Source organism: Camellia sinensis, chromosome 14 (genome assembly GCF_055761805.1).
Source record: "Camellia sinensis isolate YWXY chromosome 14, ASM5576180v1, whole genome shotgun sequence".
NCBI classification, from domain to species: Eukaryota; Viridiplantae; Streptophyta; class Magnoliopsida; order Ericales; family Theaceae; genus Camellia; species Camellia sinensis.
Genome location: NC_138974.1, coordinates 73,761,837 through 73,833,925, shown reverse-complemented (window position 1 = coordinate 73,833,925; position 72,089 = coordinate 73,761,837). Strand labels below are relative to the sequence as shown.

The 72,089-nt window shown below is 38.3% G+C and overlaps 3 protein-coding genes across 43 annotated transcripts; 2 read left to right on the top strand and 1 right to left on the bottom strand.

Annotated features, from left to right (window-relative positions):
* The first annotated feature begins 13,890 nt into the window (after window positions 1–13,890).
* Window positions 13,891–32,032, top strand: LOC145807386 (homeobox-DDT domain protein RLT1-like). 24 transcript variants are annotated; one of them, XM_082905437.1, is made up of 9 exons: window positions 13,891–14,126; window positions 14,245–14,282; window positions 15,631–15,739; window positions 17,070–17,120; window positions 17,267–17,347; window positions 17,636–17,878; window positions 31,440–31,526; window positions 31,625–31,780; window positions 31,896–32,032. In XM_082905437.1, exons 4-9 carry the CDS (start codon window positions 17,115–17,117, stop codon window positions 32,004–32,006), a joined length of 684 nt encoding a protein of 227 aa, XP_082761563.1. In that variant the 5' UTR covers window positions 13,891–14,126; window positions 14,245–14,282; window positions 15,631–15,739; window positions 17,070–17,114; the 3' UTR covers window positions 32,007–32,032. The 24 variants fall into 24 exon arrangements, with proteins under 24 accessions (XP_082761563.1, XP_082761557.1, XP_082761565.1 ...); XM_082905431.1 differs by having other exon boundaries at window positions 14,236–14,282; XM_082905439.1 differs by having other exon boundaries at window positions 14,218–14,282.
* A 52-nt stretch (window positions 32,033–32,084) lies between these two features.
* On the top strand, window positions 32,085–62,569 carry LOC114304881 (homeobox-DDT domain protein RLT2). 11 transcript variants are annotated; one of them, XM_082905420.1, is made up of 9 exons: window positions 32,085–32,219; window positions 32,314–32,723; window positions 32,813–32,873; window positions 33,233–33,325; window positions 33,776–34,079; window positions 34,211–34,313; window positions 61,101–61,167; window positions 61,290–61,371; window positions 62,219–62,569. In XM_082905420.1, exons 1-5 carry the CDS (start codon window positions 32,115–32,117, stop codon window positions 33,914–33,916), a joined length of 810 nt encoding a protein of 269 aa, XP_082761546.1. In that variant the 5' UTR covers window positions 32,085–32,114; the 3' UTR covers window positions 33,917–34,079; window positions 34,211–34,313; window positions 61,101–61,167; window positions 61,290–61,371; window positions 62,219–62,569. The 11 variants fall into 11 exon arrangements, with proteins under 11 accessions (XP_082761546.1, XP_082761547.1, XP_082761545.1 ...); XM_082905421.1 differs by having other exon boundaries at window positions 62,202–62,569; XM_082905419.1 differs by lacking the exon at window positions 61,290–61,371.
* A 698-nt stretch (window positions 62,570–63,267) lies between these two features.
* LOC114304880 (NEDD8-specific protease 1) lies at window positions 63,268–68,561 on the bottom strand. Of its 8 annotated transcripts, none has more exons than XM_082905426.1 (3): window positions 66,265–68,561; window positions 64,391–65,291; window positions 63,268–64,165 (listed from the first exon to the last, which is right to left on the bottom strand). In XM_082905426.1, exons 2-3 carry the CDS (start codon window positions 64,404–64,406, stop codon window positions 63,453–63,455), a joined length of 729 nt encoding a protein of 242 aa, XP_082761552.1. In that variant the 5' UTR covers window positions 64,407–65,291; window positions 66,265–68,561; the 3' UTR covers window positions 63,268–63,452. The 8 variants fall into 8 exon arrangements, with proteins under 8 accessions (XP_082761552.1, XP_082761553.1, XP_082761554.1 ...); XM_082905427.1 differs by having other exon boundaries at window positions 64,391–65,024; window positions 68,301–68,516; XM_082905428.1 differs by having other exon boundaries at window positions 64,391–65,024; window positions 68,370–68,515.
* Window positions 68,562–72,089: the final 3,528 nt, after the last annotated feature.

Genomic DNA, 72,089 nt, shown 5'->3' with positions numbered 1-72,089 from the left:
GCAAAAAAGTATAGACCACGTCACTTACTTTGGAATGCTTTGATTTCATGTTTTTTTGAAAAAAGTTTTGAATATGTTCAACTCAAAGGAAAAATGAGCTCATATGTACAATAGTCAAAGTCATTCCAATCTAAGCGAAATAGCCTCCATCCACAGGCATTTCAAGTAAGCAAGTAGCCTCATGGTAATATGTTCAACATGGCAACACAAACACACATGTAATATGCTAAAACAAAAATGCTTACCTAAGCCAAGAAAAAGAAGATAGTTAGGAAGATGTATGATCCTAATATGCAAAATGGCTAATGCAACAAATAGACATATGCAACTACTTGATTCGGCTATGAACATGTCATGTGAATCCACTCAAAGCATAGGACAACACACGTATTCAAGTAAGAAATAATCAATGATATCAAGTATGATGAGAACCCTAATGCATGCAAAAATGAATACAAATCATGGTAATGATAAAAGAAAATATGATGCTATACAATTACGGTAAGCATGTAAATAAAAGGGAGAAAGAAATGGAGGTTGGACGACATACATCACATGTTACAAATTTGCCCTCTTATGAAAGGGTTCGAATGTCCTAATTTACTAATTATTACATGAATTAACTAATTAACTAATTATTACAAAACACAAATTTCAAGGCGATTAATTTAAGGAATTGAATGAGAGGTGGTGGATCGCGTGCACACAAGTAAGAACATTCTTCGAAAACCTCCTCTGCTTACTGCCAGAAACTGCCCTGTTCACAGTTAGAAAATAGTTTTGTTTTGGACCTCAGGATCTGCTCTATTATGTTGTAAAACCACCATAGTTGTACAAACGAAGTGGTCGGCCGGCCTTATGAGATGGTCAGCCATACAAGATGGTGGCCAGCCAACCACTATTTCTAGAGGAAAACCTGTTGCAATAGAACTAGGATAGAGCAAGATAGAGGATTTCCAAAGGATGTTTATCCTTTCTCCATTTCCCTATCATGAAGATATTCGAGGGAGGGGTAGATTTGTTTCTCAAATCATTAACTATTGCAAAGTTGTTGCATGATGATCTTAGAAGCAATAGGAAAAGGATTTACTAAACACGAAAACAAGACTATTCTGTCTACCTCTTTCCTATCATGAAGTTACTTCAAGGAAGAGACGGACATACTTCAAGGTGTACAACAATAGCATGAAAGCAAGAGGTTTATAGCTAGTTAAGCAAACTTGTGGCGGGGTGGCTAAGCCTAAGATACATAGGGAAAGCTATAACAAAGTAAAATGATCAACTCAAATGGATTGGCCGCTATATCCTAAACACGCCAAATCCGTGAGGACTTACAACAATACAACTATAGTATTCAAAGCATAAATTAGCACATTAAACAGCCCACAAACAACACAAAACAGTGTTAAAAATCAGTTTTAGGAGGTGGAAAGAGTGAACAAAAATGGAATAAAGCCAAGAGGTTTCATCTAGCAAACAACCCTACAGAAGGGTGGCTCTCCACTTTTGATAACTCTAAATCACATATTTTAGCCCCAAAATACTCTAAAAATAGTATGTAAAGACAAGAAAAAGAGAGAGAAAAGATGATGAAAAAGGTTCAAAGTTCAACCTCTTGAAAAGAGGAAGAGCTTAACTTCAATCTAAACACTCTCAAGTATCTGGAATTATGTTAAAAACTTCAGCAAAAAGCTTCAAGTTTAAGCTTCAATTGTGTATTTATATTCAAGAGCGTGGAGGAAAGCTTTGGGCAATTGTCTAAGCCTTTGGAAAATTGTTCTAATCCTAAACTTTGAAAGGAGGTGCTGTATTTATAGATTTTCCACCGTCTTCCAATGGAAATATTTTCAAAACGGAGCAGCTGGCCAAATCTCGTGTGTGGGAACAGTCTGCTACTGCAAAATATCTGCTTCGCTGAAGATGACCGGTCGGCCAATCAATTGTACGGCCGGCCCAAAAAATGGTCTGCTGGCTCAGTTTTGGTCTTGTTGCTACTGAGAGCCAGCTGGACACAAATACCCACAGCCGGATCCTAAATTTTGAAAAGAGGATTTTTAAGGGTCTAAAACGTTTTAGTCAAAATAAGGTGTAAGGTTGGGATTAGAGCTCGAATTTGAATTCCTTTGTTAAAGATTCGAAAGATTGCACAGTATAACATTTCATCACCGAGTGTTCGGAATGAAGTGCCCAAGTCTTACGGGCGGTCAAAAATGAGGTGTCTACATGGGTAACACGACACAATTGCGCAGAACTATCAGAACAGAGCTCACTATGTTAAAAACCACCAATTATCTCCAAAACAGATCACAAGAACATATCACATGAACAGGAACACAAAACACGAAAACCCAACCACCCAGTTAGTCCAGATTTCATCTTCAAAATTATTCATATCAATGCATCATGTGAACAATATTATCTCTAAATTTAAACCACATAAAACGTATCCATAATAAACAATATACCAAATAATGAACAAAATAGAGATGCACAAAATAACACATTATTGCTAATCTTCCAAATTATTTTCAGCAAATTTCAGTACAGATGATCCAGGTTATTAAAATCAAAAGAAATACCAAACGGTATCAAAAACAGTTGATTCTGGATTCTAAATTTAGATAAACGGGTTAGGATGATTTTACTAAAGGGATTGAAGTCTAAAAATCAGTTTAAGCTAGAGAATTTATTTTTGAAAGAAAACTGGTATTTTCAAACAGGGGATTTCAGCAACTTCAAAACAGGGAGTTCAAGTTTGAAAAATGAAAAAAGGCTTCAAATGATATCAAACAGAAGTGAGATCCAAACGTTTTGCTACATGCTCAAGTTAGAAATACTTTTCCAGAAGAACTTGAAGGCTGAAAACCTTTTTAACATGGAGAAAACATTTTTCTAAGGAAATTGGACAGAATCTGTCACACTTTGGCAAAACTGAAATTACTCTTTTGTCACTGATCGGTTTTCAGTGAAATCAGTGGCAAATAAAAGATAACTGAAAAGCCTAACTTTCCCAACTGGTCTTTAATGAAAATAAATTTTGTAGAGAAAATGACATTCATTTGAAATAGCTGTCTCTGCAGGATTGTTTGCAGTAGTTTAGAAAAATAATTGTTTCAGTTGTAAAATACTCTCCGATGGTTTTATAAAAATTTAGAGAAGTAAAAGATATGCTAAATAAGCTCTTGTATTTTCAGATTTTACACAGAAAATTTCTAAAATTTATTAGAGTCTTTGCAAATGGATCAAAGATCACAACCATGCTAAAAATCACCATTTAGTTCCATCTTCTTTTCTTAACTTGAAATACAATAACAGATGATAAGACTTAATTTCACATGTAGCATACATATCATAAACAAAATTAACATATATCTAAGGAGGGTGATAGTTGTAGATCCTACCGAAATCTCACGTCAATTGGACACGATCTCACCACTGAACTCCCGTTTGATTCTTCCAAGCTTGTTGGTTGTGGATCTCTAGCATGGACTTGGAATTTATAGAATCTGACTTCGAAAATGGATTGTACGTGTCGAGAAACCTTAGGATAGTCATTCTCGAAAAACATCGGACCATCCGACTAACTCGGATGCATCTTAACACCATAAACCGACAAGCACTGGATAAAACCCAGCTTCATCTTCTCCCAACAGCGACAGCATGCACGATAGAAAGACTCAGAAATTCAGTTTCAAACCCTCTACTTCAAGTCCTTATATCTCCTACATCGCAACTCCGTTTTGCCTCATTTTTGCGTTGTTCGATTCTCCTCACAGCCTAGTTTCTGTTCCACTCCTCACATGCCTCGTCCCGCTCCTTCTCGCATGCTGTCGAAGCTCTAAAATTTAACCAAAACTAAGACCTTTCCGTTTCCAACATTTCTTCAGCCCATCGTCCAGACTCCATAACTTCCTTGACTCTTAACGGTTTAACTCCGTTCTTTCACCAATCTCTTCACCTTACTTCATCCTTCATCCTATGTCACCACATTTCCTCACTTCTTCTTGGAATGGTTGGCTTCGGCATGCCGAAAATAAACTTAAACTCAACTTCAAAAATTCTAAACAAATTGGAAATACTAGTGAACTAGTGTCTCATCAGACAAAAGAGCGATGCCAATAAGTTAGTCGAGCTCAACTTAAATAGGCCTGGGAGTGGTCCTTGATCGCGGGCGCAGTTATGGTGGTCGCGGGCGCGATATGTCATGTAGCAGCTTTTTTGGACTCCTCTTCTTCCCTCACGCTTTCCACCGAAATGTTTGCCCACGCCTCTGACAAACAACTTCCAAATTGGCTGAAATTTCTTCACCTATCTCATGCCTACACCATGCTTTGATTTTGTCAAGATTTACCAAGATTTTTCTCAAATCTTTCCACCGAATTTGATAACCAAAAACAATACCATTTTCCATGAATTTACTAATTTTTCTTCTTCAAAATACATTGAAATAAATTTCTCCAAATACAACAAAATTTAGGATCTTAACATATTTGATTCCCAATTTAATATTCTAACAAAATACCAAAATATGATAATTTACTACCTTGAAAGACGGGGTTTTACAATGATTGATGAAAATTTTTATTATAGTGTGTGCGCTTTTATGTAAAAATCTTATAAAAATAATTTTTTTTAAAGTTTATATAAAAAAAAAAAAGAGGCATATTCTCAACATGAAATCAAACCGTCATTTGTGTTAATCAAATCTACCAAAAATCATAAATTCCATTTGTATCAAAATATTTTTTTCTAAGAAAAAAAATAAAAACAACGAAAAATTTTATAATCTACAAAGTATGACTTAGTTATAACTCATGGTGTATTATTTTGGTTATTAATCGAAAATGTCTTTACTAATTTCTTTGGTTATGTCTAAAGTGGTGCATCGGGTTTTTAAATATACTTCAAGTGAAGTTTGATTATAATCTATTATAATACTTTTATATGACAATATTTTACACCAAAAAATGCTTAAAGTATGTTGACTCAAAGGTAGAATTTATACTTATCAGTAAGATCGTAATAGTTATTCATATTGATTCATAAAAAATTACAAATTCAAATAATAAAAGTGTCCTCGAAGGCAATTAGGCACAAAATCTCTATAACGTTAATAATTTCAGTTCTTAAATAGGTTTTGATTAATTATGTGACACACCATAATAACTACAAATTTTTAATTCTAGCCAAATTATTTTTACATATCTTTTATAGCAGAGCTGATGAAGGTGCATTATCAGTAATATTATAAATTCAAAATTTTTATTCAAAAATTATTCAAGAAACGTTAATAGGTGCCTTAAATATACACAATCATTTTTGATAAATCATTATTCTTTAAAACAATACTCCACACTATTTATCATTTGACATTTGTCAATTTATCTTCTCAAAGCTTAACAAAAAAAATCATGGAGTTGCATTATTTTAATCGATCAATATCAAATTGGTTGTTACACATGTATGTAAATCACTTATAGAAATATGATGTCTGACATAAAATTACAATGGAGTTAACTTTAATTAATATAATGATATTTTATATTATGACATGTGTTGCAAAAGAATAATATTAATTTTAATTTAAAATAAAATTTTAATTTTAATTATTTATTTTAATAATCTTAACCTTATCGTTCTATAAAAGTATTACTTGAATACTTATTGTGGGGACATATTTTTTGGGTAGTCCACGTGGCCGAGGTTGTTAACTGAGGTGCTACGTGGGCAGATCATGTTTGCCGAGATATTTGGGGCACTGCCGAGGTATTCTGCGGCAATACCAGAATCCAAGATAAGCGGATAAGGGACAAGAGTCCTAGAATAGGAGAAGACTTCAGTTTGGGTAAAGATAAGATTCTTAGAGAGTTTATCCTAATCCTACTGGAAGTCTAAAATTAGCAGTAATTCTAAGTCCATTAGAGCTAGGCTTCTATTGGGACTATGATTGTGTTGGCTATAAAAAGGAGGCACACCCATGGGTCTAAGGTATGCAATTTGTATTCTGAATAGTGAGTTGAGCACTTCTGATATCTTTGAGAGATAATTGACTTGATCGTCGGAGTGCCCCCGGGTGGATAAGCCACTGCCGGGATCTCTTATTTCTGTTGCAGGTCAGTCAGGTGTCATCTATTCTGCCAGTGCTCTCCAGGTGAATACTGAGTTTGGCAGTGTGGTCAGAAAATCACTCACACAATTTGGCGCTGTCTGTGGGAAAGAAAGGAGAATAGACGGCCAACAATGGACAGAAAGAGAAGGTTGGGAATGACACCCCTACTAAGAATGGGAAACATATTGACTCTGACATCGAACAAGTCAACTGCAATGAAGAGACTCGTGATAAGAATCACGAAGGAAAGGACGTCGGCCAGGAGAGCGATGAACCAAAGAAGGCGGACCGGAGCGGGTATTACAACGAGGACGACCTCCAGGTATGGAAGGATAGATGCCTGCGGAGGGACGACGAGATAAAGGGAATGGCGGACAAATTGGCGGACCTGCAAACGGTTGCCAATTTCCTGATGCAGAACAATGTCATGCAGCCATTGTTTGCGCTGCAAGACACGCCGATTCCAGCGGCCAATGCCCAAAAAGGAGGGCAGAAAATAGTCCCTGCAGTCTCCCAACACACCAGGAGCGAAGAACACTCTCACCGACCTTCAAGGGAGGTCGGACGATGAGGGTCGAGAAGGGAAGAATCTCGAAGGACACACCGCACCAAGAAAGAAGACCCCAAAGAACATCGGCATGTTCAAAGGCAGGAGTTGTGTTTCAACACAACTAATAGAGAAAGGTCAAAAAGGGCTCACAACGAATCTGAGAACAGTGCACCGAAAAGATTAAAGTCAGGAGATAGCCGAGCTCCTGGGCGGACCAAGGAGGACTTGAGAGATCACCTACAGAAGAAGCAACAAGATGCCGAGGTAATCTCCCCGGTCAAGCCGAGAACGCGGTTCTCGGTAGAATTGGACAAATTCGAAGCCCCGAAGAGGTTTAGCATGCCGAGATTCTAGATCTACGACGGTAAGTCGAACCCCAACTTTCATGTTGGCTTGTACCTGAACTCGATGGTATTGTACACCGGGAACGAGCCGTTGCTCTGCGAGGTGTTCCCCTTATCCTTCAGAGAAATTGTATCGGACTGGTTTCATAAGCTGCCGAAAGGAATTGTGAAACCTGGGAAAGCCTGGCTAAGATGTTTGTGGCCAGGTTCGTGACAAATAAACTACAGCCATTGAGGGTAGACGCCCTAATGGCCCTGAAGATCGGTGAGGATGAAAGCCGTAGGGCCTATGCCAAAAGGTATTATGAGGTATTCAACTGAATACCAAGATACAACCAAGAGGTGGCGGTCATGTCGTTTAAAAACGGCTTGAAGGATGACTGCCTGCTTCGAAAATCACTGGTAAAGACATTGCCGAAAAGCATGGAGGAGCTGATGGCCAGAATAGAAAAGTATGCCAGAGCCGAGGAAGACACGTCGGGGACAAAGGCGTCCAAACAAGAGAAGAGAAATGGTTCGCCGAAGCAAAGCCGAGATAATACTGGACACGAGAAGACAAGAGCCTAGCCCAAGTAAGCAAATCCCAGATTCCAGATCTGGAATCCCAGATCCCAGAAGACAAGATCTCGGCTTAGATGATTAAGTCCGAGAAGAGAAGAGCTTGGCCTAAGTTAAAGAATTTTTTTTCCACAAAGGAATATGTGGAAGCCATGCAGGGGGCAGATCCCCTGCCCATAGAGCAATATCAAGGTCAAAGCCACGTGCCTAATGAGAACCCAAGTGGAACTTAAGTTCACATTAGGGGGCAAAGGACTAAAGAATGATGCTTGGGAGTTTAAATTTCACAAAGCCGAGATTATGTTTAACACTTGTTGAAATTCTGAGAGAATTTACAAGTTGAAGTTAAACCGAGATTATGTTTAACACTTGTTGAAACTTGAGAAAAGTTTACAAGTTGAAGTTAAATCGAGATGATGTTTAACACTTGTTGAAATTCTGAGAGAATTTACAAGTTGAAGTTAAACCGAGATTATGTTTAACACTTGTTGAAACTTGAGAAAAATTTACAAGTTGAAGTTAAACCGAGATTATGTTTAACACTTGTTGAAATTCTGAGAGAATTTATAAGTTGAAGTTAAACCGAGATTATGTTTAACACTTGTTGAAACTTGAGAAAAGTTTACAAGTTGAAGTTAAACCGAGATGATGTTTAACACTTGTTGAAATTTTGAGAGAATTTACAAGTTGAAGTTAAACCGAAATTATGTTTAACACTTGTTGAAATTCTGAGAGAATTTACAAGTTGAAGTTAAACCGAGAAAGAAGATTGATTTAACACTGGTTGAAATTTTGAGAAAATTTACAAGGTGAAATTAAATCCAAGGTTATTGAAGTATCTATACATGTGCCGAGGTGACTATGTTACCAAGACTTGGAAGATAATGGAAGACATAAGTCTTAAGAAGTAAAAGCAACACTTGTGAAAATATTTGTTACAATGTTTTCAAGTGTTAAACCGAGACCAAGATAAACAAGGTTGGAAGTTTTGTCCGAGGTATGTTAACCTGGGGAGATTGCACAGTTAAGGTGTATGTTGAAGACATGCAAAATTGTATTCTAAGTATGGAATCATACAAGGTGTTAAGAAGAGGGCAAACATTCAAAACACTTGAAAAAAGAAGTTAAAAAATGCATTTAGATAAGGAAAGAAGGCACTTCGGCCTGACATTGAAGAATAAATTGTTTGAGTAACATAAAAGTACAAGGTGCAAAGACAGTACATGTTCAGTACACGGTGAAATTCAAGATACAAGTTAAATGATCAAAAGACATGAACGAGTAAAGCAATGAAGCCGAAGTAAAGTTCGCCGGGATCAGACGGTGGCCGTAAGCAAGAAAGTGCAGCAGAAGCCTCGCCAGATGGGAGAGTGAAACTGGTTGCAGAAAGCTTCGCAAAAGCAGCAATAGAGGATTTGAAAGAGAAAGTTTAAACAAAAACGAAGATGCAGAAGTGAAAAGACGGAGAGAGTGAAAAGATTTTGATCAAATACGCAGATGCAAGGCGACTTAATGATGCGTATCAGACACGGCTCAATAGAGGAAAGATGCGTAGCAAAAATGGTTGAAAATTTGTACGTGCCAGCTCATACGCATGAAGAAGACTCTTGAAGTTCTTGATTCAATGAAACAAATACCTCGGCTAGAATGACAGTTTCGGTTGAGAAACTTGAACGAATTTGGTTGTTAAGCCTTGATGAAAGCAGACTATAGGTCTGGGTCATATTGAGCCGACGAGTTCTGACTTCGGCAATAAATGATAGAGCAAGCTTAGCCGACGTGCTAGATGAAAGAGATAATATAGGTTCCATCACCTCAGTTTGCCGAGATAATAGAACCTATGGGGCAGTTGTGGGGACATATTTTTTGGGTAGTCCACGTGGCCGAGGTTGTTAGCCGAGGTGTTATGTGGACATATCATGTTTGCCGAGATATTTGGGGCACTGCCGAGGTATTCTGCGGCAATACCGGAATCCGAGATAAGCGGATAAGGGACAAAAGTCCTAGAATGGGAGAAGATTTCAGTTTGGGTAAAGATAAGATTCGTAGAGAGTTTATCCTAATCCTACTGGGAGTCCAAGATTAGCAGTAATTCCAAGTCCATTAGAGCTAGGCTTCTATTGGGACTATGATTGTGTTGGCTATAAAAGGGAGGCACCCTCATGGGTTTAAGGTATGCAATTTGTATTCTAAATAGTGAGTTGAGCACTTCTGATATCTTTGAGAGATAATTGACTTGATCGTCGGAGTGCCCCCGGGTGGATGAACCACCGCCGGGATCTCTTCTTTCTGTTGCAGGTCAGTTAGGTGCCATCTATTCTGCCAGTGCTCTCCAACTGAATACTGAGTTTGGCAGTGTGATCGAAAAATCACTCACACACTTATATATAATAAATTTAGTTAAATTATTTTTTTAATTTAATAATTTTAGTTATTGTCATGACCCGAACCTGCCCCCGTGGGTTAAGGACATAACCGGCCAGTGATCATAAGATTACCTACGGCCTCAAACCAAAACAAATGTATTTTAACTGAGTTAATGGGGGCCAAACGGAAGCAGTTCAAAACTTTATCCATAGAGCTGTGCTTACATAGCACATCCAAACAACCAAACATATATATATTAATAACTCACAACAGAAATACAGTAGCATAAGTTCTGTACAAACAGGATCATCCAAAAACTAAGTCAACCCATGAAAACTAAATACAGACATATGCAAAGTCCTCGCCAACATGACAAAAATAACATAGCATAGTAGAAAGGCGAAGACGAGTCTCGTGCGTGAGACACTAGGGCTGACTCTCCAAAACTCGGTTGTTCTACACAGACTTCACCGGGGCTAGGTCTGGACCTCTCTTGGCTCACCTACAAACACATGAATGAGCGTGAGCGATAGCCTAGTGAATAATATCAAATAAGAAGATACAAACGATATGTAGAACAACATACTCCAAACGCCCTTGGGCACAATTCACACTTTTATTTAACATTTATATACACAATTTAAGTCAAGTGACTGTGGTTTCAAACATACTGGCCTTTGGCCCATTTATCTTTCATTCCTGTCAAAACGGCCTCTGGCCCATCCGTTCATGTCAAAACAGCCTTTGGCCCATCCATTCATGTCAAAACGGCCTTTGGCCCATCCATTCATGTCAAAATGGCCTTTGGCCCATCCATTCTTTCTTGTCAAAACGGCCTCTGACCCATTCATTCTTTCTTGTCAACAGGCCTTTAGGCCTTTCAGCTTTCATATCAAACTAGCCTTTAGGCCTTTCAAACTTTCATATCAAACTGGCCTTTAGGCCTTTCAAACTTTCATATCAAGCTGTCCACCATTCAAATTAATGAACTTTACAAAACCTACATAGAAGTAAACAATTGGACAATAACATATTTCAGATATTACTCATAGTGATCAGCTTGTGGATTTGCCCTGGAGCTTGACCTTACATATCACATAACACATATGGGTCACAAATAATTCAATCCGTTCTTTAATTTACGTATTCCTCTTTAGGCTTCATTCTTATCTCTTTAATTCAATCACAATGCTCAATGTATGCCTAAGAGTGCTTAGAAGTGAAAGAGAACGGAAAAACGGAACACAGAATGCATTTCCAAAATTTCAGAAAACAGGGTCCTCGCTGGAGCGTGGACTTCCCCGCTCAAGCGGACCCATGAGGTCTGCAAAAGTACTAGTTATGTCATTTTTACGCTCGAGCGTGGAACTTGGACGCTCGAGCGGAAGTCCATCCTACATAGCTCCCCGCTCGAGCGGATATCATGGTCTGCAGAAAATACTGGGAGCTCGAAATTCACGCTCGAGCGGCGGTTTCCCCGCTCGAGCGGACATCAAATTTATGGGTTTTTCAGAATGTGTTCTTGAGCTCAAAACGACCTCCAAAGGTTTCAAACTCATAATCTCAGCTCAAACTTCACATATTCATGTACTAACATGGTACAAACACTAAATTACAACATAATGGAGCTCAATTTCACAAAATAATCACATGCACGGCTCAAATTACACCAAACTCATTTTTATCATAACACATTCATGTATTCAAAGCTCCTATCCTCATAAATTGTACATGTATGTGATGTATTACTCTAATTCTCAACTTAGATAGTACAAATGGTGAGCATAACATGAGCTTTAACCAAAACTCTACATGAATTATGTATTTCAAGTTTAAACATGCAAATTCAAAATAATTTCTTACATGCATGCATATATTGGCCCTCAATTCAACAAAACCAATTCAATTACATTATGCTCAATCAAATTCATGTTTTTGACCATCATCCCAATTTAAATTCACAAAATCACAACTTAATATTCATGAATCCACTTACCTAGAGGCTTAACCTTCGCAATCTATGGTTAATCCTTGAGTTAGACTTCAAACTTCCAAGCCTTCAAGACCAAATTTTGATTCTCCTACACTCTATCTCTCTCTAGTTCGGTTCTCTCTTCCTCTAGAGAGCTAAATCAGCCAAAAGATGAAATAAAGAGAGGAATTGGGTGTGTATTGCCCTTTTTATCAAAGTCCTACTAAACTAATTTAATAATAATAAATATGTGGGCACTAATCCATCAATTTAATCTGGTTCGAATCAATTTCCGATTAAATTTCACCGTAGGCTCTAAAAATTACGCTAATCACAATGGCGTAATCAATTTCGAGTTCTGTGGCCAATAAGGCTTCCAATTTAAATTCCAAAGCAGATAATCAAACAGATATTCCTACGGTGAACAGATAGAAATTCAAAACCACATATTCTCACATAATGACACACAAAATCATATCAAACACATACTCATATTCAAATTAAGGACCAATTAGCATAATACGGAACATGGTTATTACAGTTATATTATGCTATAAAAGTGTAATTATCATATAATGATTTTATATGATATATATATATATATATGCCTCCGTTTGGGAAGTGGGTTGGCTTTTTGGCTTTTTGACTTTTTTGGCTATTTTAGTCTGGGCTAAAAAGTTTGGTTTAGGAAGGGCTTTTTGACTTTTTGGCTTTTTTGACTTTTTTTGTGAGAGAATAGTGTAATGATTATGGGTTGGATGTGATGTTTTGTTTTTTGTGGCTAAAATAGCCTATTTTGTCTTTTATGGCTAAAATAGCCAAAAAAACCCCAAACTCTTCTTGCCAAACGAACCCTATATAAAATTATAAGATAGTAAAATAAACACTCATTTTGATATTAAAAATAATAGTTAAATTAGAAAGAGAATTAGTAATATAAAACTAAAACTGATTCTAATTATTTAATTTTATTTATACTTAATATTTATTTGGAAAATAAAAATACGTAAAAATAGAACTACTCAAAATTTATTTAAAAAATTAAATATAAATATGTCGTGATTGGATTAAAAAGAAAATATATAAATTAATTATGTAGAGTATTGGATTTTTCTTTAATATTCTTTTTAAATTATTCATACATATTATATAGGTATATAAAATGTGGGGATTTTTTTTAGGGTCCATGATATTAAGATTTTATAACATAAAAGATATCTAACATTTTCATAATATCTAAGGTCCCTCAACATCGATTCAGAGAATTTTCTCTAGACTTCCCAGAAAAATTCTCTCCAGAGAAATTTCTCTGGACTTCCCACTCTCTAGAGAAATTTTCTCTAGAGAAATCTGAGAATTGGATAGAGCTTGGATTGAAAAAAATAAAGTGAATTTCTTTGGAACCACTCCTTCAAAACCCACCACCACCACCACAATCACCCTCACTACAATAAAATTGAGTTTTTAGGACTTCACATCAACGACATATAGTAAATGCAAGCCGTGATTTCTCACTTTTACGATTTTCTTTTTTTTGCATGTCATAAATAATTTTATAACCACGGCATGTTTATTGCGTATGCCGTGAATACTAATAATTATGATTTTTTTACGATTTACAATAATAACTGTAAATAATAAAACTTCTTATAACATGCAAATGACATGCCATTAATATATAAACTATACACGTCACACATATGTCAGTCATTAAACATATTTCATTCAAAAATGTCTAAGACCCCATTTTTTCCCACCCCCTCTCTCTCATTAGTTAGATATATATATATTTTTTTTATTTCTCTTGTCCTCCAATCACTACCTGTCACATGTGTGTGAGGTGGTGAGAGTAGTGATTGGAGGGGTTTCTATCACTCCTCTATTTCATGTTTCACGACACACCATTTATGTCGTGAATTGTATGATCCAAAAATATTAGGCGCCAAAATAAAATAGGATTTGGCGCCAATGACTAAAAAATCAAGCGGCAGGAATTTTTTTTTAATATCAAAATACACACTGTTTGGCTTCTAATTGGGTTCTAAAAGCAACACAGAAAGCTGTAAATCGGATAATAGAAGAGAGGAAGAAAAGAGAGGGTTCGAAAGGGAGACTGGTTCAGCGGCGCAAGATTTCAATCTGGAACGGTGCGCTCCCTCTGGCAGTGAGACTGGTTCTGTGACGACAACGATCGACGGTTCGAAGGGGAAGGGTTTCGTTCTTGAGGTATGTTCAGAGTCCCCCTTCCCTCTCTCTCTCTCTCTCTCTCTCGCTCCATTTTATTCGGTTAGTTTCTTTGCTTACATAGCGAGAATAGTTACAAGAGGAAGTGAAGAATTTGTAGGTCGACTCCCTGCCTTCCGTCGCCGTCTTCCATCTCTGGTATACTCGGTCTGTCTCAGATCAATCTCTCTCTGTCTCTCTCAGATCAATCTCTCTTTGTCTCTCTCAAATGTCCTTGGTCTCTTTGTTTTTTGTCTGGGGAGGTTACACAATTTTTACCACGACTAATTGATATGTTTGAAATAAGCTAATAGAAATTAGTGCGAGAGATCTGAGATATGGAATGTTTAACAAATCAGTGTTGTATATGGAGCTGTTGGAGCTTGTGGTGTCACCCTCCAATATGATTGTTGTTTATCCTAGAGAAGGATTTAGGGCCATCTGTATAATCAAACTTTCCTTGTAGGTTTCATAGAGCCAAAACCTGTTGGAGTCTCTGAATCGTATGCTATTATTGGGATGTATACACAAATTTTGTTGCTTAAATCAATATAGATAAGTTGGTTAATCTTTGGAGATTGAAGATGACTAGTATAGAGAAAAAGCATGCTAATATGCTTAAAGAACTTGTTCTGGGTGGTGATAAAATTGAGCATATGGTTTTTGCTTAAATGCCACAGAAACAAAGATTTGCATTATATAGTCAGCAACCATTTTCCTAACTTTGAATTTTTTGTGCATGGCACTTCTCAATGGATCTTCAGAAAGAAAACAATTTGCATATTTAGTTTAGGCCTAACCTTGTGAGTGTTTATGAGACTATCAGAATTTGTAGCATTTGCCATATAAAATACCAACTAAAATTGCAGAATGCAAGTACTTCAAGTTTGGAATTTGAATTAAAAGGACCAAATATCCATCATCTACATATTAAAAAAATTATCTGCAAAGGTAATACTAAAATGGTTCAATTTCCAGCACATAACATAAATATAGATTAAAAAAAAAAAAATACAGCAAAGGTGTAAAATACAATTGAACTATTGCTTCCAATGATCATAACTAGAAACATGTTCAATTTCCATCTTCTGCCACCATATTAGTACAATAAACTCTTCTCCCCTGCTACTAGTGACTAGATTAGAAACCAAGACATAACTACATTATGATTAGTCCTCATATTACACCTGGAAAACTATGTTAGTTGCTGTGATAGTTATATGTACACATATACTCTCATTAGTTGGTTATACTCATTAGCTGTGATAGATATATCAAATCTGATATTTCTGAATATAACAAAGTCACATGCATATAAACACTACCATAATGTTTCAATTTGCAATTCTAGTAATTGAAAAAATGCAATAATATATAAATCCTTGTTGTTAGTATTAAATCCTTGCTTGCAATTTTTAAAATATGCTTTGGTGTTCAACCTATTAGCTTCTTGGTTGCTGCCATATTGCTAATATTAATGTAGAACTTGATACCGTCCAATTGCTAGGTACTCATTAGTTAGCCATGTTGTGTCTGCTTTTGGAGTGTGTGAATGGAGCGGAATAAGAGAATTTTTGGGATTATAGATTCATGGACCTTTCCATGCCTACTTTCAGGTGTTCCTTTTTGAAGCCCTCCAAATCTTTTAATCTTCTTGAGCCTTGAAAGGCCATTGTCCTTTGTGTGCATTAATCCTTGAACTTCTTCTTGTTCTGTTGTGGAAGTCTTTTATTCATCATGACTAAAAGAAGAGAAACAAAACATCAATAGAATCTGTTGGAGTTTGAAGACTTTGAGCACAAAAATGTTATTGATTCTCAATATCACCAAGAATTTCATGTATTAGTTTAGCACAATATATAAGGAAAATCTCAATTGTGGAATTTTTATTTCAAGTAAAATGTCATCTCTCTTGGGTATGGTTTGGGTTGTGGGCAGCTACTTACTTATTAATGGTTGAATTAGTAAAAAAAAAAAATTATTTGTTAAACATGTTAAAGAAATATTATTGCAAATTTACATTAGTAAAATATCAACAATTAGTATTTTTTTGTTTTAAAAATTGGTTAAGTTAGTTTGAATGATTAGCTAAAATAAAGAGTGTGGTTGGAGAACACATTAGCTAAAGCAATTAGATAAGAGTGTACTATTTTTGTACTTTAGCTAGCAAAAAATGAAGAGCATGGTTGGAGTTGCTCTTAGGGCATGGGGAATATTCTATCAACCAGTTCTTTGCAGAATGCAGAGGTTTCCTTCACAAACCCTCGCACACTCACTTCCTAATTATGGTTCACTCTTAGTAATTTATCATGTTGGATAACCTTAATGCAAGAATTCAAGTGACAAGTAGCTGGGTTTCAACTTTAGCAAAGGCCTCTTAGCTTACTGGCTATCTGTGAGATCTTGTTGAGTTTGAAACAGTTAACTGAGTCCATACCTTGCCCAGTGCTTCTTATTTATACAACTCTGGTTACTTGTCTTGAATATCTTCCTTTGCATATTACGTGATTGATGATTGAGTCATGCTTTTAGAATATTTAACTTTTGGACTAGCTTGTAATTAACATGGTATCAGAGCAAACCAATTATGGTCTTGAATTTAAACAACTATTGGATAGTATTATACATGTGTTTGGGCCACTCATGGAGGGGATTCTGGCCACATTTGCGGGGGGGTGTTGATGATCTCAGAATGTAAATTACATTTTGGGTGTTGGTTAATGCCTACTGCTGTGAATTTTGGGTGTTGGTTCCTTTATTGTGTTGCTGTTTGGCTGTTGCTGCTGTTAGTTAGGAGTGGGCTGCTGTTGCTGTGTGTGCTGCTGTGAATTTTGGGCCTGTTGCTATGTTGCTTTTGTAATATGTTGCTTTGTTTTCATATATAGCAAGATTTTTATAAAAGGATATTTCACAAAATTTTTAAAACAAATTAATTACAACTAGTAGGAGCCAAGCAAAGGAACAAATGGCAAGAAACATTCTCATAGAGAAATGCAGGTAAACTTGCACATTTCTCATGCTTGTACTTTTGCTTGCTTCCTTTTCTATTCAAGCTTTTGTCATTTTTGCATATGGATCCCATCATCTATATATTAAATTTGAGTAAACAAATACTTTTTACTATTGTATTACAAATTTTTTAGGGTAAGGAAAACAGTGCAAGTGGTGAACATAGGGTGCACAGAGGTGGTGAACATAGGATGCACTCACAAGAAAATATTTGGGTAAATTTTGTATGGCATTATTACTTACCTAAATTTTTGTTATGTTTGTACTTTTGTTTGCTTGCTTCTACTCAAGAGTTTTTTTGTCAATTTTGCATATGGATCCCACATCATCTACTAAATTTTGGAGTAAACAAATATAACTTAATATTGTATTACAATTTTTTTAGGGTGACGAAAACAGCAAAGGCAGTAAAAATGAAGACATTTGGATAAATTTTCTATGGCATTATTAAAATTTTGTCTTCAATTCATTTGCTTATTATATGTTTGTTTTCATGATAGTAGCATGATGAGAATGAAATTGGAAATGGTGGATCTAACTTGGACAATACCAAATGCAAATTGTTGAATTGGGATGGGACAAAGATGGTGGTTGTGGAAGGCACAATTGCATCAACAGATTTTAAACAATTGGTACATCACGTGCCTCTTGGCCCTGGGTGTTGGAAAGTGTGGGTTAAGCATGTCAAAGTCAATGCACTATTGTTTCGTTCTAATCATGAGATGTTTGTGCTTGAGGATGCTATTGTAAGCACTGTTGCTTGGCCAAACCATTTCATCAGCTTTGACTTTGAGTAGAAATTCTAATATCTATGGATAGTTTTTTATATGACTTTGATAGTTTTGGATAGTTTAGAAACTCTAACATGGTGGATAGTTTGGGATTTTGTTTAAAAACTTGTATATGATATAGTTTTTGGATGGTTTAGAATTTTTTGGACAACTAGAAATTAAGGATAGGTTTTTTTGGGTGGTTTTGAATTAAGGTTAGTTTTTGGATGTTTGGAATGTATAGAAGATTGTTGAATGTTTATAACTCATATATGGATATAGTTTCTTTTTGATGGTTGAAACATATGAAGCACGGGCACTCCAAAATTGGTGCCGTGGCAATGTCCGACACGCGGACACGCCGGGGACATGTACGGGACACGCCAGATGACGTGTTCCTTTAATTTAATGTTTTTTTTTGGAAGGGGACACGGCGGGGACATGTGTGTCCATATTAGGACACGGTATGGGACACGACGGGGCTCTTTTTTGAATTTGTTATATTTATTTGGGGTCGAAGTGTAATATTTAAAAAGTAAAAACTGAGAATGAAGAAATAGTCAACCTGCGAAGACCTTCTGAGTCGAAGCCCTCTCTCTCTCAGTCGATCGAAGCTCTTCCTCTCTCAGTCGATCGAAGCTCTTCCTCTCTCAGTCGAAGCCCTCTGAAGTTGATTGAAGCTCTTTTTCTCAGTCGAAACCCTGCGAAGTAGATCGAAGCCCTCCGAAGTCGATCGAAGACCTCCGATCAAGTTGTTTCAGTCTCTTTTTATTTTTTTTATATGTTTATATATATATATATATATGTAAGAATTATTTTGATTTTTATTTCTTTATACGTTTATATATAAATTTATATATATGTAAGAGTTGTTTATATATCTAAAACTAAAACTGTAGTTAAAAAAAAAAAATAATTATAGGTTATATCTATATATACAGTATGTAAACTCTTTTTTTTTTTTTTAATCCTTCTAATGTTAATGTTAATGTTAATTAATAGGAAAAATGTTTAGTTCAAATTCTGCCAATAACACACAATCTGCCTTTGATGCTAAAAATGATAAGCCACTGTGGAAATATTAAATAGTGAGATAGCTAGAATGCTTTATTCAGTAGGCTCTCTTGCGTCTCTCTCTTCGTTCGAAAACCGCGTTTGACACGTGGCCTTACTCTTGCGTCGATTGGCCGACAAAAGCAGACCTCCTCGATTACTGATTGCCTCGGCTCTCTTTTTTTCTTTGTCTTTTTCTTTTCTGCCTTCTTCTGAATCAGTATCTTCTGTCTTCTACTTAATCACTCACTTCTCATTCTCTTTCATCTCTTTCTTCTTCATCACTCTCTTCTCCTTTTTCTTCCTCATCGAGAGACAGAATAGAGAGACTGAGTGAAGTAGAAAGGTTGCCAAAACTAGTCTGTTCTCTGCTATTTCTTTGTGACTCTTTTTCTTTCTTTTACATCTCTCACCTCTAACATATGGCCTCCTCATCTCGTCCCCGTACTTTGTTTCTGGACCTGAACGATCCCATAAGTTATGTTGGATTGAGTACCCCTGTTCTTACTTTTGCTCCTCTTAACTTTCCTATGCTATCAATCGAGCAAATAACGGCAGCTCAATTTGACATTGAGGCTAACCATTATACGTTGAAGTCTTGCATGGAGACAATGACTGCGGTCTCCAAGTTGTTTCATCGGCTACAGAATAGGGCAAGTGAGGTACAACAGTTGAACTCCCAACTCTCTCTACTCCAATGCATGTACAAAGATGTGCGAGCAGAGATTTGCGCGCTAAAGGCGGAAAACAAAGAGTTGAAACGAAAGGCCACCGTCATGGCCTGATTTAGAGCACCTTCGTATTTTGCTTTTGACGACCAATAGGGAGTCAACCCTCTCGATGGTCCTGTAAGCACTGAGGCAAGGCCTTCAAGGGTCAACGGCAAAAAAAAGAAGAGTTTGGCGGAAGAGCCGAGTTAGTGAAGTCGGCATGTAGTCGTCATCGGAAACAAAACAAGAGATCTCTCTTTTTTTCTTTTTTTTTTTCTTTTGTTTTCTGGGCTGCTTGTTTTTCTTTTTTTTTTTTTTTTTTTTTTTGTATTTTTGGATTTTTTGTTGTTTTTTTTTTTGGTCTCGTAATCGGGGATGTCCTTCCCTAACTTCAATAAAATCAGTTTCTTTTTTGCTCATCAATGGCGTGACTGACATATCACTTTGAATGTAATATGAATCTAATATAAACGTACACTGATTGGTATGAATACCCTAACTGGTATGAATATAATATGAATCTACATAACACATAAAAATATATAAAATAAATAAAATAAAATTCGCCGTGTCCCCCGCTGTGTCCGTGTCCCCATTTTTTGAAAATTGCCGTGTCCGTGTCCGTGTCCGTGCTTCATAGGTTGAAACAATATTTTGGTTGTTGATTGATGTTTTGTGAAACTTGTTTGTAATGTTTGTTAGATTGTACAAAACAAGTCAAATAGAAATTGCTGAATTAAAAAAAAAAGAAAATACTACATATTTCAAGGTAGGCATAATAGGTCTTTGTATTATATATTTTACGACAAGCAATAAGAGTTGTGAATTGCCCAGGAACTAACAGCCTGCAAAAGTAGTTGTAGAAAAATAAAACATAGCGCACAAGATTCGCTGTTAAAGGGTTTTTAACGGCATGCAAAAGTAGTTGTAGAAAAATTAAACATGACGCACAAAATCCGCTGTGAAAGGGTTTTTAACGGTGTACTACGGCATGTTGTTTAAGTGAATGACTTTCCATGACTAGTCATAACACGGCTTTACTTTGTACGTTGTAGAATCGTTTTCATGACGTGCATTTGGTGCTGTAAAAATCTTTTTTTGTTGTAGTGTCGTCTTCATCTCTCATCTGGCTTAGATTGAAAAAGATGAAGTGAATTTCTCTAGAACCCACCACCACCACCCTTATCTTCATCTCTCTCCTTTAGCTTTCTAGAGAAATTCTCTTGATTTCAGAGAAAATTATGAAATTGAGGTCGATTCAAAAGTGAACCCCACATAAAAATTAATTACTTGCCCCCAATTATTAAAATTGGATAGAGTTTAGATTGAAAAATTATGAAGTGAATTTCTCTAGAACCCACCACCACCACCACCACCACCACCACCACCCCCTTCATCTTCATCTCTCTCTTCTAGCTTTCTAGAGAAATTTTCTTGATTTCAGAGAAAATTATGAAATTGAGGTCGATTCAAAAGTGAACCCCACACAAAAATTAATTACTTGCCCCCAATTATTAAAATTGGATAGAGTTTAGATTGAAAAATTATGAAGTGAATTTCTTTAGAACCCATCACCACCACCACCATCACCCCCCTCATCTTCATCTCTCTCCTCTAACTTTTTAGAGAAATTCTCTTAATTTCAGAGAAAATTATGAAATTGAGGATGATTCAAAAGTGAACCCCACACAAAAATTAATTACTTGCCCCCAATTATTAAAATTGTGTAGAGCTTAGATTGAAAAATTATGAATTGAATTTCTTTGAAACTCACTCCTTCAAAACCCACCACCACCACCACCACCACCACCACCCTCTTCATCTCTCTCGTTTGGCTTTTCAAAGAAATTCTCTGGATTTTAGAGGTCGATTTTGTAGCATAAAGGAAACCTAAATCAGCAACAACACCACCTAATTTATGAATCCAAAAGATGAATATGAATATACATATACTCTGTCCGTCCCAAAATATTGGTCCTTTTTGGGGAATCCAACTTTTTTTGGTAGTACACTTATTACATTTAAAAAAAGTTGGTTTTCCAAAATTACCCTTTTGATAGTACATTTTTTGGGAATATCAATGTCATAATTGTACTTTTTAAATTGTTTATTAATTTAAAAGAAGGGCAAAATAGGAAATTTATATTATTTTTGTACTTGATTTATAAAGAGGGATGTAAGAAATAGATGTATTATTGATAGATATTTGTTATGTTTACAATGATTTCTATATATAGGAGAGGGTGAGTGTGTAGTAGGTGGAGAGTAGGTGAAGTGGGTGGAGTAGGTGTAGTGGTAGGTTTTGGTACATTTTAACAGCCCCCCGCAAACTCAAGGGGGATAGGAACTAACCAACTTGAGTTTGGAGAGACTAACAAAACAAGAAAATAGACGAATACATAAAATAAAAAAAGGATAGGAGACACTGTATGGTCGTGTCAGACCGTTGTAGAAGACTGTATGGGTATGGCAGATCGATGTAGAAGACAGTTTATGGGGTCATGTCGGACCGTTGTAGCAGACAATGTTGTGACAGTGACAGTTTACGGAGTCTTGCTGGACCCTTGTAGAAACTAACCGGAATCAATGTCGGGACAGTTTACAGAGTCTTGTCGGACCCATAAAGGAGCTAATCGGAATCAATGTCGGGACAGTTTACAGAGTCTTGTCGGACCCATGAAGGAGCTAACCGGAATTAATGTCGGGACAGTTTACAGAGTCTTGTTGGACCCATGAAGGAGCTAACCGGAATCAATGTCGGGACAGTTTACAGAGTCTTGTCGGACCTTTGGAAAAGCTAACCGGAATCAATGTCGGGACAGTTTACAGAGTCTTGTCGGACCCTTGGAAAAGCTAACCGGAATCAAATGTAGCTTCGAGCGTCTGTCTCATCTCCCATGAACCGCAGAAACGCCATATAAACAGGAGCCATCCCAAGCTGAAAAGCTTCAAAAAATGGAGACAGAAATACTGACCAAAACAATTGAAGACCTGGTGTATAGGAGGGTTCATTGAATTGGTACAAACAGGGCATGCGAGAAGCGCCTTGACGCTCGTGGTGGGATGAAACGCAGAAGATACAACATTGTTGTGAGGCTTCGAAGAAGGAAACTGAGAGTGATGAAGATGAGGAAACAAAGAAAGAAGAGTTTCTGGTATGTGTTTGTGGTATGTGTTGAAAAACTCCAGCGGGCAGCGAAGGCAAGGTTGCCGGCCGGTTGCCCGCCGGAAAGAAAGGAGTATAGGCCTAAATCTTATTGCTCTGATACCGTGTAAGAAATAGATGTATTATTGATAAATATTTGTTATGTTTACAATGATTCCTATATATAGGAGAGGGTGAGTGTGTAGTAGGTGAGGAGTAGGTGGAGAGTAGGTGAAGTGGGTGGAGTAGGTGTAGTGGTAGGTTTTGGTACATTTTAACAAGGGACTAATATTTTGGGACAATGAAAAATGGAATAAGGGACTAATATTTTGGGACAGAGGGAGTATATATTATCACCATGAACCTGGTAATGATGATATCTATACAAATCACTCAAATCATCAACACACAGATTATACATATATATATACATATGAAATATGAAGTTCAAATTATTAATAAAAGAAGAGAGGACGAATACTAGAGCCATCCGTACACGGTTAAGATCGGAGAGAGTACGAATACCATCGGTATGCCATAGTCAAATTCAAAGACTTTCAAACAAAAGATAACAAAATTCACCAACTTCTTTAGCCTCAATTAAGGCATATTTTTAGTACCAAAAATCCAGATTGGAGCTCAACTAAGTCATATATATATTTGATCTCAGGAGGTTCTTGGTAAGGTATCTGTAGAAATTTAATGTATAAAGAGAAATAGAGAATTGTATTATTGATTTATATATATTATTGTGTATATTACAAATGGTGGGTGGCTCATTATATAGGAGAGGGTGAGTGTAGTAGGTGAGGAGTAGGTGAGGAGTAGGTGGTGGTAGGTGATGGTAAATTGGTGGTAGGTGATGGTAAATTTTAACAGCCCCCCGCAAACTCAAGGAGGATAGAAACTAACCAACTTGAGTTTGGAGAGAGTAACAAAACAAGAAAATACATAAAAATAAAAGAGGATAAGAGACACTGTATGGTCGTGTCAGACCATTGGTGAAGACATTGGATGGTGGTGTCATAACGTTGTAGAGGACACTGTATGGGGGTGTCATAACCATGTAGAAGACAGTTTATGGGGTCATGTCGGACCGTTATAGCAGACACTGTGTGGTCGTGTCAGACCGATGTAGAAGACAGTTTATGGGGTCATGTCGGACCGATGTAGAAGACAGGTTACGGGGTCATGTCGGACCGTTGTAACAGACACTGTTGTGACAGTTGTTGTGACAGTTTACGGAGTCTTGCTGGACCCTTGTAGAAACTAACCGGAATCAATGTCGGGATAGTTTACAGAGTCTTGTCGGACCCATAAAGGAGCTAACCGGAATCAATGTCAGGACAGTTTACAGAGTTTTGTCGGACCCCTAAAAAGTCGCACCCTCAAAAGGTGTGCCTAATTTTTCAAAAGGCGTGCCATCAAAAGGCGAGCCCAAGTTATAAAAAGATGTGCCGGACATGATGGCGAGGCACGTGAGTGCCTTGGCTGGCGCGCTCGTTTGTCGTCTGGTGTCAAGTGGCGCGCGATACGCGTGGCTGCCTCGGCTATTTAACCAAGACGGAGGCTGAGGCAGAGGCAGAAAACCCGCTAAAAAACTCTGAAAAAACTCTTCGTGTTGCTGAGAGAGATAGTTCCTTTTGCTGAGAGAGTGGCTCTAAGAGCTGCAAATCTTGAAACACTCTGTAATACTCGGTTGCCCAGAAAATGGCCTCTTCGTCCCGTAGTCTGCTCACTCTCTTTCCAGATCTCAACGAGTCAACAAGAGAGAGAACTGGTGCGGTGGCCAGTGAACCTCAACCAAACACCTCTGTGTTTGCTCCGTTGAACTTTCCGATGCGGTCGGTGCAGCAAAAAATGGCGGTGCAAACTGATATTGAAGCCAATCAATATACTCTGAAGTCATGTGTGTAAACTATGACTGCGGTCACAAACTTGTCGCACCGGCTGCAGAGCAGGACAAATGAGGTGCAACAGTTAAACTCCCAGCTGGCTCTGCTCCAACGCATGTATAAGGATGCGCGAGCAGAGATAAGTGTGCTAAAGGCAGAAAACAAGGAGCTGAAGCGGAAGGCCACCGTGATGTTCCGATTTGGAGGTCCACCATATGCTGTAGTGGAGGAGCAGGGAGGAGGCAACATGCTTGGTGGTCTAGGAAACACGGAGGCAACACCGTCAAGGGCCGTCCAAGACGGAGGCAAGAAAAAGAGACCGGCTGCAGAGTAGAGAAGAAAAAATCCCACTGTGGGTGTGATTGTTTTGTTATTTTTTCATTTTATTTTTATTTTTATTTTTATTTTTATTTTTTGGTTTTTTTTTTTTTTGATGTAAAATGGGGATCGGGGTGAGCCCCGACATGAATAAAATGAGTTTGTGGAATGATGAATGTTTTTTTTTTTTTTTTTGTTTTGAAAAGTAAGGGAATCGAATAATAAAAAAGTATGGAGATAGTGATGAAAGGATAAGCATGGTGATGATGAATATATAATAATGAATAAAAAATAGAGCACCAATTAAGTTTTATAATAAAAAATAAAATTTGGGCGGTGGGACAAAAAGATGGTTTAGGAAAAAGAAAAGAAGGGAGGTGGTGGAATGATGGACCAAAAAGTAGAATAAAAGAAAGTGCACATGGGTTGGTTCCAGAGTTAAATGTGTTTGGTCGGGTCCTACAAAAAAAAATATTTTTGGATGGATTATTTGAGAAAGAGATATTATTGTAGAGAGATATTTGAAAGAGATTAAAAGTGAGTGAGAGAAAATAAATAAAAATATTGAAGTTGAAATCAAACGGAAGAGAGAGGGGACAAGCCCACATGGGTGTCTGGGGAATGAAAATTCAAAGGTGAGTGGAGTTGATTTTTTTATTTTTTTTATGACTTTTATTTATTTATTTATTTATTTATTTATTTATTTTTTTTTTTTGTGATAAAATAAAATAAAGAAAAGTAAAATGGGTTTTATATATATATATATATACTGAGAGAGTGGGGAACAAGGGGAATAATGAATATGATGAAAGTGGGTCTAGTGGAGAGAAAGGGACTAGAGAGACAGACAGAGAACTCAAGGTCGTGGGCTATGTATCGAAACCAAGTCGATAAGGAAACCATCGTAGGTTGGAGGAGTGGATCTTCAAGGCGGATCTCGCAGCAATCCTCACTGAGTTAGTCCAAAACCAACCCAGTACCCTCCTGGAATACCACAAGGGGCCTCTTCTTTCCGGCAAAATCCCAATCAATCTCATCTGGTACGGCAATTGCAAGCCTTCCCAGAGAGCTATAGTATCTGATCTGGTACGGCAAGCGAACTGGACAAAGTCCTTTGAAAGCATCTTGGAAAGCATTTTTCCAATGGTCAATCGAAAAGTTGCCTTGTTGCTGGTCTCCCAAGGCAGGTCGGCATATCCTTCCAATGGTTTTAGTGATATTCAAATCCTCAACTGGAGATTGCATATGAGGGGTCAAGGTCTGCCACCAAATTGACTCAACTATCCTAGAGAAAATCCAGGATTCAACTCTCTCTAGTGAAGTTGTTAATGTTCTTGTCTCTTGCCAATCATCAATGAACTGCAAAAAATCATGTTTGCTTGTCTGTCTATTTCCAGATTGAGCTTTCCATTTTAGTGAAGGAGACTTCCCTTCACTCTTCTTTTCTCCTTCGTTTGACACACAAATCCTTGAAATTGAAGGAGGCTGATCTCGACAAAGAAGAGAGACCTGTGGTACTTGGTCTGCGTCCACCATATGAAGGAAGGTGAGGGTGGCAGAGATGTTGCAATTCTTGTGAAGATTACACCGGAACGATCCCGGATGATTCGTCGGCGAGCACATACAGGTCCTCTTCGGGAGATTTGACAACGGATTGTTGTTCTGCTTCCGAACGACCTGGTCTCGAGGCGAGGCCGCCATCGAACGGCTAGGAGACTTGGATGGAAGAAGGGTAGCTGCCGAAGCTGCCGTTGCCGACTTGGACGACGCCGATGGAGGTGGTGATTTTACAGAGTGAGGTTGCAGAGACCAAGGTGAAAGGCGAGGAGGTATGTGTTGGAGGTTTCAATTGGCACGGTTGGGGTCCGGCGGGCGGTGAAGGCAAGGTTGCCGCTCGCCGGAAGGTGAAGATCACCAAGAGCTAACCTATAGCTCTGATACCATGTAGAAATTTAATGTATAAAGAGAAATAGAGAATTGTATTATTGATTTATATATGTTATTGTGTATATTACAAATGGTGGGTGGCTCATTATATAGGAGAGGGTGAGTGTAGTAGGTGAGGAGTAGGTGGTGGTAGGTGATGGTAAATTGGTGGTAGGTGATGGTAAATTTTAACAGTATCTCAAACTCATCTCCTCCCACCATAACAACAGAAATATCACCACCACCATCACCATTGCTGAGGTCGATCCGCATCTTGATCTGCCCGAGCCTCTCAATGGCCAAGCCAAGAGTGAGCTTGTGGCACTTCCTCTGGTACTTAAAGCTGTCAGAATTTCTGTCAAAGGCAGTGCTAGGGTTTTGAGAGAGAAGATGAAGAAGAGAGAGGGAGAGAGAGAGAGGAAGGAGATCGGTGACATAAGAGTGAGAGAAGCATGACATCGACAGGTGGTGGTCGGCAGCGACTGCAAATCGGGCAGCAACGGTAGAGAGAGAGAGAGAGAGAGAGAGAGAGAGAGAGGAATGAAGTTTGATTTCAAAGAATCAAATTTTTATGTGATATATGGGTGTTGAGGTCAAGAGACTTTAGACTTCACAAAATAATATTGTGGACCTTTTCCATTACTAAAAATGAGACAAGGACTTTAGACTAATTTTTCATAAAATAAATGAAGGTGGAGGTGCAAATTTTATATTGCCGGTTGGTATAGTTTTTTGTTTTTTTTTTTTAATGACTTGCATTTAACAATGATTAAACCTTTCATTTTTTATATAGTAGGGTATAGAAGTGACCAATTGAGGAACCATATGTGAAGCATATCATTGCACTAAAAACATCAATTGGGCAGGATAACCATCTCTCAAATATTTAGTAACCTAAAATTAGCCCTAATTTAAATATCTTTGAGGACAATTTCAATCTAATTCACTGTGTTTGGTTTGAGTTTTTTGAGTTAAGTTTTTTGAAAACTGAGTTTTTTGGTTTTTGTGTTTCTTTGTTTTTAGTGAAGATTTTTAAAATTTTAAATATTTTTTTTTACTTTTTTAAATGCACCTCACTTAGATGTATCTAAAAAGTAAAAAATTTGTGAAAAAATAATTTTAAAAATTAATAAATACATAAAAATACAAAAAATGTACTGAATTCTCGTATTTTTTTTTGTATTTTTGGTATTTAGTGAATATTTAAAAGGTTTTTTTCAATTTTTTTTTACTTTTTAGGTATATTTATGTTAGATATGTCCAAAATTAAAAAAATTGCTCAAAATATTAAAAAAATTCAATAAAAACAAAAAAACACGGAAAATAAGAAAGTAGAATTTTCTGAAAAGTGTTTTTGAAAACTGGTAACCAAGCACAATAATTAGTGTCTTTTACGACAATTCCACAAATCTCAAAACCCGTAGGAGCATGATGAACTCCAACAAACCATGATAACTTCGGAGAAACCCTAGCAACATATTGATCCATTGTTCCTAACATTCTCCTTCTTTGTATCTAATTATTTTCAAACAACCATAGTTTAAAGCCTAAGAAAATTTTTGACCTTTTTGAAGGCTACTTTAGCCTTTACACACAAAATTCAGGGAGCTAAATGCTATTAAATTAAACTACAAAGTAAAGCATTACATAGATCTAATTAGAGAGGTTGTTACTCGAAACAAAAAAACAAACAAACAAACAAACAAACACAAGAAAAGCACTTCCAAAATGCGAGCCCTAGAATTGTATGGAATTCAATCAAGATGGTAATCAAATTTAAAAATAATTTAAAAAAAAAAACGAGAACATAACATAAAAACAGAAACTTGAACATTTATAATGGAGAGAAAAGTGATGAAGCAGGTGGCAATGGAAGAGAGGTTTTTTAGATCGAAGAGTTGGACAGACCTGAGTGGCGTATGGATTGTGTGATCACCGTCAGAAATCGCCGGAAGCGGAGGTGTAACCACAGCGAATCGCTGCCGTAAGTGGTGGAGGTTCGATGAAGAAGAAGAAATCAAAGAGGTTTCGATTGGAGATGATGATGATGATGATCGAACTGTGATCTCACATGTGCTGTTGCTGACTGTGATAGAGAATGAACGAAACTGAACTTGTTATTGGATGTGCGGGTTTTTATTTTGAGTGTGTACTTTGGGGACCCATGACCCTAAATGATTGTGATTGGTTATGTGTATTTTTTATTTTGATTTTGATTTTGATTTTTTTTATCTCTGACATGTATATGTGGGGTTTGTGGGGGTGGGGTGTTTTCATTTCTGTTGTTATTAATGCTTGGAATAACAATGTGTGAGACCTAAATTTTGATTATTTTGGAACCAGGTTGAAAGTTTATTTTTTATTTTTTTAAAAGAATGTGTAAAAAAAATAAAGATGATATGACTTAAAAAAATTAAAAAGTTAGCGTTTAACCATATTGCCAAAATAGGCCAACCCATAAATGTGATGGGTATCATATAATTGAATGTATAATTAATTAAAAATTGACACTTGTTAGATCATATCATTAAATTGAATTGTGATAGATTTTTAAAGATTTCAAATATTTTTCATAAAATTATACTAAGCTTTGTCTTCTTCTTGTAAATTAGTGGTGGTGGTCGAGTCGGAACGGATCCTTTTCATATCATGTTATTTTGGATTTGTATCATAATTATTTTAGAATTTGGCTCGTTTTTAGTTGATAGTTAAATTGGATCAAACAATAGTCATTCCATTATCTTAATATTAATTTAAACTTGTTTATTATTTTGTATTGTTGTATCGTGACATTTTTAGTCTGTATTTGACTTGCATTTTGTTAACATGTCATGTCAAAATTTTCAACATTAGTTAAAAATATCAAATGTATGAAACAATTAAAACTATTCACTATTAGTTAACACTACAGGAAATTAGGGATTTAACGTTGTTTAATTAATGACGTTTTAGTAAACGTCACTTTTTCTAATAATTAACGGCGTTTTTTAAACGTTGCATCTGTTATTAATTAAAACGGTACCGTTTTGTGAATCAAGATGTTTGAAAATGGCCCCCAAATCCTATCTCTCTTCACACCCTCTTTTGTCTCTCCAAACCTTTATTTTGAAAACCTTATTTTGAGCACAGCCGTCACTCTGGCTCACTCTCTTTCTTTTGCTCTCTCTTTCTCTCAGAGGATCGATTGTTCTTTTGTCACTTACTCAATGATTCTTCTTCGATTCTTCTTCAGTTCGGTGATTCTTCTTCGATTTTGAGCACAACTCCATGATTTATCTCCGTGGATTTGGAACTATTCGTCTTCTTTGATCAGAGGTTAGTTGTTCTGTTGGATCAATGTTTTGCTTAGTGAATACTTTTGTTTAGGGCTCTATATAGGTCTTAAGCCCTTAGGGCTCTTGATTCTTCTTCACTCTCTTACTCCATGATTCTTCTTCGATTCTTTATCTGGTTGGTGATTCATCTCGGGATTGCGATTTCGAAGTTTGATTTTGAGCACACCTCTGTGATTTATCTCCGTCGATTTGGAACTTTTTGTCTTCTTCGATCAGAGGTTAGTTGTTTTGTTTGTGATTTATACAATATGATTTGGATCAGTGTTTTGAAAAATTGGTCTTAGTGATTTCATCTCTATTTCAGTAATTGTTTTTTGGTGATGTGTTGCTCTGCACTATGAGATCTAGATTGTGCTTTCAGTAATTGGTCTCATTGATTTCATCTGTTTAAATTGTGTTCGATTTGTCATCAATGTGGTTATGGAGAACAACCAACTATTGATGGACTACATCACAACTGCTATTTGGTTTTCTAATTCTTTCAGAAGCAGTGTCATGATATTAATTGGATGTTGTGCCTTGTCTTTTGTTTTTCTTTCTTGGAACTGTTATGTGGGTTGAATGTTTAGATAGGTTAAAATCTGCAAGATCATAAGATTTGTATGTAATTCATCTCATGGTGATGATGGCAAATTGAACAGTTAATTCACTTCTTTCATAAATTTTAGCAATTTATTCATTTTATAGCAATCATGCAACAAAAAATGCATATAATAATATTGTTAAATACAAATTTATAACAAAATTGAATTGATTTTTATGCTTGCTAAGCAATATCCGATGAGAAGTATTGGATACATAACACATACCCTTATCCAAGTGTCAAGTGTCCACCACAAGTATTTTAAAGAGTCCACGTAACAGAATGCCAAGTATCTTGTCAATAGTGGCTTCATCAAGCTTGAATGAAAGGATAACCAAATTTTTCTTTGTTACTGCAAAATAATTCTTTTATTGTAAAAAAAAATTAACATGTGATTATAATGAAAGTCCTTATTGTTAAATAAGTGGAAGGCATACATATGAACATTTTTCAACAAGTTGAACGTAATGAACTACAATTTTTTCAAGCAACATATGGACTAGATCTAATGGTGATGCTTATGGAGGAATTGTGATCATTCTAATGTTGTTTACCTGTGAATTGATTTTTAGGTCTGGAGATTTTTAATAAATTTTGCTGACGTTTTGGTGCTTTGGCCATTTATGCTGGATGAATTTGTTCAAGCTTTTCATGATTATGTAAGCTCTTGAGATCCTTGTGTTTAATTTTGCCTTTAGACTATTTGCTTTATCCTTACTCTCATCTTATTGTTTTAGCTGCTCCCTATTATTTTCAGGATCCAAGGTTGTTAGGGGAGATTCATGTAGCTCTTCTAAGGTCCATAATTAAAGATATTGAGGATGTAGCAAGGACACCCTCTTCGATTGGGCTGGGAGTGAATCAAAATACTGCTGCCAATCCTGGAGTTGGCCATCCACAGATTGTTGAAGGGGTAAGCTTTGTTCTGTGGTTGGTTTTTGTTGCTGCTTCTATCTTGTTGTCAATTGTGGCTTGATTTTGTGTTTATTCATTCTGAAATACTTTTTATTCCTTTGTTTTACTTTCAGGCGTATGCTTGGGGCTTTGATATACGCAGCTGGCAGCGCCACTTAAATCCATTGACCTGGCCGAGATATTGCGTCAATTTGCTCTATCTGCTGGATTTGGGCCAAAATTGAAGAAAAGGAGTATTGAACAAGCATATCTGCAATGAGGCAGCTACTCTTGATCAAGAAGACACGGTTATTGATGAAAGTAACTCTGGTGAACCATGGGTTCAAGGACTTATGGAAGGCGAGTATTCTGATTTAAGTGTTGAGGAACGCCTCAGTGCCGTTGTTGCTTTAATTGGCGTTGGGAATGAAGGAAACTCAATTCGCATTATTCTGGAGGTAATATTGTGTATTCTCTTGACTTAATGTATTTTTTATTATTATTATTTTCTGCTTTTGCATGTCTGTGATATGAAATGTGGGAGTTTTTCAGGAACGTTTGGAAGCCGCAAATGCTCTAAAGAAGCAAATGTGGGCAGAGGTACAACTTGATAAACGCCAAATGAAAGAGGAGTATGTGATGAAGATGCAGTATCCATCTTACATCAGTGACAATGCTGAACCAAATGTTCAAATTTCTTCTGTTGAGGGCAGGCAAGGCCCATTGCCTACTGTTGATGACAAAAATGGTTTGGTATCAACAAATCTTGTAGAACAGAAAGAGCACCTTCATGATGCACAGAATGACCCGAACTATCCTATTCATATGCCCTCCGAACGGAACCCACAAATACAAGAGGTCTCTACATGCACAGATAATCTTTCACTCCTGCAACCTGGATATGCTGCTGAAAGGTCACGGTTGCAGTTAAAAGCTTATATTGGTCATAAGGTAGAAGAGAGGTATGTATACTGGTCCTTGCCTCTTGGGCAAGATCGCAGACAGAACCGTTACTGGCAGTTATAACGTCTTCTTCTTGAAATGATCCTAGGTCTGGCAGGATTTTCGTTGAGTTACATCATGGCTGTTGGAGGCTTATTGATTCTGAAGAGGTAGTGTTATTATTTAGTTATGCATTGTTTTCTAAATTGTTGTTATGCTAGGTCTGAGCATATGTTATGCATATATTAGTGCCAATTGTTATACTCCTTGTTTTTGTGCCCCTTTTCTTCGGGTATAAAAAGGTTCTCGTGGTCTTACTTTTTATTAAAATTTCTTCAAGAGTTCCTACTTGGAAAGGAATGCATGCAGTAATTGGTGTTTACCCTTTGTTCTTTGAAATCCGCTGTTATATATGATGAATATAGTGTTCCACAATATCTGTTGTTTGTACCAATAGAAGTTTGGCAACACTGATACTGGGATGATTGTTAAAGCCTGATTAACATGCAGTCTTTTTATTCAATTGCAGGTAAAACCAACAAAAGCAGGGTCAAGTATTGGAGTTACAGTTGCAGATGGTGTTACTGATTCTCTTAGAAAAGCTAATGAAATAATTTCAGAGGTAATTATTCTTTCTCCTTCCTGTGTCTTTCTATATATTTTTTTGACTTCAACAATGAAACAAAATTCAAAATGGCAAGTTTTCTAAAAAAGTTGAACCAATTTGATTTCATCAGGTATGCCGAAATAAGTATTTAGTATCTGTGACCCATAAAAAATTTCATTATGTATATTAGAAAGTACCTCTCGTCTTATTATTCTCCCATTGTGCTTAGGTTTAGGCTTTGGCAATGAAATTTTCTATGTTGTTGCATTGGTAATTCGTCTAGTGAATGAATTAATGTGATATTACCATCAGTGGCTGCTTTGTTATGATTTCTCTATGTAATCCATTTGGACATGGGAATGGCTCTCCGTGGAAATGAAATAGTCTAGATTTGTTTTGATTATCTGGTGTTGATCCTTTTTCAGTTCTTCAGTATAGTAAATCTGTTTGTAATTATTTTTACAGGTGATTTACTCTGATGAGGATCGAAAGTTCGACAAAGATATTACTATTGGCCTACTTTGCAGTGAACTACTAAACCTTGCTGAGTACAATGTTCATATGGCTAAGCTGCTTGATGGGGGAAGGAATAGTACGTATAAGTAATATTGCTCTACACGAGTAATCCTTGAAGTAACATAACTAACTAGTTGGCATATAATGTGCTGAGGCTGCGACTGAGTTTGCCATTTCCCTTATTCGAACATTGTTGATCAATGATTCAAAAGTCATTTCCAAACTTCATAATTTCGTTGATGTGTTGGCTAAGGTTTGTGATTATTCATTTTGTTTGATATGGTGGCTAAAGCTTATTTCGTACATTTACTTTTACATTCACAATTGAGATGTGAAAGGGAAAATTATAGGGTATTTTTTTAATTTTTTATTTATGTTATGCAGTTGGAAGTGGTTAGCCCAGTAGGACCTCCGGATGGACACGGTGATGATGAGCATCACTGATTGCTGAGTCCAGTGTTTCTTCCGGAATAAGATCTGGATTCTGGTGAGATGATGAGATAGTGTTTAGTATATTCTCCAGCTTCAGAATTCAAAAAGCTTGTGTTTTGTTTGCTTTTGCTGAGTCTTTAGTTCTCATGGTTGTTGCCTTGGCGACATTCAATCTTTATATTTTCCCCCCGCTCTTTTGGATGCTAGACCTGGGTTGGTCATCTATTGGAATTACGGATTCTATCAGTTTTCTTCAATACAACACACATAATGGATGGCTACATTTATATTCAGTCATATTCTTTTTAATAACAGCCCAGCCTTTTATCAAACAAGGAGATTGATGGTCACCGTGGACTTAACTTTGTTTTGTTCTAATAGACGCCCTTCAAACTATTTCGCCTTTGAAATCATGCTTTTCATCGGTATTGAGATGGCAAAGGCATAATTGTTATTCACTGGCTTATTCACTTTCTCAGCTCTGATTGTTGGAAATAGTGAAATTTTTAATATTTTCAATTTTACCCTGAGGTCATACTAATTCATTTGAGCATTTTCAATTCTTGATTTACTTGGGACCATTTTGATACAAACCTTGTGGAGAATTCACTTTTGAAAACTGGTTTGCAGAAGGAAGTATGTCCAAAAACTTATATTCACATGGCTAAAGTTCATTGGATGATTTTATGATGATATTATATTATATTTTAGTTCAGTTTATTTTATTGTATTCTAGTTATGTGTTTCGAATTTGAAACATGCATTGTGCCAGATGAGACTGATCATGAACTAGAAAGTTGCAAACAATTTGGCTGAAAATTGAATAATGACACTGAGCGCACGCGAAGCTTGATTTTTGGCTAGACGTTTAGCAATGGCAACCATTATAGTAACTCCATCGAAGTTGGTCTTAGTTCAAGTTGAGGGAAAATTTAGCAATCATTTGGGTTTGTTGGTTTAGGAACTGAAATTGATTACATATTATGATTCTGAGTTTGGTTGGTTTTCAGTTTGTTGTGAAGGAGGAATTCACACAAATCTTTAATTGTGTTTAAATTATGAATTTAAATAGAAATTTGAAAAAAAAAAAAAAAAGTGAGGGGAACGGATATTTTTTTTTTCTTTCCATTTTTTCTCATTTTTCTTTTTCTTTTTCAAAATCATGGTCCAAACAAATCTTAAGAATTTTATTAAAATTTGTAATATTGTCTAATTTTTAATTGTCTCGTTAGAAATTGGATCTGAAGTTGGAGGGTTAACTAAATATTTTGTAGTAATCATTTCCTGTTGGAACATGTGTTTTTTGTAGGTTTCAGTGCTATTTGCAGAATGGTATAGAATATGTGAACTCCCCGGTGCATATGATGCAGCTTGTGCCCATTATGTCTTACAGTTTCAGCAAAGTGGATTGCTGAAAGGGGATGATTTGTCAGATTGGTTTTTTCGTTGTTTCACTGTAAATTTTCTTCTCTGAAGTTATGTCCACAGTATTATAGTCTGAGTTTTGAATTCCTCTTCCCTCCCTATTCTCTCTGTAAAAAATATATGTATTATTGATTGATTGATATCTTATTGATATTTGATTCTGTTACAATTGATTGATTATATAGATGTAGGTTAGGTGGTGGCAGGTGAGGAGTAGGTGAGTGTAGTAGGTGAGTGTGTGGTAGGTGATGGTAAATTCTAACAGCCCCCCGCAAACTCAAGGAGGATAGAAACTAACCAACTTGAGTTTGAAGAGAGGAACAAAACAAGAAAATACATAAAAATAAACAAGAAAATACATAAAAATAAAAAAGGATAGGAGACACTGTATGGTCGTGTCAGACCATTGGTGAAGATACTGAATGGTGGTGTCATAACGTTGTAGAGGACACTGGATGGCGGTGTCAGACCGATGTAGAAGACAGTTTATGGGGTCATGTCGGACCGTTGTAGAAGACAGGATAGTTGTTGTGACAGTTTACGGAGTCTTGCTGGACCCTTGGAGAAACTAACCGGAATCAATGTCGGGACAGTTTACAGAGTCTTGTCGGACCCATGAAGGAGCTAACCGGAATCAATGTCGGGACAGTTTACAGAGTCTTGTCGGACCCTTGTAGAAACTAACCGGAATCAATGTCGGGACAGTTTACAGAGTCTTGTCGGACCCTTGTAGAAACTAACCGGAATCTATGTCGGGACAATTTACAGAGTCTTGCCGGACCCTTAAAAAGTCGCACCCTCAAAAGGTGTGCCCAATTTTGTCAAAAGGCGTGCCCAATTCATCAAAAGGTGTGCCAGACATGATGGCGAGGCACGTGGGCGCCTTGGCTTGCGTGCCCGGTTGTCGGCAGGTGGCAAGAGGCGCGTGATGCGCGTGGCTGCCTTGGCTATTTAACCAAGGTTGATGCTGAGGCTGAGGCAGAGAAAAGCTGCGAAAAACCTCTGAAAAAAAAACTTCGTTGTGCTGAGAGAGAGTCTGAAAAACTCTTCGTTGTGCTGAGAGAGAGAGTCTGTAACACTCTGTTGCGAGAGATATTCTGTAACACTCTGTTGCCCAGAAAATGGCCTCGTCCTCGTCTTCCCGTGGACTGCTCACCCTCTTTCCCGACCTCAACGAGTCAACAAGAGAGAGAACTGGTGCGGTGGCACTGGAAACTCAACCAAGCGCCCCGGAGTTTGCTCCGTTGAACTTTTCGATGCGGTCGGTGGAGCAAAGAATGGCAGTGCAGTCGGATGTGGAGGCCAATCAGTATACTCTGAAGGCATGTGTGGAAAGCATGACGGCGGTCACAAACTTGTCGAACCGGCTGTAGAGTAGGACAAATGAGGTGCAGCATTTAAACTCCCAGCTGGCTCTGCTCCAACGCATGTATAAGGATGCGCGAGCAGAGATAAGCGTGCTAAGGGCAGAAAACAAGGAGCTGAAGCGGAAGGCCACCGTGATGTTCCGATTTGGAGGGCCGCCATATGCGGTAGTGGAGGAGTATGGGGGAGTGAACGTGCTCGGCGGCGTGGAAAACACGGAGGCAGCACCGTCAAGGGCTGCTCAGGACGGAGGCAAGAAGAAGAGACCGGCGGCAGAGTAGAGACGAAAAATCCCACTGTTCCAATTTGTGTTGGTTTTTTTTTTTTTTTTTTTTTTTTTTTTTTTTTTTTTTTGTAAAAGTGTGATCGGGGTTGATCCCCAATATGAATAAAATATGGGTGTTGTGCAAATATGAAAATTGGTTTGGTTTTTTTTTTTTTTTTTTTAATAATAATAATAATAATAATAATAATAATAATAATAATAATATAATAAGGTAGAGAGCATATGCGCTGATGAGAGGGGCATAGAAAAAATATAAAGATAGGTGATAAAGAAAAGAATAGTGGAGGATATGATTAAAGAGAGTCTGGTGGATGTTGTGGGATAATATTTTATAATAGCATTGGAAGCTGTGTGGTGTTGTGTTGGGTGTACTGATCAGAGTCCATTAAGGATTTCAATTATATCACCGTGGCTTATCTCCACGTTGGTTAAAGTTGGATGATTGTTCATGACCAACCCGTGGATCACCCAATTGAACAACAATAGGCGAAAGGTATAGCTTAACAAACATAGTCGGCTTGGATCCACCATCTTTATCCAAGCTAACAACTTGGTGTGTTGAGGTTGCTTCATCTTTTTCAAATGGTGAGAGAGAAGCGTCGCATGCGCCGCCGGAACGTCGCCGGAAGTACAACACACCTCTATTACTCCTCATGAGCACGTAGTCGTGGCTCATCGCGAGCAGCATCCCCGCGGCGGCGGCGTGGCCTGTCACGGCGGCGATCGTCGGCATCGGGAGGGAGATCAAGTCCGCCACCAACGGCCTGAATAAAACGACCATGTGATGGAGCCGATCACGGGCGGCGGAAGGGGAGCCGCCGGATTGGGCCCAGGTGAGGTCGAAACCGTTGGAGAAGAACTTGCCGTGAGCGGTGGTGATGAGAGCCGAGCCGTGAGTCGATTGCTCACGTGCTTTGCGCAGAGCCGATCGGAGCGAGCCGATGAGGGTCGGGTTCAGGCGATGCTCATCGTCGCCGGTGAGAGTCAAGAAGAAGATGTTGCCGCGCTTCTCTAACGTGCACATGGTGGTACAATGTTCCGTCGCTTTTTGGTTGGTGCGCAGTGTTATCAGAAGATAAAGAATTGGGATTTGGATATCCTGCGGCGAGCTCACATGAGACATCAGTTGAGTTGCTTGCTGCTATGGCTTCGATGGGTGGTGGGGACCGTCGGATCATGAATCACAGCTGATCTTTAGGTGATGAATGTATAGCAACATAGCGGACCTTGTTAGTGAAACAATTCAAGGTATGTGTAAGGTATGTGTTGAAAAACTCCCGCGGGCAGCGAAGGCAAGGTTGCCGGCCGGCTGCCCGCCGGAAAGAAAGGAGTATAGGCCTAAATCTTATAGCTCTGATACCATGTAAAAAATATATGTATTATTGATTGATTGATATCTTATTGATATTTGATTCTGTTACAATTGATTGATTATATAGATGTAGGTTAGGTGGTGGTAGGTGAGGAGTAGGTGAGTGTAGTAGGTGAGTGTGTGGTAGGTGATGGTAAATTCTAACACTCTTATTTTTTTACCTCCGGAACTTTCTGTGTCACATTGCCTATCTTCTGAGGTGATTAGTTCTGGCCCTCTGCAATCACCTCAACAAGTCCAGTCCCTCTCCTTCCTTGCCATTGATATCTATGCAAAACTTGTCTTGTCGATCATAAAGGTAGATATCTATTTCCCTTTGGATATATAATATGGTTTTCCTTTTCACGTTTATTATTCATGGCTTGACTTTTCATGTTGTAAATTGGTAGTTTTTCCCTGTAAATTGCTAGTTTAGATGAATTCAAATTCTTTTTTTCTTGGAATAACAGCCATCAAGCTGAGGTATTTGATTCAAAAGCAAGGGCAGAACTTCTTGACATAATTTTCAAGAAGGTATTAGTTCATATTATGTTTTAGGGCCTTGTTAATGTGTGTCCTAAGTGCACATATATTTGTATGATTTTGATTGTACAAGCATAGAATGTACAATCATTCTAACCTTCATAACATGTGCCTTTAACAAAATCCTATATTTTAAATTTTAATATATATATGCAGAACTACTTGCCTGTCCCTGTGTACATTCTTGTTCATGGCCATATGTGCATGTGTGCATAAAAAGTTTGTTTTTTACATAATAAGAAAGGCATGGCCGTATTAATAGGTGTTTTGAGGAAGGGATGGGGGCTGTTTAACTGCTTAGAGGGGTGTTTGACATGTTTTATGTTCGAATATGAAGTAGAGCAGATGTGATTTCCATTTTGGACTTTCTGAATAGTTTTATGGATTACTTTTATTAGTTTTCTAGAACTCCAGCCAAATGCTATTTTTATTATTAGTTTTATTGACCATTGATATGACTCTATGGATGGACCCTTTGGCCTTTAAAGATGGTCTTTTGTTTATGAGGGTAGGGGCAAAGATCTACTTGTTGAAGTTACGAATGATGAAAATGGAAGAGCTCTGCACCCTTTTCACGTTGGGGCCAAACTCCATGATTTCTCCCATTGTGCTTCCATATTCCATGAGTTTGGTACCATTGAGTCAGCCCTAAAGTTTGAATTTCAAAGGGTTCAGGGATCTTATATTTAAATATATATATATATATATATATATGTTTATTTTGGTACAAATCCAATAGGTGGTTGTCATGGAAAAAAAGGTTAAACAGGACGTCTACTGTGCATAAGTATTGGGTACAAATTCTTCAATTTATGTTTATTTTGGTAAATTTGATTACAGTTTGTTCTGATGTAAGCATGTAGGCTAGTGAAGACTAACAATGAACTCTCTCAATTTGAATTTAACTCATCCAAGCTTAAAATTTATGTTATAAGCATGAATATATTTTTGAGTTGGGGATAATTTTCTTGGTAGTAATTTGCCATCTCTTGTATAGTTGGATCCATCATTATAGCTCAACACTTCTTTTTCTGTTAATGTCTTTGCTAAAACATGATTTTTGGATATATTATTTTGTAATTAATGGTGATTGGATATTAAATTGAATGGGAAAGTGAATTAATGTTGCATTTTGAATGGGAGTTATTATTTCATATTAGTGTTATTTTTCAGTTTAATTATAGGTATTTTTTAGTTCAATCACATAAAATTAGCACAATTAAAAAAAGAGAGGCTATCATGGCATTTCTAAAAATGTCGCATATTATACCAACAATTTAATTTTTTTTGAAAAAAGAGATACGACGGCGTTTTAAAAACTTCGCTAAATAGCATGATGATGTCATATTATCATTAGTAGAACTTTTAGTGGCGTTTTTAGAAAATGTTGCCTATAGTCATATAGCGACGTTTTTGAAGCGTCATAAAGTTATAGCGACGGCCGCATCTTTGGCGTTTAATTAAACGTCACAAAAGAATGTGACAACGTTTTTGGGATTTATAGTGGCGTTTTTTAAACACTGCTAAAACCTCATTTCCAGCAACGTAATCAAATGAAACCAATTTATATTGAATCAAAATTATTCATAAAAATATTTGATTTTAATTAAATTTTATTTTTAATTTACAAGGATTATACTCCTATATAATTTTTTACTAGATTATATCAAATAGTAGACAAAAATTACATATATTCTCAATTAAAAATGAAACCTATATTAATTTTAAAATCTTATTTTACATATTATTTAAAAAGTTGGATGAATTACATAAGAGATTAAAAAATGTCATGTCATCTTTTAGTGAAAACAATATTAAAATGTGTAATTTTTTTTTTAAATGGATTATTCGTGTCAATTTCATGTTATACATGTTTGACATTAACTCGATCTATTTAGGTGTCGTTTGGTAACACTTTGTTTTCAGTTTTCTGTTTATATTTACAAAAATTTAAAAAACTCAAATAAAAACTTGTTTGATAAAATTTTTGATTTATAAATCAGTGGTCTCAGTTTATAAATTGGGCCAAAAAATGAAAACACAAAAAATGTGTTTTCATTTTGAGTTTTCAGTTTTTTTTTTTTTTTACTACCCAACACTAGCCACCACCTGTCACCATTTTCCACCACCGTCTTCCGCTACCACCACCCACCACCCACTCCCTACCACCACCACTACCTGCCACCACCACTCACCACCCGCCACCCACCCCTCGTCGTCGCCGCCACCACCACCCACCAGTCACCCACCACCCACCCCTCGTCGTCGCTGCCACCACCACCTACCACCTACCTGCCATCCACCCGCCACCACTGACCACCCGCCACTACCATCCCCGCCACCTACTTGCCACCACCACTCACCACTCACTTGCCACCACCATCTACAACCACCCATCACCACCACTACCATCACCCGCCACCCACCCACCACCACCTACCATCCACCACCACCCACTCGCTACCACTTACCACCCGCCACCGTCACCCACCTACCCACCACCACCACTACCACCTGCCACCTACTCGCCACCACCCACCACCATCCGCCATCCGCCACCCACCGGCCACCACCACCCACCACCCACCCACCACCACCACCACCCGCCACCTGCCACCGTCACCCACTGACCCATCATTACCACTCACCCACCACCACTCGCCATTCGTCACCCACTTGCCACCACCACCTGCTACCCGCCACCATCGCCACCACCACCCACTCGCTACCACCCGCCACCGTCACCCACCCACTCACCACTACCACCACCTGCCACTTACCCGCCACCACCACTCGCCACCCATGTGTCACCACCACCCACCACTCGCCACCACTACCCCCTCGCTACCACTCGCCACCGTCACCCACCCACCCACCACCACCACCCACCCGCCACCACCTACTACCACCAGCTACCCACCACCCACTGTCACCACTTTCCACCACCGTTTTCCACCGCCACTTGCCACCACTTGCCATTTCTCATTCTTTTTTATATTTTTAAAATTTTTCAAACATTTTGTCAATTATTACCAAACGCGTTTGTAATTTATATTTTTCTAAAAATAAACAAAAATTAAACAAAAACCAGTTTATAAATTTTTTATAAATATAAACTGAAAACGTAAACGTTACCAAACAGACCCTTCGTATTTGAGTTATCAGACCGTGTTATGTACGTGTTCGTATCAAAAAATGATCAATCATAATCCGTTAATTTCATGTACAATTTAAATCATATTATCTTGTTGTGTCGAAACATGACCTCTAATTAATTATTTGAGTATATATGTTGAAAAAAATGTTATTTGGGATTTTAATATTAGAATGAAAAAAAAATACAATTTTATATTCCTAATTTTAATAGATAGAGACATATAATAACAATTAGTACTATTTTTAATATGTTAATAGAAATGTGTTCAATTGCATGATCAAATTTATATACTCAAAACTTAAATTTGCTATAGATTCTTAATGACATGCAATTTTATAAAATAATAATAATAATAATAATAATAAATTCACAACCATTTCAAACTTAGCCTCATTAGTAAGACCAACACGGTGAATGACCTCATTAGCATACTTAACTTGAGACAGAAAATAGTCTTTTGGAGAAGAGGCAATTTCAATACAAAGAAAATACCGCAAAGGACCAAGATCTTTCATCTTGAAGGTGCGGAAGAGATGTTGCTTGACCTCAGAGATAGCAGAAGAGTCCAAGCTAGTGATGATCATATCATCCATATATACTAATAATGCAATAAATCTAGTTGAGGTGTGGAGAAGAAATAAAGCAGAGTCCTGGGCACAATGATGAAATTCAAGCTTAATAACAGCAGTCTGAAAGTGATCATACCAAGCGGGGGTGTTCGACAGCAAAGGAGGCTGAGCAGGAGCCAAGAAGATAAATGGAGATAAGAGTCTGATTGGCTGTCTTAAGACGGGTTTCTTCGGAGAGAAGCTCACGAACAATAGCATCCACAGAAGGAAGAGGAGACCGATGAAGGATGCCACAACGGATAGCCTCATACTGAGGAGAGAAAGCCGTTAAGAACTGCTCTAAATGACCTTGCTCTTGAAACTCAACATAAGCATCTAGTGCCTTGAGGCTAGATGGTTCTATGAGAGCTAACTGATCCCAGAGGCCTGTCATCTCTATGTAAAAGTCTTGAATAGATTGATCCCACAGACGAGCACTCTGAATAGTTGTTTCCAACTCATATTGCTTGGCAAAGTTGGACTGATGATACACACCTAATAAATAGTCTCACACCTCATTAGCAGTACTGTATTTGGAAAACATCATTCTAATACGGTCATCCACAGAATTATGAAAGCCAGGTCAGAACTTGGGCATTATGACAATCTCAATTGTCACAAGAAGTCAGATATCCTTCTTGTTTCGGGTCCAATGGACGAGGAACAGAACTAGAAACATAGCCTCATTTTTTTTGACCAAGAAGGAAATTCTTCATGACATTAGCCCAATAAATATAATTGGCACCAGTGAGTTTACATCTGATTGCTTGGATTTTGGTGTCTATCATTATAATAAATCAAAGATTCACAGGTGGAAATATAATAATGACTAATAATTGGGCCAAACTGTAAATAAGAGTTTTGACCTAAATAACAATACTGAGAGAGTCAAAGCCACGAACTCACAAAGACAGAGACAGAGACAGAGACAGAAAGAGATATACAAACAGAGCAAGGCAGAGCAGAGATCGACAGAGTGAGGCAAATCAACACCACTTCGATCGCATGAACCAAGGTTCGAACGAGAGAGTTCAGCCGAAGATGATCGTGTTGCTAGAGAGAGAAGCTTCTGATGATCATGAACCAAAGTCGATCGACCAAGAAGATCAGACGACTTGACTCCAATCAACGAAGACGAGGCACGACGTCGATTGAGGGACTGAAGTAGCAACTGAATTGATGTCGCGATGCGAACCAGAGAGAGATTAGTCAAGAACCTGTTTCAATATCGCGATTGGGGGAGAAGATCAACCACAACTCACGACTGAGAGAGAGCAACAGTTTCTAGGGTTTTGGCTCTGATACCATGTAAGTTTTCTGGATGATTTTCTGTATATTCAATTGTGTATCTTTATAAGGAGGTCACTAATTTATATAACCCTAAACCTATGATGAAAAAAGGAAAATACAAAAAAGGAAATACAGCTAAATAGTTACACCACCACAATCTTTCCTCATTTTATATACAATACAATCTTCCCTAATTCTATACATAATATATTTCTCACAATAACAAGTGACAAAATTCAGTTGTTATTAAAATTCAAGAACAAAAATATTTAAGATTTATTAATTTTATAATAATTATATCTAAATAAAGTAATCAATATAAAATAGTAACCAAAAAAAAAAAAAAAAGAGTGAGTAAGTGATTTTGCTTTTCAAGCTTTTGCCTGTTTGTTTTTAATAATGCTTGCCACGTTTCTACCACTTCAAATATAGAGTGCTTGCTCTGTGTATACACCTAAAAATGAATGTGTGGAATATACTCTTTTTTTAAGTATTCCAAAAAATTATTGTCACTAGGCATATTCAGTCATTCCATTTGGATCAAACTTTATGAGAAAAGTTAAAATAGAAGTCTCGAAAATATTATAAAATATAGATGATAATATTTTGTAGTTTGTGGCCGCTTAAGAATAATATGACTTCAATTGTAATGTCAACATCATAAAGTGACCCAGTATTGCCAAGCCAGAAAATAAATAAAAAATAAAAATCTGGCAGTGCTGGTAAAACCATTTTCTTGTCCCAATGTATCAAATTTTTCAGCAGTAAACTCTGAAAATACAGAGGTGATTATATATTTTTATGAAAGTGTAAGCCAGAGAGTTCAGAATACAAGTAAAATATTAAATGCAATGGTTGTATTATTTTACTTGTTGAAGTTGACTATAACATGTCATAATAAAATTAGGTGGGTATCTTTATAAGTCATTAAGAAACAAAATGTGTACAAAATAAATGCAATTCAAATGAGAATGCTTAGATAGATTTTGGTAGGACTAAGAAAAATAAAATTATAAATGACTATATTTATGAAATGATACGAATAACACTTGTTAAGCATAAGTTGAGTGATAACAAATTAAAAAATAGTTTAGTCATACACAATAAAAAGCGACAGACATATACAACGATAAAAAAGAGTAACATAATTACCATAAATAAAGATGTAAGGGAAGACGATAACTTACGTTCAAAAAGGATAGATTTTGGTAGGACTAAGAAAAATAAAATTATAAATGACTATATTTATGAAATGATACAAATAACACTTGTTAAGCATAAGTTGAGTGATAACAAATTAAAAAATAGTTTAGTCATACACAATAAAAAGCGACAGACATATACAACGATAAAAAAGAGTAACATAATTACCATAAATAAAGATGTAAGGGAAGACGATAACTTACGTTCAAAAAGGATAAAATTAAAGATTATCATTAGGCCCACATGCTTGTGGCCTAACCCAAATGAGGACATGCCTAAAGCCTATGGTTCGAAGCTTGACCAGCTTTTGGGATTGACCCCTTACCTCGTAAGGAGGCCTATTGAGCCATTTTGAGAGCTAGTAAAAAATCATGAAACAAAAAATACACCTTAAATCTTAATCCTGCTAAGCTTATGAACTGACCTACAAGCCCATTTAGTCTAAGCATGTTGGGCAGGATTAAACATAAGATTTTGACTTTTGAGGTAGTCTGATTCGAGCCCACCATAAAAAAGCTTAATAGGTGAGTGAGTTGGGTCTTTGAGAGGGAGATTCATAAGCTGATTTGGGCCGTGGTAGTAGCCGGGCAGGTAATATTCGAGCGCGTTTGGGCCGAGCTAACTTGGGCTTGTCTAGAGGTGGTTTTGCTCGGTCGAGGCCCAGGACCATGTTGGAACCGAGCTATTTGGGCTTGTCCATGTCTAGAGTCGATTTTGCTTGACCGAGGATTAGGTCCCGTGTCTGGGCCGAGTTTACTTGGCCGAGATGATCGCCTGCCAACCTAGGGTCCATGGTTCGCACGTTTAGCTCGGCGGGAAAGGCCTTCTGTTTGCCGACTCGACCTGTCTCGAACTCGGCTCTACCAGAATGCTACCGAGCTCGGCGAGTGGAGCCCTCAGGCCCGTTACGCAGCACGGTCGTATTAAGCCCAGGTTATGCCGCCGGGATGCCTAGTTCCCGCTAATGCTGTCTGGCGATTTGGTTAGGTGGTGTTCGCTGGATTTGTGCTGACAAATGAGAGAGCAGCTCCACGAGTCAAGAGACTAATGGGTGCAGAGTTGAGTGCAGAAAGCAAGCATGACTGCGCCCCCCATGCTAGGGATGGAACATCATTTGGTGAGATACAATTAGACATCGAGTGAATTTCTCTCTCTCTCTTTGAGTGTGTGCTAACTTGACCGTCGGAGGGGTTTTCTGGCAACACACCGCTGGGTAGCTCACCACCGTTGTGTTCTCAGGTCGATCAGATAGATTCGGAGCTTGGATGAAAGGAGTACGGACAGCAACAAAAATCTTTTCCCCGTACAATTGGCGCCGTCTGTGGGAAGACTTTTGCAGACAAAACCTTGTCTTCCAAGCTCATCTGATCGCCTTTCATGGCGAACAACGACGAAATACCGTTGTCTGCCATTAACGGTGTTACCCCGGAGTCAGCCAGACGAAGAGCCGGACTCCCCGTCGTTCCGAACATGGCGGACCTGGAAACTTTCCCAGGAAGACTTCCGAGAGATGCACGAGATAAGCGCACCAGAAGTTTTGGTCGCTCATGGAGCCAGAGGGACACCAGCGGCGAAGAGAATCACATGCTTGATGTCTGGAGCACAAGTTAAGGGACCAAGACACCGTCATCCAGAGATTGGCGGTAGAGATGGAAGCTCTCAAACGCCAGGTCAAAGGGAAGGGTGTTGCCGGAGTGAGAGACCACAGTGAGCGCACCCAACCCTGCCGTTCAGGCACCCAGAGCCAGCGGCGCACTCCCTCCCTTTCTATCACCAGAGGCTATAGGGGTGGACACCTAGACACGCCTGCAGAGAAGTCTAGCGCGCAAGATAGTACCTACCATCCCTCACGTCCGGCGACTACTTCGGGATATTCTTACTCCGTCCGTTCAGAGGACTTGAGGGATGTCCTGAGGGAGCAAGCTTGCCGATGCGAGGCCGAAAGGGTGCCGGCGTTCCAGCAGTTATCTTACGGAGGTCACCATAGTGAGGAGGTTATGATGCCGTCGCCCCGTTTGACCGTACCAGTTCCTTTGGACACCGACTTGGCAAGGCTGAACGCCTCCCTCTTCTCCTTCGAAGTAGAGACCACGCCGCTCCCAGCGGGCTTTCACCAGCCCAAATTTGCACTTTATGACGGAAAGAGCGATCCGTACATGCATGTAAGCCACTTCCGGCAGGTCATGGCCGGACATAGGCGTAATGATGCTCTTATGTGCCTTATTTTCCCATCTAGCTTGGGCGAACTGGGCTTGAATTGGTTTGAGAGACTCCCGGAACAGAGCATCGAGAGGTGCCAGCAGTTGGCGGAAGCATTCGTGACTCGTTTCAAAACCAACACCAAACGCCAAAGGAAGTGGACCACCTTTTTAGTGTCAAGATGGAGTCGAGTGACACCCTCAAGGCATACAACTCTAGGTATTGGAAAACCTTCAACGAAATCCTAGATTGCCCGATCAACCTAGCAATCACCCAATATAAGCCGGTCTCCCAATCGGGCATAGGCTGAGGGACTCGCTTACCATGAACCAACTGACGTTGATGGGGCAACTAATGCAACGCATCAATGAGCACCTCCGTGTAGAGGATGATACGACGGCATCCACCGTGAAGACAAATCCGGTGGTAACAGACAAAAGGGTGGCCGACAAGGTACACGCGGTCGGATAGGAGACTAACCGTCCAAATGATTGCGCCGGGGAATCTGACCGTGGAACAAATCATCGAAATCGGGGTGGAGGTCGCCGCAATGACTGAGTAGAATATCCCCGCGATAACGCAAGTGATGCCAACAGAAGATTGAACGGCCGGACGGGCATCACCATGGTATTTAAAATTCTAATCTATCACATACTTAGTGAAATCCGTGACGAGGATTACGTTCGGTTTCCTGCTAAGTCGAGCGATGCGTAAAAGAGCTTCAATCCGCGGTACCGCTGCACTTATCATAGGGAGCGAGGACACCGGACAAAGGACTGTTTACCTTTGAAGTAACATTTAGAGGAGTTAGTCGCCGCTGGTCACTTAGACCTTTACATTGATGGGGGCGTCAAAGCCGCGCATCCTACCCTAGCTGATCCGAATGGTTTGGATGACTTAGAGGTGCCCCCTCAAGGAGTGGTCAATGTGATCCATGGCATAGTGGAGCCGACGCGTGTGTGCGAGCTACGAGGAATGATCAAAAAGGCGGAACATATGAGAGAAGTTTTGTCAGTCCAACCCGCGGTCAAAAAGGGGAAGACCGAGGAGAAAGACGTGATTAGTTTCTCAACTAGGGACCTAGAGCGCATTCAAACGCCACACAATGATGCCCTAGTGGTCTCCCTCCGCGTCAGAGAGTTCGATGTCAAGCGCATCTTGATTGACCAGGGAAGCTCGGTTGAGATTATGTACTACGATGCGTTCAAGCAACTCAAACTCCGGGATACAGACTTGGCTCCGACAACTTCGCCACTGGTTGGTTTCAACTCACAACCGGAGTGGCCTATGGGAAAGATAATTTTATCGGTCAAAGCTGGATCCGTGGTCAGGCAGGTGGAGTTTTGGGTATTGAAGGTGCCGTCTACATACAATCTGATCCTCCGTAGGGGATGGCTTCACGCTATGCAGGCCGTAGCATCGACCTACCACCAAGTTATGAGATTCCCCTCGACTATGGGGGAAGCTGAGGAAATTTGGGGCGATCAAGTCATGTTGAAGCAATGCTTCGTGGCAGTGAACGGGAGCCGAGCTGCCAAGAGCTTCATCCAAATGATTGAAGGTCCGGAAGACCAGGGAGTCCTTGAAGATGTGGGTGCCAAGGCCGAGGACAAGGCTGTTAAAGAATTGGTGGAAGTGCGGATTGACACCGAAAGTCCAAACAAATTCTTTTTGCTAGGGTCAAGCCTTACCGCCCAAGAAAGGACCGAGATGGTAGATTTCTTGATGGCGAATATCGAAGTCTTTGCCTGGACGCCATACGACATGCTCGGCGTTGACCCAAGCTTTATTTGCCACCAACTCAATATCTTCCCGGATGCACGCCTTGTCATTCAAAGAACAAGGAGATCGGCTCTTCATCATGCCGAGGTAGTCACGGAGGAGGTAAGGAACCTGCTTGAAGCATGGGCTATTCAGGAAGTGCACTACCCTCGGTGGATTTCAAACACAGTCCTAGTACTCAAGAAGAATGGGAAGTGGCGAGTTTGCATTGACTACAAGACCGTCAACCGAGCTTGCCCTAAAGACAACTTTTCTCTGCCCAGAATAGACCAGTTGGTGGATCTAACGGCCGGGCATAACAGGCTCAGTTTCTTGGATACCTACCGCGGTTATCATCAGATTGCTATGCATGGCCCTGACCGCGAGATAACCTCTTTCACCACTCTAAGGGGACTCTTCTGCTATCGAGTCATGTCTTTTGGTTTGAAGAACGCCGGGACAACTTTCCAAAGGATGGTGACCAAAATGTTCGCTTCTTTGCTAGGCCAGACGATGGAGGCTTATATCGAGGACATGGTGGTCAAAAGCAGGCATCAGGCAGACCACTTGTCTGACTTAGCCGGGATGTTCGCCATTCTTAAACAGCACAAGTTACGCCTGAATGCGTCAAAGTGTGTCTTCGGCGTGGGATCCGAGAAATTCCTAGGCTTCCTAGTCACAAACCGAGGCATCGAGGCGGACCTCACACAGATCAAAGCCATACAAGAATTGAAGTAGCCCAACTTGGCGAAGGACGTGCAGCATCTGGCTGGAATGGTCGCCGCGCTTAATCGATTCATAAGCTAGTTATCAGATCGCTGCCGTCCTTTCTTTTGAGCCTTGAAATCCAAGTTTTCATGGGACGAGGAATGTGACAGGGCTTTTGCTGAGCTTAAGGCGTATTTGTCTTCTGCTCCATTATTGGTGCCACCCAAGCCCGGTGAAGAACTCTATCTATATCTGGCAGTTTCACAGCATGCAGTTAGCGCGGTGCTTGTCCGGTCAGAAGGTATCCAGTATTTCCTTATCTTTTACGTGAGCAAAACCTTGCTACCGGCCGAGTCGAGGTATTTGTCGCTGGAAAAACTTGCTTTGGCGTTGATGATGGCCTCTAGGAAATTGGCGCACTACTTTCATGCTCACACAATCATTGTGTTGACCGAATTCCCTCTCAAAGCCTTGTTCGAGCGGGCGAATTTCTTTGGTCGAATCCTGAAGTGGCCGGTCAAATTGGGACAGTTCGATGTCAAGTTTCAACCCTGAACGGCCATAAAAGCACAAGCATTGGCGGATTTCGTTGCTGAATTCTCGCCTGGAATTCACCAAGTATGCCCAGTGGATCTCATCGCGGTAGCCGAGAAAGTGAATGAAGGCTCAACGAAAATTGCACAACAGGGTGATGGTGGTGACGTGGAACTTGCGCGCCTGTCCATAGCACCTATTGTCGGAATAGTACAGTAGCCCGGTAATGCGACGACGGACTTGGGCATAGCAGACCAACCTATTGGGTCCAGTACCGCATCGCCGAGGGGGGATGAAGTGGAACCGAATAGCAGCGAACCTGAAACCGAACAGCCGAGTGCCCGTGATCCCATCAATCTTCAAGCCTCCCAGGACCCCCTCAGAGTGTTGGAAACTCTTCGTCGGTGAAATGTGGAAACTTTTTGTAGATGGAGCCTCAAATCGTCACGGTGCCGGGCTGGGCATAGTTTTGACCTCGCCAGATGGTCGGACCATCGAGCACTCTATCACCCTCGGATTACCTGCGTCAAACAACGAGGCTGAGTACGAGGCGCTATTAGCCGAGCTTAAGAGCGCGCTTCAGTTGCGCGCATCCGAGCTGATGGTTTACAGTGACTCCTAACTTGTTGTCAACCAAGTGTTCGGGGTCTACAAAGCCAAAGACGACAGAATGGCCAAGTACCAAGCTCTCGTAAGAGAACACATCAAGTGATTCCAAGCAATAAGGGTCCAACAAATTGGTCGTAAAGAAAATGGCCGTGCGAATGAATTAGCCGGACTAGCTTCCATGGTCGACAGAACATCTCCCAGCCCTCTCCTGATTGAGTTTCTTCCAAGGCCTAGTATCGAGGAACCCGAGTAGACAGAAGTACTCTGCACCGAGCTTGGCCCTTCTTGGATGGACCCTATTATCCTCTTCTTGAAAGAACAGACCCTTCTGGCTGATAAAAAGGAAGCACATAAAGTCCGGGTGAAGTCAGAGCAATTTTGGCTCTTTCTATCTGGCATTTTATACAAGAAGTCATACACTGGTCCTTACCTCAAGTGTGTACACCCAAACAGCGTAGAAGCTTTCCTGTACGAAATTCATGAAGGCATATGCGGAAGTCACATCGGGGAAGATTTTTGGCCTACCGAGCTATCTTGCAAAGATATTGGTGGCCATGCATGCAAGCGGATGCTCAAAAATATGTTAGAAAATGTGAGAAGTGTTAGAAGTTTGCCCACTAAATTCACCAGCCGGCCAGAGAACTTCTTCCTCTCATAAGTCCTTGGCCTTTTGCGATGTGGGGACTAGACATAGTGGGACCACTCCCAACGGCACCAGGCAACCGGAAGTTCTTCATTACGGCTATGGATTACTTCACCAAATGGGTTGAAGCTGAGCCCTTAGCGACTATCAAGGAGAAAGACGTCAAACGGTTTGTCTGGCAGAATGTGGTAATGCGGTTTGGCATCCCCAAAATTCTGATTTCTGATAATGGCACCAAATTTGACGGGCACTTATTCAGAGGATTTTGTGAGGAATTGAAGATCGAATTCTACAACTCCACTCCGGCTTACCCGCAGTCCAACGGCCAAGCCGAAGCATCGAACAAGACCATTCTTGATGGGTTGAAGAAAAGACTTGAGAAAGCCAAAGGAAAATGGGCCGAGGAACTCCCAAGTGTCCTTTGGGCATATCGGACGATCCCGAGACGATTTACCGGGGAAACTCCTTTTGCTCTAGCATACGGCATGGAAACGGTCATCCCATTGGAAATCAGTATGCCCTACCATCCGCAGTGAAAATTTTGAGCCCGAGATGAACTCTGAAACAGTCACCCTGGAATTGGACCTAGCTGATGAGCACCGAGAAAAAGCTTTGATCCACGTGGCCGCATACCAACAAGAGATGTCCAGAAAATACAACAAAATGGTACACCCCAGACCGTTCAAAGTCGGAGATTGGGTTTTAAGGAAGGTGATGGGCAACACACTGGTGCCAGGTGACGGCAAGTTAGGGGCAAACTGGGAAGGGCCTTACAGGATAACCGGTCTGGCGGGCAAGGGGGCATACCACTTGGAAGATTTGGAAGGAAAAGGCATACCCCGGCCATGGAATGCGGCCAACCTCAAACTGTACTATGTTTAGTATTTGACGTTCATATGTAATTTTTTGTGGAAGGACTTGCTCTCTCTGTACTTCTGAATATAATACTCTTTTTGTCAATATAATAGAAGTGCATTATCTTTGAAGAAGCAGTTTGTTGTCTTCGGGGCCTACTCTTGTGTTTCAGCCGAGATGATTTCCTTCGGCTGAAGGAGTTGATGATTTGCTCAACTCTCAGGCTTCAGCCGAGATGATTTACTTCGGCTGAATGACTTGATGATTTGCTCAACTCTCAGGCTTCAGCCGAGATGATTTACTTCGGCTGAAGGAGTTGATGATTTGCTCAACTCTAAGGCTTCAGCCGAGATGATTTACTTCGGCTGAAGGAGTTGATGATTTGCTCAACTCTCAGGCTTCAGTCAAAATGATTTACTCCGGCTGAATAAGTTGATGATTTGCTCAACTCTAAGGCTTCAGTTGAGATGATTCACTTCAGCTGAAGGAGTTGATAATTTGCTCAACTCAGGCTTCAGCCGAGATGATTTACTTCGGCAGAAGGAGTTGATGATTTGTTTAACTCGGGCTTCAGCCGAGATGATTTACTTCGGCTGAAGGAGTTGATGATTTGCTCAACTCTCAGGCCTCAGCGGAGATGATTTACTTCGGCTGAAGGAGTTGATGATTTGCTTAACTCTAAGGCTTCAGCCGAGATGATTTACTTCGGCTGAAGGAGTTGATGATTCGATCAACTCTAAGGTTTCAGCCAAGATGATTTATTTCGGCTAGATGAGTTGATGATTTACTCAAGGCTTTAGCCGAGATGTTTTGTGCCTGCTAAAGGGGTTGGTGATTTGCCCAACTAAAGAGATCTAGCCGAGGTGCTTTACCTCGGCTAAAGGAGTTGATGTTTTGCTTAAGTTAAAGGTTCTTGCTGAGATGATGAAACATAGTCCAACGCGCAGTGCAACAGTAACAAAATCAGAACTTTTCATTAATGATAAACTGAAGTACATAAGGTGGGGCAGGCAGCCCGGTTACATTCTCAAAAAAAAAAGAGGAAAAAGAAAACTAAACTAAGGGAGAAAGGTCAGCGAAGTCATCCCCGGTTGCAACTGCCTCCACGTTGGCCGTAGTCGTGGTTTCTTGGGCGCCGGACTCAACCTGGCCGGCCTCCTTCAGGGGGTTTGCTCCCTCGACATTTTTCTCGGCGTTTTCCCCGCCTTCTTTCTCGGCCTCGTCTTGCAATGCACTGAAGACATCATTTGCATACGGCACCATTTAGGCCGGCAGGAAGGCAGCGGGGGAAGAGGCAAACACGTCGGTTCCAGATCCTTGGCCGAGCTGTTCGCAAGTAGCCTTCCAGCCGGACTTGAAGAAAATGTCCTTGGTGGCCTCGACTTGCTTGGTGTAGCTTTCCTCGGCCTCCTTGAAACCTTCGTTGTTTGCCTCGTCCAGTTCATCCTTCCTTGATTGCTTTAACGCATCCAGCTCGGCCTGGAGAGCGTCTATTTCCTTCTCAACGGCTCCAAGTTGGCCGAGCAATTTGAAGTTGTCGGTATTGGCAATCTCCAAGGAAGATTTCGACCGCCCCAACTCGGTTTGAAGGTGCTTGACCTGGCTGGTGGCGTCGGTCGCCTTCTGCCGGAGTCTATGAATCCATTCCATCACAAGATGTTATTTCTAGATGGCATGCAAGAAGAGAGTTTGAATAAAGAAAGCCAACCATGCAAACACTTGGAAAAATTTGAATAAAGCATGCGAAATTCTTACCCGGTTCATAGACTTGACCGAGGACTTCACGAGCCGAGTGTCGGGCACGTGGTCACTGCCGGTCACGTCGCTCGACAAGAGGAGGGCTTTTGTCAGGTCGAAGGCTAGGAGGTGTTCTTTGTTGCCTTTGATCGAAGCGTTTGTAGGGATCTCCTTACCCCGGTGCTTTAACTAGAGCTTCCAGGGCAGTGTTGGCTCAGATGCGACGGCGGGTTGCTCGGTGTTCAACTCCGCAACGAGCTCGGCTGTGGGATCGGCGGTCCGAGGCCTTTTCCCAGCTCGACGGCTTTCCTTGTTGGTCTGCGCCGCGACAATTGACGCCAACGCAACCACGACCACACTTGTTTGACCGGCAGCAGCTGCGCGGGGAGGGATGCTCGGCAGCTCGGTGGATGTGGCGGTGATGAGGTTCTTGATGCTGCTTCGTTTGGCCATTTCCTCTTCTTCGGTCAGCCGGATTAGGGGCACGTCCGGTAGTGTTGGATCGGGTGGTGGAGACGGCGCTCGGAAAAAGTCTGTTACTCTACTTCGGCGAGGAGCTGAGTATCTGTAGGTCGGTATGTAACCGAGAAGTTCGTGGCAATCCCGGTTACGGTACCGTAGTACGGTTCTGATGGCTGCTTCGTTGGGGTTATAGTAGTTGGCTTGCAAAACTTCGATGGCTGCAAAGAGGAAAAGAAGAAAACGCATTAGTACAGAACGGTGAAGGAAAATAATTTGACCGAGCAGTGAGCACGGCTTACATGTTGAACTGAAGTTCTTGCTGATGTACCAGCCAGACACGTCGACTGTTTCATAGTTTCCAGACACCCAGAAAAAGTCGTCGTCGTGTATATCTTTATCTGGGGTGCCGGTTATTATCTTCTCCTTGCCCAGTCTGATCTTTAGGTAGTAGTTAAGTCCATCACTTGTATGCCCGAGGGTGTACTGGCGAAGTATTTCGGCTAATCCTAGGTTGAGGCCTAGCCGGTTGTTCAGCCCGGCTATCCCGTTAATTATTCTATAGGTGTTGGTTGAGACTTGTGTTGGTGCTAGCCCGATGCGCCTCAGGAACTCGCACATTAGGGGATTGACCGGGAAGCAAAGGCCGCCTTCGATAATGGAAAGCACGGTGAAAGGGCATTGGTCTAGTCTGCCCCAGGGGGTTGTGTCCTCGGCACTGAGCTCGGGATGTACGTCTGTGGGGACGCCGTATTCTTCCCGGAATGCGGCTAGTACGACCGGTGTGTCAACCAGGAAGCGGTAACGCCCCATGTGAAGCCGGCTGGTTTTAGCACGGCTGTGTTGGTTTGGCAAAAACTCTCGTTTGATGGCTGCTCGGCCTTTGAGAGCCTCAGTGTTGATGCGTGGTCCCCTTGGACTCTGCAGTAAAAGGAAGTGTAAGTGTAAGTGGGAGCGCGGTCGCGCAAAACGAGCTCGACTTTAGCTCGGTCATATGGAGTGCCAGACCATCTCAATCACAGAGGTAAACCCAGAAGCTCGGCCGCTCAAGCGGACCAGATTTTAGCCCGGTCGAGCGGTCCAGCACCCTGTTACCTCGGCTCCTACGCGAGTTTTGCAAACTCGTAACTTGCTCGGTCTTGGTGTTTTTTGGGATCAAAAGAAGATCTGGAGCCCGGTCCGCCCCAGATCCTCGCGTGTTCATCACCAAAGTTGAAGAATAGTTGAGTGAGAAGGGGCAGGGTGGGTATTGGGGGGCTACATCCTAACACCTACTCCAATCGTGCCCTACACTCAATATCAAGTGCGAAACGACGAAGAGATGCGAAAAACTTACCAGTCTTGGGGCGAAAGTCGATTCCTCGAGCACGAATTTAGTCCAAGGCAAGAATGGTGTTTGAGTAGGGAGATTGGCACTGCAGCGTCTGGTCGTCAGGAATGGAAGAGAAACAGTAAGAAGAAAATGTTAAGGGGCAAGCGACGTACTTATAGGAGGAAAGAACCGCCAAAATTCGAATATGAAGGGACAACGGGGTTGGAGGCTCAAGGCCAATAAATGATCGACGCGTGTCCATAATGGCGGTGGCATCAGTACTGAAGAGACAAGATGGTAAGTTGAGGTGTCGACCGAAGAAGTCTAGAAATCGAGCGTGGGGATTAGCACGGTTAACGTCTTGCGGAGGAAAGACCAACGGAGAATCTACCTCGGTCGGATTTTGTAATCCCAGTCACGCTTTTGCAGACGAAATTAAGGGGTAATTGAGAGGGAGATTCATAAGCTGAGTTGGGCCGTAGTAGCAGCCGGGCAGGTGATGTCCGAGCGCGTTTGGGCCGAGTTAACTTGGGCTTGTCCAGAGGTGGTTTTGCTCGGTCGAGGCCTAGGACCATGTTGGAACCGAGCTACTTGGACTTGTCCATAGGGCTGCAAACGAACCGAGCCGAGCCGAGCTTTGCTGAGCTTGAGCTCGGCTCGTTTACTTATCGAGCTCGTTTATTGAGCTCGAGCTCGGCTCAGCTCGTTAATTTTAATGAATTGACTCGGCTCGGCTTGATAAATTTTTTTAAATATTATTTAAATATAAATATTTAAATAAAAAATATTATTTATATATGTATATATATTTTTAATATATAAATAATGTATATATATATATATTTATATATTATTTAATATAAATAATATATTTATTATATAATTTAAATAAAGATAAACGAGCTGAGCTTAATGAGCCGAGCTTATGCGAGCTCAAGCTCAGCTCGTTTACTAAACGAGCCTAATATTCGAGCTCGAGCTCGGCTCATTTACTAAACGAGCCGAGCCGAGCTTGTTCATGAACAGCTCGGTTCATTTGCAGCCCTACTTGTCAATGTCCAGCGTCGGTTTTGCTTGGCCGAGGATCAGGTCTCGTGTCTGGGCCGAGCTTACTTGGCCGAGATGATCGCCTGCCAACCCGGGGTCCATGGTTCGCACGTTTAGCTCGGCGGGAAAGGCCTTCTGTTTGTCGGCTCGACCTGTCTTGAACTCGGCTTTGCCGGAATGCTATTGAGCTCGGTGAGTGGAGCCCTCGGGCCCGTTACGCAGCACGGTCGTATTAAGCCAAGGTTATGCCGCCGGGATGCCTAGTTCCCGCTAATGTTTTCTGGCGATTTGGTTAGGTGGTGTTCGCTGGATTTGTGCTGACAGATGGGAGAGAAGCTCCACGTGTCAAGAGACTAATGGGTGAAGAGTTGAGCGCATAAAGTATAGAAGCATGACTGCGCCCCCCATGCTGGGGATGGAACATCATTTGGTGAGATACAATTTGACATCGATTGAATTTCTCTCTTTCTCTCTCTCTCTGAGTGTGTACTAACTTGACCGTCGGAGGGGTTTTCTAGCAACACACCGTTGGGTAGCTCACCGCCGTTGTGTTCTCAGGTCGATTGGATAAATTCAGAGCTTGGACAAAAGGAGTACGGACAGCAACGAATATCTTTTCCCCGTACAGTCTCCATTTTCACAGTTTAGTCAGTACCCTCAATTGCAATTAAAAAAGAAAAATAATTTAATTAAATATATAAACACTTGACTAGAGGGTTGTTTGGGGTGTTCTAAATAAGTGCATTTTTTTGTCTTTTTGGACTAAAAAGTTAAGGAAAAAGATGGTTGTTTGGGATAATTTTTTGACTTTTTACGAAAAAATGTGTATTAAAAAATTGTATAAATTAGTGTATATGAGAAGATTGGATGGAATAGGCTGTACAATAGGATGAATGGAGGGACAGCATCGGCGGAGTAGGGGTTGGGAGATGATTCCCTACTTTTCGGGCATTGAATTCGAGGTGCTGTTCGGCCCGTGAGGGCCCACCACGGGTCTCGTTTTCCTAATCAAAACCGTTCAATATGTAGAATTCGTTGAGTACTATATTCTTGTAAAAAATCACGTTGATTGGATATCAATAGCTATCTGATCGGATTAGTTTGTTTTCAACCGTTAACTATAATACCATCCATTTTATAAATTTTAACTGATTTGATCATACAGTTACTGATATCTGATCAATATGATTTTTTACAGACATATAGTAATCGACGAGTTCTACATATTGAACGGTTCAAATTATTAAAAAGGGACCCGTGGGACCTGTGATGGGCCCCCACGGGCCGAACAACACCGTGTTATTTGTACACCTAAATAAGTGCAATTTTTCCCACAAGTTAGCTCCGCTGCTCTGCCGTCAGAGTTGTTTGATAAGGAAGATTGTGTAAAATTAATTTTTTAATATTTTTTTTGAGTGAATAGTGATAATTTTTTAACTTTTTAAGTAACTTTTTGATTTTTTTTGAGTATCCAAACCAAACCTAAATCGACAAAAAAGATAAAAAAATCGTATAACTTCATTTGACAATTTGATTTGTAAAATGAGTGGGAGTACTAATTAGTGCTACTACTAATGATAAGTTAATGTCAACTCATTAGTGGTGCTTTAAAATATCATTTTTAGTGGGATAAAATATTGGTGATTTGATTTAAAATGTCGTGATTTATGTTCTATATATCACTAAATGAACATCTAATCAGTCGCCTCTATATACTACTATATAAAAAGTGAAAGAGTATTTATGATAATTCGAGTCATTAAAAAAAAAAAAAAACAAAGAAAAGAAAAGAAAAAAGCCCTATACCAACCAGCAATAAAATTGCATCTCCACCTTCATTTATTATTTTTTTTAAATTTATTTTATTTTATTTTGGTTATTATTATTTTTTATTTTTTCAATTGACCATTTTTATTTTAATTTGTGGCGTATTTCTTCCTCAGAGTTCAACTATTCCAATACCACGATGAAAAGGACGCGAATGCTCCCTATTCCAATGGCAGTTTCCCAGGGAAAACTGAAAGCGAGCCATTGAAAAAACTAAAGCAATACATACATGTAGAAAGAGAGAAACCAACCCACACATATACTCATTTGAGAGAGAGAGAGAGAGAGAGAGAGAGAGAGAACGACTCTCTGTTTGTATCATCAGATCTGGAGATCTAGGCAGTCCTTCCCTCCGTCGAATTCCATTTTTGGAAGAAGCAGTGCTTGGTTGATGGAAAATGGAGTACATAGACAACTTGCCTCCCGTGGATCTGATGCGCTCCGAGAAGATGGTTTTCTTTCAGCTCATCATGCCCTTCGAGTCAGCTCAACGCGCCATCTCTTACCTCGGTGAACTCGGCCTTCTTCAATTTTGTGACGTACGCTCCCAATTCCCATACACTCCGATCCAATTTTATTTATCCATACGTATATATATATATATATATATATATAAATATATATATAATTTTGTTGAATTTTTGACGGTATTGATCTTGAATCGTGCGCTTGATTTTGTATTTGGACCTTGATTTTCCATTGCCCGCAAAGAACAAATTTCAAACGTTTAATATATATGCATTTTGGACCTTTGACTAGCTGTATGGACAATTGGACACAAATCGAACCCAGTAACTCTGGTGTAACTTGGATTATTATATTATTATTTTTGTATGATCTTGGATATTGTTGCTGTGGGTCTTCATATATGTGATGTGTTCTATGAGCAAAACAAACGTTTCACATATTGATTTATTGAAGTTGTATGGGGGGAAATTTGCTTAAGATGCAATTGGGGTGTCATGATGAGTAACCCAAGCTTCTGCATAACCTGCCGGCTTCCCTTTCTTTTTTTCTTTTTGAGTCGATTGGTAGGAGATAATTTACAAATATCATGAGAATTACATGATACTTGATGTCTAAGTATATAAGAAAGTCCAACAACTCAATATGACAATCATACAAATAAAGTCACTCGATTTCTAGTTCTTGCAAGAGAACCTATAATTCCTGGCACCGATAGGCTATTCAAGGTTAGCCTCTCACTTTACAAATCACTGGTTATTGTGCAAGATAACTTACCATGATTCTATTCCATATCTGCTTTGAAATGTTCGAGTTTCTAAAATTTTCCAGTGCGTATGTTTCACTAACTAACCATTGTTGTTATTCTTTTAGACGAGTATAGTTTGCTCGCTAGAGGAAGGTCCTGGAATGCTTTTCAAGGCAATTGCTGTTTTTGCAATGAGACTACGTATGTTCCTTTCTTGGGAATTTTTGTTGTCTCTTCTTATTGGTTTGATGAAAATAAGAGCTTCTGTTCGAAAAATTTGTGGAAAATGTCGACTAATCCGTAGGTGGGGATGAATTAGAATAATTTGTTCCAACCCAAAACATAAACAAAGACAAGGACAATCTAAAAGAGACTCTCTAAAAGACCCGATATACAAATAAGAGATCTGTTTTGAACAGAAATGGATATATCCATGAATTTCTTTCTAAATGAAAGGAATAATTGCACCAAAGACAAAAGAAAGAAGTTTTTTTATGAGGTACAACTATAAATTTTTACAAGGTACAACTATATCCATGAATTTGTTATGAAATCGACCATAGATCAATTCCCTTTTTTATTTGGGAGCATGGAATACACCAATAATTTCTGAGTTTCATGTTACTCCCAAGAGACATGTCAGATCTAGGGCATCCCAATTGGATACAGCCATGCTGACAGCCTTTGTTGTTTTTTTGCTGTTGAACCAGATTGAAAGTTGCCCACTGCAGAAGCAGGCCTTGCAAACACTAGACGATAACAATAACGGATTCCAAAGTAAATATCTTGCCTAATTTGTCTGTTGCATTTTTATGCATTTGACACTTTCATGATTGGATTAGTTTCCACGCACTGTTTTGTTCAACTATTTGCTCGATGCATTTAATATTCTCGTACAGGCTCTTCCCTTATCTATTCTATGTGGATTTTGAAGCATCAATGGCTGACCAAAAATCACAGAATGCCCTTGGGCATCTAAAGGTGTAGTCGGCTTTATTATCATTCAGCTTTGAAATATAAATTTTAGCTGTAGATGATATAGGAAGATGTATTCCTTTGGCAAGAGATTGCTACATTCTTGAGAGTGCTGGGGATTTACCCAGAGGACATTAGCATGTTGTGAATGGATGCTGAAGCCCTGGGTAAGAATCCATTATTTATCTTCAATTAGGCAAAGTAAATTTTCACAGAGAATCGATTTTGTCATTTTGTATTAGAAAGAAGTTGTGTTAAAATGATTTGAAGTTTTACAAGGCCTGATAACTCCCTAGTACCTATCTAAGCAGATGTATGGTTGTTAGCAATCCATTTAGATATTGAGTCTCCCAAACTTTTTTAAAATGATGAGGTCCTTGCCAAGTGACTCCAAAGTTATAGGCTGATTGAGCTTGGCTTAAAAAACTCATGTGCTCCAAGTGAGGATTGTCTTTGGTTTTACCCAGGGTGTGACAAGTGCTCCAACTAATTTTGATTTTATAATGAATGTTGATATATTAAAAACACTTTTCTCTATGAAGCTAAAACTATTGCTAAGCTATAAGGTAAATGAAGCTTTACGCCATAAAAATTGTCCGAGCGTGTCTATTGCTAATTGATTTAGGGCAGGAACTAGCTAGAAGACTATTATATAGTTGACTGGCGGGCTACAGCTAATAATCTTTTTGTCTTCCTTCCTGTGTTTTCTAGATTACGTTTCTAGACATTTGTAACCAGCTTTTGAAAGTTTCTCGTAATGTGTAACTTTTGATCGTAAATCTGTCCGAATGAATAACTTGTAAAGTTTTTGTTTTTGTCTTTTTGTTTTTTATTAGATTTTGTGATAATGCAGGGCTCATGGAAGGTTTTTTTGGGCCAAGGAGACATCCTAATTTTGTTTTTGGTCTCATCGACAAATATGTATAGAAGTTAGAGTTGTTTGTGCACTGCTGGAAGTAGAGATTTTCACACCTTAGATGGGTATGTAGATTGTGTTCTCACAACATTCTGAAACAACATTCTGAAACATCAGTCAAAACTAAGGTTGTACTATTCACTTTTCATGGTGCATTTGTTTAATTGATTTTTCGTTTTCTTCTTCATAGTAGATTGTATAAACAAAAGGGAACAAATGTGGGCTCTATGTTCGTACCAGTAAGCTTGTACTATATGATTACTCTCAAAACAATTTAGTTCCTCAAAATTCATGATTCTATTCTAGGTATTTTGATGACTTTTGAAAGCAAAATTGGTCATGACATTTAGATTCTCCACCATTTTTGCTCTGCTTATGATATGCTAAATGAACTTACGAAATAAACCATCCACAAGTTTTTGGTTGAAATGTAAATAACTGTGTTCAACATCCTTATAAACTGTTGAAACTATCTACCCATGAATGATAATGAATAAATAACATCAACATTCACATATAATTTCGTTATAAAATACAGATGTAACAATTTGTTTTTAGAATTTGTTTTTTACTTTTTTTCTTTAAAATAAAGAAACTAGTTTGACTAAAATAATTGATTCGCCACAAAACAAATAAAATTATACAAAAATGATGAGTATTTTTTTTATTTTTTTCATCAAACTAATTTATAATTTTTTTCACCAAAGAAATAATAATAATAATAAATACTTTTTAAAAACATGTATGTTGTAGCTTATGGTGAAACAACATAAGCTTATTTCAGTTAATTTAATATCAAATTACAAGTGGATTTGAAAAGGCAGATTAGTAAGCTTTTTGCTTACAGAAGCTGTTTTCCACTGAAAATTCACTTAAATATCTCCTCTTTTTTCAAATATTACCATCACGCTCTTGTATAAAGGGTCCATCCCTCGTTTTTCCTCTATTCCTGAATCTCTATAACTAATAAGGGTAAAAAAAAACAATTACACAACAAAAAAGTCATTTTATAACTTACCTAAACAAATACTACTCTCTGAAACTTAAATTTATAATCCAACTATAAACTATAATCTATTAAGTTAAAATCTACAATCTATTCCAACAGTCACAGGAAAAAAAGACTTGCAATTCCTGAATCTTGAACCAACACCAATGCAATTCAAGATTTTCACTGCATGGACATTAAGCTTTTTACTAGCCCCAAAATTACTGTGCGCATCTTGTCAACAACAGATGGATTAACCTGCTCATTCATCGTAGACAACCACAACCCATCTTCATCATTTGGTTCACTTTTGCTTTCATACCAGCTGCATATGGCTTTCACAATAGTTGTAACATATAGACCGCAATTGTAGCCATTCACTTGCTGTGGGGTTTTAGAGCGCACAACATATTTACAAGCTGATGCCATATCAGAGATCCCCATATATCCAACAATAGCTCTGTAAAGCTGTTTGGCATGCCCAGCATTAAGTCCTCCGTAGCTATCATGATGCACAGATACATTTGCATTTCTCTCAAACACAAGTAAGCTCCAGCGGTTCCCACCTTCGGCTTCTGTCACGTTATCGTTGTTATTGACAGGAAAGATTACCAGTTTCTTACTAGAGAGATTAAGGGGTTCTACGAAATCCTTGAAACTTTCGATGTCTGGGCAGTTTGCTATCCAGAAAGCAATTGAAGGTGAAACAAGTACGAACTCCTCGGAAGGATAACATGACGGAAGATAGCTGAAATAAAATTCAATGATGCGATAGTTTAGAAAATATGGACCGCTGAGAATGTCCAAATCTGATCGTCTGAGTACAGCATCGTTGTAGCTGAGAATCTTCTCATCTGCTGCGGATTTCCTCATCTTGTAGATGTCAATATGTATACCTGGCGAAATAAGTTGATTTTGGTCAAAAATATGTACAGGGGAAAAAAAAAAAAACTATAGTGGCCGAATTTCATCATTAAATGATTATAGAAGAAGACACAAATAAAGCTGATAGTAGCATAGTTTGTTGAAATTTGGTGAGATATCGAAGAGTCAAAATATGCAGATTATAGTGTAACACGGTTTTTGCAAGAGTCCAAGACCATCAATGCGAGCCTTCTCACCTTTGCCTAGGTTCATATTGCAAGATAAATTTCAGCAATAGTATGGACTCCCGACATCCGAGTACAAAAAAGCACTCGAACTATTTACTTGCACTTTTTAGGAATTTTTGTTGTCCTTTCCAGCAGAACTTTCCCTTTTTTTTTTTTTTTTTCCACTTCTTTATGATAAGGTTCAAGGTTTCAACTACAATATTTGAAGATATTTTAAGATTTAGAAAGGATTGAAAGCTTAGCAAGGAACATTTGGAAAGATAAAACAAGGTCATTTTTCTACCTTTTCTTATTGGGGTTTTACCCGGATATCCAATTATCCCGGGAAAAGAAAAGAAAAAAAAACTGTACAATTGGACCTTGTAAACAAACTTTTCAACTCCACCTCTTTCGACCATCCCACTACAAGTGCCCAAATGACCTTTAGCAATTAATTACTTTGGTTGGTGAGTACACATGCAATATGACCTGGAAAACCCCAAAATACACTTAACTTCACCAATGCCTCTGCCAATAACATTATCAAGAAACCCTGGCCTTCATTTAGTGACTCTTGTTTTCTACCATGACATCTCATACATGATCTTGCCCACTCCTTGTGAAACATCATGAAAATTGCACTCTTGATGTCATGATTATCAACCTACACAAGTATGGAAGACATGTTTTAGGAGGCTAACACTAGAAATAAGGGTCCTGTGCCATTTAAAGATTTTTTTTTGACCGAGATAAAGTGATTGTGGTACCAGAATCGCAAAAGCTTTGTGAGATTAAATGCTGCCTAATGCTTAGGCTAATATTATAGCACGCCAGTGTTCCCATTACTCTAGTAGGGGAGTTTTCCACACAATACAGTCTACAATAATGAACCAGTAAGGTTGTCCGTGTTAACTAAGGCAATAGGGTTTATCTGTTATCAGAATCTCACGATTCGCGATTCAATTCACGATTCGATACGTAATTTTTGCAAAATCGATACGAATCTATGAGTGAATCTATTTTGGAAATGAATCTCTAGTGAATCGCACGATTCACAATCGATTTACGATTCGATTCACTTTTTACGATTCATGCAATTTTTGAAATTATTGTGTTCGACATATTTTCGACTCATTTTTTCCATCTTTTTAGTGAAAATGACATAATACAACTTCTAATAGTATTTATTACCAAAATAACCAACATATATATATGATTTGTTATTATTTTAGTGATCATGGAGTTTTTTATAGGATCCAATCAGATTCAGTCAAACCTAACATATTTTTAACGTTTCTTCTCATTTTTGTCCCCTTCAAAAAATTGTAATATATCTTCTAAAGATGTTTAAGATTAGAGTTACACTATAAATTATCTATTACTATTTTATTAAATTGAATACTACATGTGTGAGGTCAATTATACCTGTTAAAATGTTTTAGGCTTTAAAATAAAATATCTAAATAATTCTTTCTTATTATTTGCTCACTCTTACTTAGAAAAGTATATATACTTATTGTCCAAATATCAATATCGTTGTTAACTATTGTTACTTTAGAAATTAATAGTTTCTATTTGGTTATTACCTTTATTAAGAATGGTTGATAAAAAAATCTAAAAAAAAAAAAGAAAAAGAAAAGATAAGATGGTGATTTTACATAGGAACCTTTGTTAACTTCTTACCTATTAAATTATGTGATTATCATTCAAAATAACATTTTTGTTGATTTAAGTCTAAATATTTTATATTCATAAGATACATTTAACATCTAAATGTGTAGATATATGTTTTTAAGTGATTTAGAAAAAGTGACTGAATCTTTACGATTCACGATTCGATTCGCGATTCGGTACGAGATCATTTCGATTCACGATACGAATACCGATTTGACAACTATGTTTACAAGTGAACATGAAAGATTTTAATCACCTTTTTTGAAGTTCAGGAATGTTTAATTGAGAATATACAACTTGAGAAGCTTTCTTTAGTGAATGTAATAACCTTAACTCCGCCATTGGGAATGCTTAAGGAACCAAATATATGGTTACCTCAATTTCCTACTTCCTCAACATCATTTCGTTCTTTATCTTATTTATTTTCTTCTTTTCTTCCAATTATCTGTAGTTTTAAATTTCCTAGTGTTAAATTCTGATCCACATTTAGCTGGACCAGAAGAAAACCAGTAATACTACCCCACAAGCCATCCCCAACCAAATTTTAATCACCCTTACAAATCTACAACCTACATTAGCAATGCTCACAATTATTACATTGAACTCTGAAATATTTGGCATCAATGTTAACTAACATTCCCTTGATTCAATTTCAGATGAACTCCCCTACACTAATGAATATTAGAATCACTAACCAACAAAGCTGTGTGGTTATTGTCCATGCCTAAAACAGCAGGAGCACCTAAATAAATCCCATTGTCACAAGGATAAGGATTTAATACAGCTTATAAACTTCTTGTTTTGCAAAATTAACTCATTAAATTTATCAATGTTCTGGAAACCTTTTAAACAATTTGCCACTAGTTTGACAGGATTTCTAAATATTGCATTTTTCCTCACAATAACTTACAATCATCACAGTCAGTGCAACTATAAGACAAAAAGGAAACCCATCTTGGCCCAACCTATTAGGGTTCTGGAATAAAAAAAGCCACTGCCTCTTGACCTAACAAGAGGCATAAATCAAGAGCCTACCATCCCCAATATATATATATGCATATATTCTTTATGGATTTTTTTTTTTTTTTTGCATAAATATAAAGTAGTTCAAAACTTCAATGGAAAGTTAAACCAAGTTGTGAATGATGGTGAGGCATGCCACCAACTAGATGGGTCTCTAAACATATACTTTCAAATTTCTGGTGAAAAAAGTGCAAATCATCAAAATAATATATAAATTTACGCTCTGTTTGATCATTCAAACAGTTGAAAGTAGAAGACTAAAAAGGAATCGATTAGAAATGGATTGATAACCAAACATACATGCAGCTAGTTTCTGCTCCTTTTTCTGGCAATTTCTTAGCATCCAAACAGAACGAAGAAAAGAATTACGTAACTTTTTCCTGTTTGAATTAAAGCCAGGAATCACAAGAGTGCTGCCAGAAATCGCGGCTCCTTTATGCGTTAATGCCAAGTCTTATGCTTTGCTAATGCTATAATATGTCAACATCATTAAATTCAACTGTAATGTCTCTCTCATTTGGTTTTCTCAACAAAATCATACAATCACACATACTTGAAAAAATACCAATACAACCACAAGCCCAGAAACAAATCACAAACCATGAAAACTAGTATAACCAAAAAATTTGTTTGGGTTTACGGACATCCATTGAATATCAGATACATCTGCTACATGTGAGCCCTATATAACGAAAAATTATTTGTTGGTGGCCAATCACAATTCACCATGCCGCTCATCTCTCCAATCACCCACCACAAAATCGTAAATTCCACTCTCTCTACCAATCATAACAAACGTGGCCGTGCCCCAAGCCCACCAAATAACTTCTCCTATATCACTCCTTTCTTTTCTGATTAGAAAGAAAAAAAGATGACCCCTTTTCGTCTTGGTAATAAGATGATAGCATTATAACAGTTGCATATTGGGAATTTGGGATACGAAATCACAACAGTGAGATGAAGAACACTTTATTTAACAAAAATTACTACGTTATTGAATCAGGGAGATCCAATTAATTACCATTAATTATTTTGTACTTTCCCTAATGGCACAATTTTGTAGATCTAGTAAATAATATGGAAAAACTACAGCAACAACAACCAAAAAAAAAATAAAAATCACCAAATTTGATATTATCCATGGTCTGTTATCTTCTATGTGGTATACTTGAAGTAGCTTCTCTGAATCAACAAACAAAATACGACCCAGAATAACAAACTCAACAAAGGATTAAAACTCAACCTGAGAGGGTGGACCACTAAAACTCCATCACAGAACTACAATCTTGAGAGAGAGAGAGAGAGAGTGCACCATCTTTGTCGGCAAGAAGACCACATAGCAGTACAGAGAGTCGGTGAGATCATGAGAGAGAGAGAGAGAGAGCTAGGATTTTCAAAGAGACAAAATCGATTAGATATGATCAGTTTTGTTGATGATGGAAGACAGACCGGTTGTTGGGGAGAGAGAATTTAGAGAGAAAAATGATATTTTCAGATTCTGGGTTTTGATCCTACGGTGAATGATGATCTAAATAGGTTACATCCGACGGTCTAAAATAAGCAATTAAAAAAGAAAAAAAAAAACGTTATCAAAAGTAACATTCTTTACATTGTAAAACATTATAATTTGATGTATATGTCTATTTTATCAAATAAAATATCATTTGTTTGTTTATTTATTTATGTATATTTGATAAAATTGATTTTTTACGACGTTGATTTTTATTACAAAATTTATGTGATAAATTGTTCAAATTATAAACTTAAAATAGGATCTATGAAATATAATATTGAAAAATATGAAAAACAATAATATAAAGAGAATTTATTCCCCATAAAATAACTTAAATAAGTTTTGGACTGACCATCCCTTTTGCTTCTTTGGACATAAACTTCCACTAACTTATATCACTTTTACAATCAATAAAAATAAAAATAAAACACCACTTGTATTTCATTACTGCTGATAGAATTCTTCAACTTGCTCATAACAATTCTGAAATATTATACAAGTCAAAATATTAATTGTCTTTGATATATATTTTTGTTATCAATTATGAATAGATTAATACTTTCAATTGAATGTCAATAGAAAAACAAAAAGGGATTTATATATGTTCTTACGTAGCACAAGCACAAGCACAAGCAGAAGCAGTAGCACAAAGAAGGCAATCATAATCCCACCCCTAGGATTGAAATTTTGACGTTGAACAAAAAAGTGTTGGATAATTTCAAAATTCAATTTGCACAAAGCTGGTTTCAACATGCAATTAACCAAAACTTCTTTTGCAGTCTCTCCAATTACATCGGCCATATTGGATGAACTCGAACTTAAGTTAGAAAGAGCCTCTTTATATGAGTGGTGTGGTATGTTAGAAAAGAATGGTAATACCAGAAAGATGACCTTTATTTATTTATAGAGTTGCGACCTGTACTATTTTAATGGACTTGGGGACAATTGAGACATTTCCTGACGAACTACATTTGGGTCTTTTACTTTTCGGATTTTGGTTGACGCGACGAACTACATTTGAGTTTTTAACTTTTTGTTAAGGCCAAGCTTGGTAATACCAAAATAATTTATGTTTTTATTTTTTTATCTTTTTTTCATCACATCATCTCTTTATTTTTCTACACATTTTTTTATAAAAAGACAAAAAATACACTTATTTAAATCATTCTAAATAACCCTTAAATTTGGGTCTTTACTTTTCGAACAATGTAATTTACCCATTTACTTTTTGTTTATTTTAATGGGAAGACGAGTCTTTTACTTTTCGAATTTTGGTTGACTCGACGAACTACATTTGGGTCTTTTACTTTTTGTTAAATTTGGGTCTTTTACTTTTACTTTTCGAACAATGTAATTTGCCTATTGTTTATTTTAATGGGAAGACGAACTACGTGACTTTAATGGGGGCATTATTTTAATGGGAAGAAATTGAGATCAATTTAATATTTCTACGAATGCCCTGATACCCCTGATTTTGGATGGATATAGCAACCATCTTACAATTTCTTATACAACAAAATATTTTACATGGGTGTTCATTAATTCAACATTTTTTTCTCATACTTTCGATGCGGGATGAATACAAAATTTAAAAAACAAAAAAGCCCTGATTTTGGATGGATTAGCACCCTTTTTACAATTTCTTATACAACAAAATATTTTACGTGGTGTTTATTAATTCAACATTTTTTTCTTATATTTTCAATGTGGGATAAATACAAAATTAAAAAAAAAAATTAGAAATTAGTAATAATTTCACAAAATATTTACAAATTTACAAAAAAAATTATAATTTTAGAAAAACTTTTGGTTATACATTGCATATGGTATCCAAGACATATGTACTTTTACTATGTATTTTTTTTTTTTTTACATGTATATTTTTGTATTTATTGCTATACATTGTTGACCTATTAATCGTTTCAATTTACATACTAAAATCATAGATTTTATAATATAATCAAAACAATAAGTAATTTTTTTAGAAAAAACGCGTAATTAACACAAATTTAATTAAGTTACCCTATAAAAGTTTTGAATAATACAAAATCACGTGAGTTTTTACGAACTCACGTATTACGTAAGTGAACTCATAAAAACGCATAAGTTAATACACATTCACAAAAGTTGTCCATACAAGTTTAGAAAAACACAAAGTCACGTAAGTTTTCAAGAACTTGCGTAAGTAATCTCACAAAAATACGTAACTAACACAAATTTAAGTATCTCATAAAAGTTTCGAATAACACAAAATCACATATGTTTTCAAGAATTCAAGTAAATAATATTACAAAAACATAAGTTAACACAAATTTCATGTAAGTTATCTTATAAAAGTTTTGAACAACATAAAATCACGTAAGTTTTCACGAACTCATACAAGTAATATCACAAAAAGGCATAAATAACACAAATTTGAAGAAGTTATCTCATAAAAGTTTTGAACAATACAAAATCGCGAAAGTTTTCATGAACTCACGAAAGTAATCTCACAAAAACGCGTAAGATAACACAAATTTTCCGTAAATTATCTTATAAAAATTTTGAACAATATAAAATCACGTAAATTTTCATGAACTCATATAAGTGTTCTCACAAAAATGTGTAACTAACACAAATTCAAGTAAGTTATCTTATAAAAGTTTTGAACAACATAAAATCAAATAAGTTTTCATGAACTCATGTAAGTGATCTTACAGAAAGGCTTAAGTTAATACAATTTTTCCATAAGTTTTTTTATAAAACAAAATCACAGAGGTTTTCACGACCTCACGTAAGCGATCTTAGAAAAAAAAAGAGTGTAACTAACACAAATTCGAGTAAGTTATCTCATAAAAGTTTTGAAAAATACAAAATCATGTAAGTTTTCACGAACTCACGTAAGTGATCTCACAAAAACTCGTAAGTTAACACAAATTTCGCGTAAGTTATCTCACAAAAATTTTGAGGAACACAAAATCACATAAGTTTTCATGAACTCACATAAGTGATCTTAGAAAAATCAATCCGCATTCATCCACCGGTTTAGCGAATGCTGGTTGGAGTGGACCGTTCGGGTTGGCGGATAGATATGATCGGTTTGGTGGTTTGGACTTTACAAATTTTGGACATTTTTTTGAATTATAATTCATAACTTTTACAATTGTTTTTCATTTTCACAAAAAATATATTTTTTTATTATTTTTATTTTATATTGTTAGTTGTTAGTAGATTTTTTTTTTTTTAATTTTTAAATTCATCTACGGACGGATTGAGTTAATATAGGCGCGGGATGGTTGATCCGCCATTAGAATTGTATTTATAAATTTTGAAATATTTCATCTGTATTCGTCCGCCAAAAGACACGCATCCACCCAAAGACACGCATCCACCCAAAATCAATCGTGTTAGGTCGGTTCAATTGGATTGGACAAGTTGGACGGATGCATGATCACCCTAATGTGCCATAATACAAATTAAAATTCGCTATGATATTATGATTTATCTAAACTATTGTTATTAAAAATAATTGTAAACTAT

Excerpts from the sequence above, each read along its gene's own strand:
- LOC145807386 (XM_082905444.1), top strand. Across the intron at positions 17,348-17,635 it reads ACTCACAAGAAAATATTTGG|CATGATGAGAATGAAATTGG; the intron begins GTAAATTTTGTA and ends TCATGATAGTAG. Across the intron at positions 31,781-31,895 it reads ATCCACAGATTGTTGAAGGG|GCGTATGCTTGGGGCTTTGA; the intron begins GTAAGCTTTGTT and ends TTTTACTTTCAG.
- LOC114304881 (XM_082905419.1), top strand. The coding sequence starts at position 32,115 with ATGGAAGGCGAGTATTCTGATTTAAGTGTTGAGGAACGCCTCAGTGCC. Across the intron at positions 32,220-32,313 it reads CAATTCGCATTATTCTGGAG|GAACGTTTGGAAGCCGCAAA; the intron begins GTAATATTGTGT and ends GGAGTTTTTCAG. Across the intron at positions 32,724-32,812 it reads GGTCATAAGGTAGAAGAGAG|GTCTGGCAGGATTTTCGTTG; the intron begins GTATGTATACTG and ends AAATGATCCTAG.
- LOC114304880 (XM_028250028.2), bottom strand. The coding sequence starts at position 67,400 with ATGCTAAGAAATTGCCAGAAAAAGGAGCAGAAACTAGCTGCAT. Across the intron at positions 64,166-67,357 it reads GGAGCAGAAACTAGCTGCAT|GTATACATATTGACATCTAC; the intron begins GTATGTTTGGTT and ends TTATTTCGCCAG.